The 71,098-nt window shown below is 35.3% G+C and overlaps 10 protein-coding genes across 10 annotated transcripts; 6 read left to right on the forward strand and 4 right to left on the reverse strand.

Annotated features, from left to right (window-relative positions):
- Window positions 1-23,079: 23,079 nt before the first annotated feature.
- On the reverse strand, window positions 23,080-23,861 carry LOC123315697 (2-iminobutanoate/2-iminopropanoate deaminase). Its single transcript, XM_044901526.1, has one exon. It carries the CDS (start codon window positions 23,831-23,833, stop codon window positions 23,183-23,185), a length of 651 nt encoding a protein of 216 aa, XP_044757461.1. The 5' UTR covers window positions 23,834-23,861; the 3' UTR covers window positions 23,080-23,182.
- Window positions 23,862-26,767: 2,906 nt separating this feature from the next.
- On the forward strand, window positions 26,768-27,786 carry LOC123315734 (ejaculatory bulb-specific protein 3-like). The gene is made up of 2 exons (XM_044901565.1): window positions 26,768-26,984; window positions 27,501-27,786. Exons 1-2 carry the CDS (start codon window positions 26,795-26,797, stop codon window positions 27,704-27,706), a joined length of 396 nt encoding a protein of 131 aa, XP_044757500.1. The 5' UTR covers window positions 26,768-26,794; the 3' UTR covers window positions 27,707-27,786.
- Window positions 27,787-31,789: 4,003 nt separating this feature from the next.
- Window positions 31,790-32,552, reverse strand: LOC123315735 (ejaculatory bulb-specific protein 3-like). The gene is made up of 2 exons (XM_044901566.1): window positions 32,336-32,552; window positions 31,790-32,097 (listed from the first exon to the last, which is right to left on the reverse strand). The coding sequence occupies exons 1-2, from the start codon at window positions 32,523-32,525 to the stop codon at window positions 31,892-31,894; spliced, it is 396 nt and encodes a 131-aa protein (XP_044757501.1). The 5' UTR covers window positions 32,526-32,552; the 3' UTR covers window positions 31,790-31,891.
- A 3,537-nt stretch (window positions 32,553-36,089) lies between these two features.
- On the forward strand, window positions 36,090-37,012 carry LOC123315737 (ejaculatory bulb-specific protein 3-like). The gene is made up of 2 exons (XM_044901567.1): window positions 36,090-36,317; window positions 36,713-37,012. The coding sequence occupies exons 1-2, from the start codon at window positions 36,128-36,130 to the stop codon at window positions 36,916-36,918; spliced, it is 396 nt and encodes a 131-aa protein (XP_044757502.1). The 5' UTR covers window positions 36,090-36,127; the 3' UTR covers window positions 36,919-37,012.
- A 592-nt stretch (window positions 37,013-37,604) lies between these two features.
- LOC123315733 (ejaculatory bulb-specific protein 3-like) lies at window positions 37,605-39,107 on the forward strand. The gene is made up of 2 exons (XM_044901564.1): window positions 37,605-37,804; window positions 38,824-39,107. The coding sequence occupies exons 1-2, from the start codon at window positions 37,615-37,617 to the stop codon at window positions 39,042-39,044; spliced, it is 411 nt and encodes a 136-aa protein (XP_044757499.1). The 5' UTR covers window positions 37,605-37,614; the 3' UTR covers window positions 39,045-39,107.
- A 1,517-nt stretch (window positions 39,108-40,624) lies between these two features.
- On the reverse strand, window positions 40,625-41,490 carry LOC123315380 (ejaculatory bulb-specific protein 3-like). Its single transcript, XM_044901046.1, has 2 exons — window positions 41,242-41,490; window positions 40,625-40,881 (listed from the first exon to the last, which is right to left on the reverse strand). Exons 1-2 carry the CDS (start codon window positions 41,429-41,431, stop codon window positions 40,676-40,678), a joined length of 396 nt encoding a protein of 131 aa, XP_044756981.1. The 5' UTR covers window positions 41,432-41,490; the 3' UTR covers window positions 40,625-40,675.
- A 1,417-nt stretch (window positions 41,491-42,907) lies between these two features.
- LOC123315337 (ejaculatory bulb-specific protein 3-like) lies at window positions 42,908-43,493 on the forward strand. Its single transcript, XM_044900997.1, has 2 exons — window positions 42,908-43,148; window positions 43,233-43,493. Exons 1-2 carry the CDS (start codon window positions 42,962-42,964, stop codon window positions 43,436-43,438), a joined length of 393 nt encoding a protein of 130 aa, XP_044756932.1. The 5' UTR covers window positions 42,908-42,961; the 3' UTR covers window positions 43,439-43,493.
- A 2,249-nt stretch (window positions 43,494-45,742) lies between these two features.
- On the forward strand, window positions 45,743-46,822 carry LOC123315363 (ejaculatory bulb-specific protein 3-like). The gene is made up of 2 exons (XM_044901027.1): window positions 45,743-45,969; window positions 46,534-46,822. Exons 1-2 carry the CDS (start codon window positions 45,783-45,785, stop codon window positions 46,737-46,739), a joined length of 393 nt encoding a protein of 130 aa, XP_044756962.1. The 5' UTR covers window positions 45,743-45,782; the 3' UTR covers window positions 46,740-46,822.
- A 2,390-nt stretch (window positions 46,823-49,212) lies between these two features.
- LOC123315569 (ejaculatory bulb-specific protein 3-like) lies at window positions 49,213-49,932 on the forward strand. Its single transcript, XM_044901313.1, has 2 exons — window positions 49,213-49,413; window positions 49,700-49,932. The coding sequence occupies exons 1-2, from the start codon at window positions 49,227-49,229 to the stop codon at window positions 49,903-49,905; spliced, it is 393 nt and encodes a 130-aa protein (XP_044757248.1). The 5' UTR covers window positions 49,213-49,226; the 3' UTR covers window positions 49,906-49,932.
- A 7,540-nt stretch (window positions 49,933-57,472) lies between these two features.
- On the reverse strand, window positions 57,473-58,318 carry LOC123316001 (ceramide transfer protein-like). Its single transcript, XM_044901911.1, has one exon. It carries the CDS (start codon window positions 58,316-58,318, stop codon window positions 57,473-57,475), a length of 846 nt encoding a protein of 281 aa, XP_044757846.1.
- Between the last annotated feature and the right edge of the window lie 12,780 nt (window positions 58,319-71,098).

The raw sequence follows: 71,098 nt of genomic DNA on the forward strand, positions 1-71,098 counted from the left end.
GATGCTTGGTATGCAATTGTCTCTTCCCTTCAATTTCTCCAATTTCTTGTTGGGTTTGTTCTTAGTTGGGTACACAAAAAACATACGTTGTTTATTGTATATTACAACTTGGACCTGATTCGGTGTACTGTCTGAGGATTAACGAAAATTCTAAACAGCAATTAAAAACGACTATCATAAAGTTGTAAGTTGTAAGGATTTATTACATGCATCTGGATAAAATCACTTCACACTATATCTATCAGTAATTTTCTGTGGCAAATCCCGTATACCTCATGCAGAAACGAAGTCAGCGCCGTGTAGTTTTCATTATTCTCATGCTGAGTATTCCAATGTGAATCTGATTTATTTTATAGGGTGAACTCGCTGCTCAGAAATATGCTAACGAAGTAGGTGGAATACTAAACCAAAACTGGAGGGATTATTAGAATATACTGAGATTAACTTAGATTTGTACTTCATTAGATGTCTTGTTTTCTTGGTTCTCTATCACCGCTAAAATGGAATACGCTACTTCTGGGAGTAATATTTGGGATGCGGTGAAATGGGGCATGGTAAAAAGTTTGAAAAGTGGATTTCTGTGATGTCATATTTTTCATTTTCATCATCAATATGTATAAGAAAGTATTAGAAATCTGGAAAATTATTATAATTCTACCAGAAGCAAAGAATGTGAGAATACTTTTCGCAGAGAAATATTTTAGTTAATTTTCAATAGTGCTTCTCAAAAAGAATTTTTCATTGTATGAAACAAAAAAATGACACGCGTCGTGGTTTAACAATTCAATTTAGTGAAAATAATATAATTCTGTTGTAGTTTCTCGGAAATAAATTTGTTTTTCCAGACAGATAATTTGTAAGTAATTTATAAGCAAATTCTAACGTTTTGTATCATATTCTCTGCATCACGGTCATAATTCGTGATATATGGGAAAACGAATAGCTTTTTCATAACTCTCGTTTTGACGAGAAACAGGTAATTTAATATGGGAGAAAGGCGACAATCAGAGCACACTCGCAAAAAAAAATCCCGAATTATGGAACAATCAATGTACCTGTACCCTAATTTATACGCAAAGTCAGTTGATTTTCAAAGCACCGTTAAAATTTCGCAATATCCACTAATAACGAGAGAGATTAAATGTCATCACGGAGAAACCGAATCCACTTTGATATATTAATTCATTTTGTGAGTGATCTCCATGTCGACAGGCAATTATTTTCGGAGCGAATAATTCAGACGAATCAAAAACAAACAAGTTCATCCAATTAGGATGATTGACATCAAAGAGCGGCTTGTTAATGTGACTGAAATGTGAATCTTCGGAAACACCTTTGAAGATTGCACATGGAAAGTCTGTCTGGATGATGAATTCACTGATTGAAATGTCGGGAATCTTCTATTTATAATCTTGATATAGGAGGAGAACAAATAAAAGAGGTATTTAAAATTTGAATGATGCTCTTTGTTGTTGAAAAGAATAAGTTTACCATTATTGATTGAAATTATTAGAATTATTTTTAATTTTATATTTTACTGCCACTGCGCATGTCAAATTTAGTTGCGTAGAACCTTTTTGATCTATTATGTGGAATAGTTGGGGAGCCGAAGAGGGAAATTCCGGATTTACTCGAGCGTGTCAGATTAATATAAGGGGACATACCTTGGACACTGTAGAATACCTCTACCAAAAATAAGTCCTGTATATAGGGGAAATTTTATAGGACAGCCTGTCGGAATAGTAAAAAAAAACGATCATTTTACGTACTCGAGCGTGTCAGATTAAGATATATGTGGTTAATTACATGTTGAAAAATATATATTCTCTTAATCTGACAATTTGAGCACGTCGAAAATGTGTGAGAGGGCGCCAAAGTTGCAAAAAAAAAGTCACGTGTACCTACATTCTCGAGCGCGGTGGCGTTTTTTCTTATTTTGAAGCTAATTATTCAAGAATTACGGAAAAAATATAATATGACAGTTTTAGCAAGCCGAAACAATAAAAATTGACCATTAAGGTCAAAAATCAGTTTTTTTGAACTATTGCCTCCCCTGGGCTTCAAATCTTTTTCGCATTCATTATAAGATTTGTAGAGCATAACATTTTCTACAAATTTTATCCAAAGCAATTTTTTCTACGTTCAAACGTTTTTGAGATAAATGGCGATTAATGCGAGGTGTTTAGCGATACATGCTGAAGCGAAAACTCACTCGTTGGAAAATAGTACATTCTAAGGTTCAGTCAGAGACTAATTCCGAAATTGTCATCATAGAACTACCTTGTCATGTTGACAATTGGATGAATGTAGATTAGACTGGGATTCTACATTGACCTTGCCCTTTCGCATGTGTAGCTAAGCCCCTCGCCCTTATCGGCCTCTAACTCTAGAACGGTTGAGAGTATTTGAAATTGCTTCAAACAAAAGTTAAGTAGAATTTTATTATCTACAACTTTCATAATGAATACAAAAACGATTAGAGGTACAGGCAGGGAAATATTCGAAAAAAAAGCATTTTTATCATCTTCAAAGTCTCAAATTAATGGTTCAACACATCTACAACAACGAGATTAACCATCTGTATGAAAATTTGCCACGCTCGAGTATGTACAGGTAACGATTTTTTTTTTACATTTTCAAAAGACCCCTGTGACTTTTCGTCACATCCAAATTGTCAGTCTCTTGAAAAGTAGCTTCTGTTGCGCCCAATTAACATATCCTCCAAAACTCTAACAGACTGGAAATTTTTTTTTACCATTTTCAACTCTTCCGTATGGCCAGTCCCACCGCGCAAACAGTCAGATAAGCATGAATTCATTATCAGAGACACGTAGGGCGTATACAGTATCTTAATCTGACACGCTCAAGTATGTACACCTGACGATTTTTTTTTACATCTTTGAGACCCTGCAGACGCTTTTCCCACCGCTGAAAGTGCATTCATCATAGAACCTTTTTTTCGTTCTACCATCTAATCTTCAAAATCCACTAGGTCTCCACGACGCTCGAGTAAATCCCGATTTAGCATCGTCGGCTCCCCAACTAGAAGTGTCAACGATTACATAGTATAATATTTGCTTCTATGAGTGTTTCGTTTCGACAGAGGCATATGGGTAGATGGCGATGGAGTCATCTTGGTATGGCTGAATCAGCTACATGGTTTCGTCTATACACCAACGTGGAAAGTTAGAAAAAGATTCAAAATTCACCAATAAAATATATCTAAATAATTGACAAAATGGTTTTCGAAGTTGTCACACTGTGTTTGATGTCAGCATAGTCGAGAGGAGTTTACACCACGGAACTTTCTCGCTATCCGTATAAGGCGTAACTGGGGAAAGACCACCAGAATGTGGAGTGTTGCCAGAACACTTGAACGTTTCATGCCGAGCCCGTTTCTAGAAATCCGCAGATTTCTGATAAGTAAATTGCGAAGGAGTCATCCGGTGCAAGGACAATTGTTGAAAGAGATCTCTTACATCAGAATCCAGAAATGAGACAACACTCCGTAGTATTATCTGGGAACCTCAGCCTTCACCTTTACTCATTCTTTTTTACAATGCGTGTTCTACTCATTCTGCTGGTGTGAAAACCCGGAGGGAGCACAACGCACTCAAGGGTGAACTGCCAGTGTCCACCTCTACTGTTAGTACGAATGTCTGCTTGCGTGGAAACCCAGGGGGAACAGGAAGCACTCAAAGGCTCGGGATAACCGAGGAAATGTCGTTATAACCTGTACAGGTAGGCTGGACACGTTATTTCAGCAAACTAAAACTGCCATTTGAACATTACACTGTTAGTCCTTTGGCATGCCAAACCTATTGCGCAGATTTGCGAGAAAACACCGATATATAAATCCAGAAAATCTCCTCCTATATTCTTTCTGGAGAATTGTTCAGTCTCCTCAACATCACCTTTACTCGCATCCCCGAACCCATCGACTTGCAAAGCCGAACGACAAACGTCAGGTCTCTTCATTAAGGGCACCAGCGCCATCAACAACGGCATTCCGGTCACGACGGCTCCATCGTCTCTCCCCCGGAATTCGACCCCGATAACAAGCGGCTAATCCGCGGCAATGCAATCCGGGCGGACCGGAGCATCCCTAATTTATGGCGATGCTCTCCAGCTGCCAAGCCAGTTTCACCTCCAATCCTCCACCGCAGATTCTCCTTAAATGGACTCGGCAATTAGCTAACTGGGAACTTGATCGCCTGGGAATTACTGAGGTCTATCAAGAGCTCAGGAAGTGGTGGCTGCTGCTGAGATTTAATTTTATTTATGATCTTCTTGAGGAAGGCCAGACTTCTGCTCTTATCACTGAAACACGACTGAGGAGTCTTTTTAGTTTTGCCATTTTCCCATCTTGCACTTTATCATTAATATCTGATTTTACTCTCTACTGTTACTAGAGAAACTTCATTTTTAATAAAATCATCAACCTCGTCGTTTATGAAATCAAAATTTTTTATTTTTGTCACCTATAGTTGGGGAGCCCAAAAGGGGAATTGGGGATTTAGTCGAGCGTGTCAGGTTAATACGAGGATATATAGATATCTGATATTTAGACCAGTTCCATGCATAAAAAAAAAATATTGCGTTACCATAGCAAGGAACAATAACTCATTAGAAGTGTCAGTGTGAAGTTTGAGGTCAAATAAGTAAACCAGAGTTACGCAATAAATTAAAAGAAATAAGATGTCCACCAAAATTGTTAAAATCGAAAAATTGCAGTATCGAGCCATCCTCAAGTATTTAAAAGGGTTAAGAGGGGAGCAGATTTATGAAGATATGCTTAATATCCTTGGTGATCAATGTCCTTCGTATGCGACCGTGAAAAATTGGACTGCAAGCTTCAAAAGAGGTAAATATTCCATTGAAGATGATGGCCGATCGGGAAGGCCAGTTTCTGTGTCAGTCCCCGCCGAAAATATCGATGCAGTTCATGACATGATTTTTTCAGACCGTCGAATGGGGCTAAAACGGATATCTGAAGCTCTGAATATTTCATACGAACGCATTCATCATATAGTTCACGTCAATTTGAACATGAGAAAAATTGCTGCAAAATGGATTCCCAAATATTTGAATGTTGACCAAAAGTGTACATGGGTGGAAGCATCGCGTTCGATCTGTGCTCGATTTGAGATCTATGTAGACTTCTTAAACCGAATTTTAATTATGGATGAGAGAGAAACAAAGCAACAATTGATGGAATGGCGACACTCTTGTTCTCCAAGACAGTCCAAGACCTAAGGAGTTTCGTGTCCAAAAATCTGCTGGAAAAGTTCTTGCTTCAGTTTTTTGGGATTGCCATGGAGTAATCATTGATTTTTTGGATAAGGATAGAACAATAACCGAAGTTTACTATTCGACATTACTGACCACTCTACGGGGAAGAATTAAAGAGAAAAGACGCGGAAAGGTATCCAAATGTGCCATGAAAAAAGTTCGTGATTTAGGGTTTGAATTAATAGAACACCCCCCTTATTTACCAGATTTGGCACCATCCAACTTTCATCTCTTTCCCCAACTGAAGAAAAGTTCAAAAGGTCGTAAATTTTCTTCCAACAAGGAGGTTATAAAAGCTGTGGAGGTCTGGTTTGCAGAGCAAGAAGAAGAATTTTTTTTAAAGTTCTTGAGACGTTTCAGGTTCGCTATAGTAAATTTATCCAATTAAGAATAGAATATGTTGGGTAATGAAATATTTTCACATTGAAATTTTGTTTGGTTCTATAGTAGGCTAAACATTTTTCATTATATCCTCGTAAGGGGAGATACCTTGGACTCTGTAGAGTATCTCTACTCAAAATTGGACCTGTATATAGGGGGAATTGTCTAGGAAAGCTTGTCAGAGTAGTAAAAAAAAACGATCATTGTACATACTCGACCGTGTCAGATTAAGATATACATATATGGTTAACTACATGCTGAAAAGTATATATTTTCTTAATATGAAAATTTAAACGTGACTAAAATGTGTGTAAGGGCGGAGGTTTTTTTTTTTAATTTGAAGCTAATGATTCAAGAATTACGGAAAAAATATAATCTGACATTTTCAGCAAGCCGAAACAATAAAAATTCGACTGAAACGTCAGAAAATCTATTTTTTTGAATTAACTCCTTCCCTGGGCTTCAAATTGTTTTTGCATTCATCATAAAATTGGAGTGCATAACATTTCCTAGAAATTTGGTCGAAAGTACTTTTTTCTACGTTTGAATGTTTTTGAGATATAAGGCGATGAATGTACAGGGTGGGCAAATTTCGATGTTTTAGCACTACAGCTTTTGAACCAGAGGAGATAGACAAAATCTGATACCCCATTCTCGTTCTCTTTTTCTGAGAAACTAACAAGAGTAGTAGTCATTTTTGGCCACCTTCTTTTGTTTTCGAGTTATAAGCGAAAATTGGAAAAATGGCGATTTCGAAATAAATTTATATCTCCGCTAATACTGATGATAGAGCTCTGAAATTAAAACATTATACAGGCACTTTTTTGAGTAGAATCCAGTGGCGTACTTGCTTTTTTAGCAGGATTTTTAATTACGAAGCTATGACCCAAAGTTATGTTTTTTTAAATGGGAACACTAGATTTCTGTGCAATTTTTTAAAAGCTCAAATTTTACTGATGTCAAAAATATATAACATCATATGGTTTGCATCAATATAAATAATAAAAAATGGTCAAAAACCTTTTTTCTCAATATTTCTATGGTTTCAACTTCCGTTGAGAATAGAAAAATGTAGCATCTTATTATTACCACAGTCTCCTTCTATTAGTCCTTTCATTTCTATGCTTCTTACTCAATTTCTCCAAGATTCAAATTTTATGAAAATTGGTAAAAAGCATAGAAAGAATGACATTGCCGAAAGGAGAATGCTCTTATTATAGGAAGCTCTATTTTTCTGTGCTCGTCAAAAGTTGAAACCATAGAAATATGGAGAAAAAAAGGTTTTTGACAATTTTTTATTATTTATATTGATGCAAACCATATGATGTTATATATTTTTGAAATCAGTAAAAATTGAGCTTTCAAAAAATTGCACAGAAATCTAGTGTTTCCATTTAAAAAAACATAACTTTGGGTCATAGCTTCGTAATTAAAAATCCTGCTAAAAAGGCAAGCACGCCACTGGATTCTACTCAAAAAAGTGCCTGTATAATGTTTTAGTTTCAGAGCTTTATCATCAGTATTAGCGGAGATATAAATATATTTCGAAATCGCCATTTTTCCAATTTTCGCTTATAACTCGAAAACAAAAGAAGGTGGCCAAAAATGACTACTACTCTTATTAGTTTCTCAGAAAAAGAGAACGAGAATGGGGTATCAGATTTTGTCTATCTCCTCTGGTTCAAAAGCTGTAGTGCTAAAACATCGAAATTTGCCCACCCTGTACATTAGACTGGGTTTCTACATTGACTTTGGCCTTTCGCATGTGTGACTATGTTTCTCGCCCATATCACCCTCTAGCTCGAAAACGTTGAAGAGTATGAAAACTTGCTTCAGACAAAGTTGTCTGGCAACCAGATTGACTTTCAATCGATATTTCACAGAAATCTAATTTTATTGAAATTATCTGGAGCCCCTATTTTTGTTTTGAGTTTATTATTTCATTTCAATCAAATCCTGAAGAAATCCACTTGTTTTCCACTAGTGCTGAGCCGCGAGCTCTATACCCTTATTATAAATGTAAGGTACCACTTGAGGTTTTTAGGAAATGAATCATTTGTGCAGAAAATAAACGTAACATTTGTCTAGAAATTCCTGAAGAATTATTGGTAAGTGAGTAGTCCATGTTTTGGACTTTTCCTTTGTGTTCGTTTTTTTTTCAATATTTGGATTTTTATTCACATATATGTATTTGTTTATTCTTGAAAAAATTTTCAGTTTCAATAAAATGATTGGGATTTCAATGAAATATCTTTTGTTTGATTATGAAATTTCCTCATTCAACGTCGCTTTTTCAAGCTTCAATTTCATTGATGATGACTCAGGCAAAAATGAATGAGAATGGATTGGCTCCTCCCGACACCCATACACTGTTTTCCACTCACGACGTCCTGCTTACTCGGCAATAAATCCCCCCCTTATCGTTAAATAAGTGTTTTCAGACCCACCCCGTACATCGGGCAGCGATAAAATGACAGAACGCCAGCGTCACGGATTAAACGACAGAAGAGAGAAGAATTGAGGCAATTTTCAAAAGAATCTCGGAGGTAAGTGGAAGGAGACGGGCGTTTATCTGTATCGTGGCTTTGTTAGCTGAAAGGTTACAAATGTAAAGCGCTTATCTCCGGCAGAGCCACTTCCGAGCCGGGGGCGGGCGATGCACGGCAGGTCGCTGGGTCGAATGAGTAATCGCCGCTGCCACCGGGGTAAGAGAGTGCTGTCTGCTCTTCCGCCGCCACGTCCGCTGGCCCCTAACCCCGTCAATTCATCTTCCCGGCCGGCTTATCGTTTCTCACTCATCTAGCACCCCCGAGATAAAAGAGGCCGCCAGGGACGGAGCCGATCGTTTCATTATCGAATTGTTTTCTGCGATATCTCTATCAATTTGTTGTGGAATTCTCTGAAGAACATCGGGCTGAGTCTTCTGAGAACCAGTAAGCCAAAAGGTCCAGTTTTGTGGACCTATTAACCCCAAAAAACTGATAGGTATAACCAGGCCAAAAACAGTTTAACCCAGAGTGCTCTATGACTCAAACCATAGCCGCCTATATTCTTTAGAAGGCTGTGCTCAAACCAGTAGCCGCCTTCATAGGGGAGGTAGAAAGAAAGACCACCCAATTTATATAAAAGAAACTGAATACCTGAAGCCCTTACCTTAAAGCGCTTGACAAAGGACTTACTTGGAAAAGTCATATCAAACAAGCAATCGACAAAACGAAAGCAGCGATGTATAGACACTACCCTTTGATAGGAAGAAGAAGCCACATGTCGAAAGAGACAAAAGTGAAGATAATCAAAGCCGTTGATAGGCCTCAACTGACTTATGGATCAGTTGCCTGGGGTTTCGCGGCAAAGAGCCACATCAAAAGAATTCAGGCCACTGAAAACAAGCTGCTTCGATGTGCAATAGATGCACCTTGGTTTGTCAGGAATAGACAGATTTATAGGGACCTAAAATGGGAAACTATAACGGAATTCATGAACAGAAAAGCAGAGAAATTATTCGAAACAGCGAAAAACCATCCGAATCAAGAACTCAGGAGACTAGTGGACTACGACCCAGAGGAAGACAAAAGGAGAATGCGAATTTACTGAAGGAGACCAAGAGATCAATTAAAAAGAGATTAAAATAACAACAGAAACTTATTGAACAATTCAATAAAGTGTTAATCCAATAGAGGATAATCACATAAATCCCAGCACGATAGTGTGCGAGAAGAAAACCGACTAAGAGATGAACTGTTTAAAGGCAAATGCCCGGAACCAAAATTCAAGAAGCAGTTTAGGGTTTTTAGTGGGTCTTGTGCTCAAGAGAGTGAGAAACCCCACACTTGTTCCCCCTCAGGAACCCCCTGCTACACCAAAAAAAAAAAAAAACAGAACAGGATAAAAAAAAAAACAAGCAATAGGTCTGTTATTACCAAACGTCGACAGAGTATGGCATGAAAGATTGATATACAAAGGGAGATGTTCAGGATATTCGATGAAATTATTCAAATTATGGAGGAAACTATCTGAGAGAAAGCTTTTACGTGAAATTAAACGATGAAGGCCCAACCATAGGACTTCTGGAATCAGGAGTACCACAGGCAGTGAAATTCTGTAAGGTGTTTGTTGATATAATAAAAGTATATCTTTCTAATTTTATTTGAAACTTATTCTTATTTGAAGAAGCAAATAAAATCATTTTTCAATATTGGATGAAGTGTTTTTCCCAAGTTCTCAAAGAGCAACTCTTCTACTAATAAATCTTGAAATTTCATCGAGCTCGGTGCAATCGTTCTTGGGGAAGTTTCAACTGACCCCATCTTTTTGGAAGGTCAGTTCGAGTAGTTTTTTACCCATCAGGAAAATAATCGTAGATCTAAATTTGATACATATTCTGAAAGAGCAACTCTTCTAGTAATTAATCTGAGAATTTCATCCATCTTTGCACAACCGTTCGTCCTTGAGGAAGTTTTAACTGACCCCATCTTTTTGGTAATTTTTGGAAGGTCAACGTTCGAGTAGTTTTTTACCCAGGAAAATAATCGTAGATCTGAATGTGATACATATTCTGAAAGAGCAACTCTTCTAGTAATTAATCTGTGAATTTCATCCATCTTAAGCACAACCGTTCGTCCTTGAGGAAGTTTCAACTGACCCCATCTTTTTGGAAATGTTTGGAAGGTCAGTTCGAGTAGTTTTTTACCCATCAGGAAAATAATCGTAGATCTAAATTTGATACATATTCTGAAAGAGCAACTCTTCTAGTAATTAATCTGTGAATTTCATCCATCTTTGCACAACCGTTCGTCCTTCAGGAAGTTTTAACTGACCCCATCTTTTTGGTAATTTCTGGAAGTTCAACGTTCGAGTAGTTTTTTACCCAGGAAAATAATCGCAGATCTAAATGTGATACATGTTCTGAAAGAGCAACTCTTCTTGTAATAAATCTGAGAATTTCATCCATCTTGGCACAACCATTCGGTCTTGAGGAAGTTTTAACTGACCCCATCTTTTTGGGAATTTTTCGAAGATGAAATTTCAACACGCGTATCTACCGAAAAACATCTTAAGCCTGAATGCGATACATATTAGAAAATATCATCTCTTTTAGAAATAAATCCCGAAATCTCATGCAGCCTAGTGCAACCGTTAGTTTTTGAGGATTTTTCTGACTGACACCATCACTTTCGGAAATTTTTCCTTATCTCCCAGAAAAATCATCGGAGATCAAAATGTGATACACATTCCAAAAGAGCAACTTTTCGAAATTCTCGAAATTTCATCAAACTTAGATCAACCATTCCAGGGGTGATTTTTGGGTGAGGGCATTAAATCCTATTCGAAACTCTGTAAGGTGTTTGTTGATATGAAATAACTCTAAAATACCTTGAAACTTACTCTTATTTGAAGAGAAAAATTAAATCCTTTTTCGATATATGAAGGAATATTTTTCTTTAGTCCTCAATGGGGAGGCCATGCACCCTCCCTTCACTCCCCCCTCAAAATTGGAACCGCCCTTAACTCCAAGTATATCAGTACTAGGGCTCTTACTTCACATATGATATCCATGAGATATCAAAGAATCCAAGAGAGATGCTCACATTAGAACGAAGATTTCAAAAAGCTGCTGATGAAATAAACGACTGGTGTCAGTGGAAAATCAAACTTAACTCTCATAAGAGTCAAGCAATAATATTGCAAAAGAAAAGTCTGGGAGGTGAAGAATTGGAATGGAAAACGAAGAAAAGTATCTATAGGGATCACACTAGGCAGACGTCTGACTTGAGAGAACCATATAAAACAAGCGATTGACAATACCAAAGCAGCGATGACCAGCTTTACCCACTAATAGGCAGAAGGAGTCATATGTCGAAAGAGATTAAATTGAATATGATCAAAGCTATCTTAAGTATTCGGCTGACCGTTGGAGATCAGTTGCTATGTGAAGAGAATCCAAACAACATAAAACAAGCTGCTGCGATCCTCACTAGATGCACCCTGGTTTACTGGAAACAGACTTATAGACTTAGACGGAATTTGTGCAGAGGAAAGCCGAGAACACACTCAAAACGCAGAAAGAATATCCAAATTTAGAACTAAGGAGACTAATAGACTACGATCCACAGGAAGAATGAGCATTTACAAAAGAACACCAGGTGACCAATTGAAAAGATATCGAGATAACAACAGAAAGAATCCAATAAAGTGATAAAGACTTTTCAGTCTATCGAAAATGGATGAAAAATGATGATGTCATCATTATCCCAGTCATTATATGATTCTACATATGATAAAAACACATAATAACCCCTTTATTCCTTTGCCAGACCATTAACAATTTCAATGAAAACAGATCCAAAAACCCATATTTTCATGTAGGTCGAAGAAAAATCCATTAAAACAACCATAATATTAAATCATAAACATCGGCATCATTAAATTCGAAGCAGGGCCCAGATATTATCATAATGTAGTTTTTACCCATGGTAAAATTAAAGCTATTCATTCTCACCGTGCAATTACCTGAATTGCATATTATTACCGAGGGTTTTTCTCGACAGTTAAAAGGAGTCTTGATTATAAACCGAGCTTATGTGGCGTGCCATGAAATTACCAAAATGACAGTCATAATTCTTACGTGTGAGAGCTGCACATGTAATTTGCACCATGATTGATGGTATACCAACGTGGGTTGTTATTATGACGGCAACAGACGAAGAACTCCTTAAGGATGGGCATGGGTGTACCGTATTTTTTCGGTAGGGACCTTCGACACCGTGATGTAAGCTGGAAAGTGATAGGCTTCTTTTTCGTTTCTGTTGCGGATTTTATTCCATGACCTCAAAGCGAATATGAGAGTCTGTGGATTTTCAATCCTAAATATCTTTCACAACGTTTTGGCACCACAAGGCAGCATTCGATTAAGCTGACATTCACATATACAGGGTGTATTTGAAGGTGAGGCTTTTTTTTTCAACAGAAGGTGGAACTGGTAAAAATGAAGCGTTTCACCAAAAATCAGGTGTACAAAAATTTCAAAATGACAAAGTTGAAGAAAAATTGAAAATAATTACTAAAATAGATCCTAATACGACCCTAGACCATTTGTTAGCTGAATTATCACAAAGCAGTGGCAAAAAACGTATCTCCTGATTCGACCATGTTGTTTCGTTTAGAATATTAGCTCGTTCAATATTTACGTGGTAATGAGAATGGAAACTTAGTTTTGCCGAATTGTTGTCATTATATTTTAGTAACTCACACGATTTTATGAAATAGCTTATTCCGATACCAACTGACAGAAGAGACTTACAACACAAGTGTAAAAATAGAATAATATGTACTTCAAAATCTGACCAATAAAATTCGTGTAAATTATTCACGAATTTTTTCACAATTGGCATCACAATCTTCATGTTCGAACATTCCAACAATCGTCGTAAAAATGGGATGAAATGGGGAAACATCATAGCAATTTTTCAACATAACTAACATAAGAAATTTCAAGAAACTGCCTCGATTTTCTACATTTTGTTTCACCCTAAATTGCACCATACAACAATTATGATTCTCTCAAAACTGACCGGAAGCATTTAATCCAATGAACTTGGTACTGAACCATTCATTCTCCAGCCATATGGTTATGTTTTGTTTCATTTTTGCGATGCCGGAGTCACCTTCCACAGTCCTGTACTTGAAATTCAATGAAATTTTGTCGAACTACTAGGGATTGTATCTCAGCCATCTTGGATATTTTATATAGACAATTTTTGGTTAAACGAGTTCTACCTTCTGTCAAAAAAAAGCCTCAAATTTGAAAACACCCTGTATACATCCTGTTCGTAAGTTACGTTATATGATCTGAGAAAAGCCCCTGTCGTACTCTAATAGGTATATAAATGGTGTGATAGAGAACATGATTTTATATTGAGATCTAGATTCTATTGAGAGTACACATTAGTTCGGTTCGTTTTCAAAAAAATGGCTTTGACTGACATTAAGGTTCCACCGAGACAGATGATTTCGGCATCTTCAGAGAGATTAGATATCTCTCAACGATATTCAGCTCATATCGCTTGAAGTTTCATACAAAAACCTTGTTTTTATTGTGTTAAATGTATCAAATTTTCTTTCAACTTTTCAACAGCATTTGGGAGAGGTTCTTTAATGCGTACAAAAAAATTCCGCAATCACACATCTGATGCTCATGGAAGCTCATGACGAAAATGCTACAACTGATAAATCATATACCAAACCGTTTCAAAATAAGTTATTTCAGAGTTGAACACAAGACTGAGCTCTGGACAGCCAGAAAACTTTGAAGACAAAGAATTGGATTCATTACTGGGTGATTATCCGATTCAAACGAAAGAGGCTTTTGCATTATTGTGTAAAGTGACTAAAAATTGGTTTATCCATGGAAAACATTCAAAATCTAAGCAATTTGGAGTCTGGTGAACTGAAAATCTTGAAAGGTAATTATTCACTTGTGAACAGCTGATTCAAATGCAACAAAGAATGATTTTCTTACATCGGATTTTGACTGGATAGAGGCATTCATATTTTGATACAATTCCATGGAGGAAGAATATGCTATTACGTTATAAGTATACTTTCGTTATTCTTCTGCAGTTCTGCATGACAACGCTAGGTCTCATGTCACAAACGTAGTAAAAAAAGGCTGATGTGGATTGTTTTACCACAGCCGCTGTATTCTCCTGACATTTCTCCTTTTGATTACTGTTTGTTCGAAGAATGCAGCATAATCTGGTATATCACTCGTGCACTTCTTCAGCAGAAATCGACAATTGGCCGATAAATGCAGGATGGGATGGAGAATATTTTGATTTATCAGTTTGTTCAACTGTTTTCGAAATTAAAGCATTTTTTACCATACAAACTAACGGAGCTAATTGGTAATTTCAATGTATATAGAAGATGTCTCCCGAAGATTCATTTCACCGATCATGATCGTGATAAATGGTCAAAATCAGAAAATACTTCAATGAATTGAACGGTTCTTTGGGTTAGATCATCATCATCGATCTAGTAACTTTTGAGGGCATCTTTCCCGTCTTATCCGGATATACGAAGGGTCCAATTTCTGCTGAATCAGTTTATAGAATCGGCGGACATATCCAACAATCCAAAATCACCTTAATCCATCTCAGCTACTTGAAAGCCGGCTTCGACCGAAGTTGGCAGTGAATAATGCGAGCATATCGTGTCTCAACGCTGGGAAGATCAATCAATGTCAAGTTGACGGCCGCACCTCACCACATGCCAATCCTCCACTTGATTTACAAGCCATTGTTGGGCCCCGAGAACGAAAACTCCACGTTGAAAGAGCAGACAGACGTGGATGGACGATTTCCATAATCGTTTGGATCGTATTTATGTCCGTTCTGAAAACGCAATTATCCCCACAGGCGTGAATTAATAAATATCAATATTGCGGCCCTGTCTACCAGGCTGTAATGAAAGGATTGGAACAGACATTTGAATGGATGTAGAAATCGTTAGTCTACTGGTATTGATATCTGACTCATTCCCTAATCAGCATGATAGATGGCTGTTATTAGCAAATATCGATCAATTTTCAAGGCTGGACGAAGCCTTGCAAGCGAAAGTTCAAGAAGTCCAAAGGATCCCGGATAATACTGCCGAAGTTACTGCAATCTCCAATACAGAAAGCTGGAAATGAAGTTCTGAGAACAAGGAAATTTGTTCAACAAAATTAGTTCTAACAAAAATTTGCTTATCTTGTATTAACCATAAATATTGAGCAAGATGTAGAAATGCGTGCAGTTTTGTGTTTCTGGAGGACTGGAGGACGTTTTCTCTAGAACAAATAGATCATCTCCTTCAATCTTGAAGGGCTCCAAATAAATCAAATAATTCCTCATCACAAGGTGTTCCGAAGGAGGTAATGGAAGAACTCATCAGGAAAAAATATTTTCAAGAAAAGAAAGAAAGAGAGAAGAAAGAAGGGAGAACCTGAGAAAATACTTTACTTCGATTTTCATCATCTTAAGTAGATAAAGTGTGAAAAACAGATGTGGTGATGCTCAAAATCTATTCAGAAGAGAAACCTTATGAGGGCTAGAGGGAAATTTCCTGAAGAAATGGCGCCATCTGACATTAACGCTGTCAGGAAAAATGAGAATTTCGACCAATTCAACTACGCCACGCTACCAAACATACAGTCAGATGGTTCCAATTTATCTTTTGGTGGATGAGCTTCTTTCATGATTTATTGGTGGAACTATTGGATATGAAGTAGAGAGGTCAGCACTGTCAATAGTAGAGTCATCTGGGGTAACTGAGCGCAGAGGGTAAGTGTGCGCAGTGCGTATATATCTTGACTATGCAATGTATGAAAGAGGGGTTCATTTGGGCGAAGCAAGGGCGCAGAATCCCCAAACTAGTTTTTCATAGGTGTGCGCCGTGCGACGTTTCGTCAACTTTTTATTTGCAATCAATCAAATTCACTAGTTTTCTTGTTAATTTTCAGTATCTCTACAAATTCTGCCAGGTCCAAGTTTCGAGTCCGACAGTGTTAAACAATATTTTATTCGATCATGCGCATATTAATCTAAATGTATGATGAAAAATTTTGGGTTCTCTTAGCTGCTCAACTCTATAAGAACGTCCATTTAAAATTTGGCTTACTGCTAAAAGTGTGCGCGGGTAAGTGTGCGCATAGATTCATTATATGGGCATTAGTTCAGTGAGGAATAAATAATGACATTGTTGATTTTGTGTGATTTCTGTGATTTTAAGAGTATTCTTTTCGAATACAGTTTCCTTCAAATGTCATCAATAATTAGTATCAGATTTTTCTGCGGCTTTATAAGTTTCCCCAAAAATTCAACAGAATGTAGTTCAATATAGGCATATGAAGGAAAATATACTTGAGAATAATTAAGAAGATGAAGTATGATATGGACTATACCTACCTATTGAATTTAGTGTCCTCGTTCTGTTAATAAAATAGAGATAGACTATCACAAATACCTACAGCTCTTAAAAGCATTTTTTGAGAATTTTTGGCAAGCAATAAAAATAGCTTTTTCAAGTACTCCTTTACCTATCCCTGGATTGCAAGAGAGTGCGAAAAGAACTGAAAATAGGGTATATCCCAAAATACCTCGTTAAGTGGTAGCACTTCCAGCGCCACTGATCCGTTGAGGTATAGGTATATAAACGAAAAAGAAATGTATAAACATATTTAAGTATATACTTATTCGGAATTCAGGAGTGAGTTCAACTTCAAAATGGACCTTTTAATTTTCCCAACATTTATTTATGTATGTATAAATATTTTGTTTAAATTTTTTCTTTATTATTCTCGTGGATTCATTTTTTGTGTGTTGAAATTATTAAACACAGGATCATCTTAAATGATTGAAACATCGCAGTTAGCTTTGAATAATTCTCTGCTATTCCTTACCCTCTAGAAATCTTGTATCAAATCTCATATAATTTCAAAATTTACGATAAATCGTTATGTGTTAAAAGACTCAAAAGCTCTCCATTCAGTGAAGTGTGCACTTTCACAATTGATGAAATTATGAACTGATGAACAGTACAAATGTAGTTTTCATTAGTGATCAAATTGGATTGGAAAACGAAATTACATAGACCATATGGATATATGATACCATGTTCTAAGGGTCAAGGAGAGAGTGATCTCACTGCTAGCTGGGTGGTGTTTATTAATATAAGTATGTACTTCCTATAGTGAGAGTTGCGCAGCCCTGATTAAGACCAATAAGTCTTACCATCATCAGCATCTATTTTACTCATTTTCGATAATAGAGTTGAGTTTGATACTTTAATTATGGTCTAACGCTACATCGATTCAGATCGTAACATTTTTTGCTATTTTATCAAGTCGTCTTGAACAACTTGTTAAAAAAATTATGGACATCAATAATCTACCTTTTCATTTTACTCAAAGGGTGCTCATATTTCTTTTTATGAATGAACTATTATTAGTTATTATATTTTTCGAACTAAGTGTATGTACAGTGAGCTGGGATTATTATTCAGTTGGCGATTTGTTGGGCTTTTTCCATTTGATCTTTTACCTCTTCGATTATGTTTGTGTTGTGGCCACTTTGGTTCTGTCCTGAGAAGAACCTGGAAAGCTTCAGTAATCTATAAAATAAAAGGTTAGGGGAAATAGGTACAAAATAACATATATGTACAAAATGACATAGTCGCCTTATTTCAAAATTGGTGTGCTTTAGCGACTTTTCAACAACTGTACCATGGGAAGGCAACCATATTTACAATACTGTGAAATGTTGTGCACGATTCCCACAGTCACGCCGCAGTAATCAGTTCGAACGTGTTTCGTGCCCACAAAAATTTATTTTACAGTGATTTTCTCTTTTGTCTCTGGTAAGTTTTTTGTTGCTTTTTTGTGATTATTGCTACTAAATTCGATAAAGTAAGGAAGTATCTAGTGATTGCAGTAAATTTCATTGCAATTATTGGTTGTTTTATGAAATTATGATTTTTTATTGTTTTTTGTTAACATTTAGACAAAATAACATAGTATGTCATTTTGTCCGTGAAGTTTCTGTTAATAAACATTTATCATTTTGTTTAGGTGATATGCTGTGAAACTACGAAAGAAGTGTTGTTAAAGTATATTTTATTTTCAAATTATCACATTAATAAAGAGAAAAAAGAGCAATTCTCAACTTTCTCACCACTTAGAATTGCATACTTTGTTGCTCCTTCCATTCTCAAATTCCAAGAAAGTATTTTCTCCTGTCTTTTCAATCTTGATTTAGAAAAAGCCCACAATATTTTTGGATAAATAATCACTGCTTGAATTTTGTCGCAACTATTCATAGATAATATATAATAGTATTATTCGATTTGCGAACATAACCTCAAAACCCTTTTACAATTTCGGGACTGGACAAGGATCCGAGTAAGGCCAAGACACTTGTTTGGTCATTTGATTTCGTCAGTCGGGACTGGACACAGATCCCGAGTCGGGACTCTAGTCACAGCCTTAAAAATATTCTCCAATAAATTTTTTCAGCACAACATGAAATTAACACTAGGTATAACATTTTTGAATGGAAACATAGTTGAAAGAAAAAAAATTCGGAAATGAATGAACGAACAAATAAAAATCTCAATGAATAAATAAACAAAATTTTTAGTACCAGATTTTGAAAGATCGGTCCACCACTTCTAAAAATAACCTCCACGAGCAAACCATACCACAAATATTTCAGACCCTTCACGAAATCCGATGATATTATACTCACATAACTTCTGATTAAATTTCGTGATGCAAATTCCTCTCCCACTTCTGCTGATAAGATTGGATCTGGAAAGATTTCCTGAATTCCCAAAAGAACAAAAACAATAGCCGGTGATGTTATAAATATACAACTAAGTCACGTTCGAAATCATTTCACTACGACCCTTCGTACGATGGAATATGAATTACTCCATCAATTCCAACAGCCAAATCTAATCGGGGGATCCGGAATCGGAATGCCCTCAAGACATAAAATTGGAAGGAGCGTCCTGATCCGACGAAGTCCTTCCCATAAAGGAGATATGTCCATAGATAAAATTGGAAAACTTGCCACGGCCAAGTTGAAGTTATGCCACCATAATCATTTGCGGAACGGTCGACGAAAGGTTAATAATGTGCGCCATTCTGGGGGGATTCTTCGGAAAAGATCGAAGTCGGATTATTGTATTCGTATAACGTATTCCAGTTTCCAGTCGGGGTTCGCTGCCAGTAGGAAAAGGTTGTTTCCGACACAAACAATTCGTTAGGTTCATGAGAAAAGGAACATATAATCTGTTTTTTGTAACTATTGTGTATCTCCCAGAAAAATCGTCGTAGATCTAAATGAGAAACAAATTCTAGAATAGCAACTCTTCTATACTCCATTCACTTTCATTTTAGCACTCGGCTGGCCATGGAAATTTGTCACATTTCACTCTGTATAGTACGAAAATGTGGGGTTATGAAGCTTGTCAAAACATTTTTGGATTTTAAATCAACGCTATGTTACCTGTTCTACGTAAAAGTTTCTGTTATTACGTATTTTATCACAATGTCGAATCTCTTCGAAAAGTATGTGACGAACATAACTGAAGTTTATACAAACTGATTGGAGGCATACCAAATCCAGGTATTTGCATGGAAAATACAAGAGATCAGTATAATATCATAATATGCACTAGCTTGAGGAGAGTTAATGTTGGTTATCTTCTTTGGCTAAAGTTTGAATACGTTACATCAGTTGTGGATTTCAAAAATATTAACCCGAAGATGAAAACCATATGACCAGTGGTTGGGAATGGGTATCTCCCGAAGGAATTAACAGATAATTACAAGAATGTTAAATTCTTCAACGAAAATCATCTTGCTAAAAAGTAAAAGGAATTAAAGGAAGTTTCAAATCAAGATGAACTTCACCTTTGGACAAAATATTCACATGAATAAACATCAATCAACAGGACAACTGGAGCGTATTTGTGGCTGTTCATCATTGATATAATAATAATAATTAGATATTTATTGGTACCTTAAGCCATTTACAATGTAAAGGACAAGTAAAATGAAAAATAGAAAAATCAATTTTCGGGAACATATTCTACGATGACATTCATTGAAAATCCTGTAGTGAACATTTCGTATTAATTCACTCAAACATAAAATTATCAAATGCCTCCACTTTTTTGGGTCTCCCAATAGAAGGAAATTCTTTGTTATGCTCTTCATTCACAATCTTTCTGATTGTGGAAATATTCAGCTGAAATAATATAAGTCGTTTAGATTCAGATGAAACATTATATACCACATCTTGCCACCATTTGACCACATCTTTTCGAGAATTTTTTGAAGATGAAGTTTCGAGGAGTGTATCTCCCAGAAAAATTATCGTAGATCTAAGTATGATACATATTCTAGAAGATCGACCCTTTTAGTAATGAACACTGAAATTTGACGAATTTTTAACTGACACCATCTTTTTGGGAAATTTTCGAAAGTCAGTTTTCGAGTTGTTTGTTTCTCAATAAAAGTAACCGCACATGGAAATGTGACACATATTCTGAAAGAGCAACTCTTCAAGTAATAAATCTGTGAATTTCATCCATTTCGGCGCAATCGTTCCGTCTTCAGTCTTGAGGAAGTTTTAACTGACCCTATCTTTTTGGTGATTTTTGGTCATCAAAGTTCGAGTAGTTTTTTACCCAGAAAAATAATCGTAAATCTGAATGTGATTCATAATCCGAAAGAGCACATCTTCTAGTGTTTAATCTGAAAATTTCATTCATCTTCGGTCTTGATGAAGTTTTAACCGACCCCTTCTTTTTGGGTCAACGTTCGAGTAGTTTTTTACCTAGGAAAATAATCGTAGATCTAAATATTATACCTACATATTCTAAAAGAGCAAACCCTTCTAGAAGTCAATATTCTAAGGAATATTCCTCCCAAGTTCTCAAAAGGAGGTGCATGGTCCTCACTGGAACAATCCTTGAGATGGATCCAGCTGCTAATTGAACAGAACCAATTTCTCTGAGGAAAGAGGAAAATAGGAAAAAAATTCAACAGTTTTTTCAATCGTTTCTTGGGCTTCTGCAGCCTATAGAAGATGTGTGCCAAATTTGAGCTTGATTGATTCAAAACTAAAACCTGTAGGATGTTCACAAGGAAGCATTGCACAGCAATGATTGTAGACAGAATTTTTGACGTTTTTTAAAGCTTCCTTCTCCTGATTCCAGTTTTCTGTTCAAATATGAGGGGTTCAGAGCTGAAGTTAGGCGAGTCCATGCAGCCCAGTTTTTAGAGGAATGGCTTAGAAGTTGTTTATCAACAATTAATTCAAAAGTGACTTCTTTATTTATTATTATTCTTATGTAAGCATCTGCTTACATTTTAACCTTTCAAAATCTAAAGAAGTCACTTTTGAATTAATTGGTGATAAACAACTTCTAAGCCATTCATCTCAAAACTAGGCTGCATGGACTTGGTTCACTTCAGCTCTGAACCCCTCATATATAAGTGAATAAGCAAAAAACATTCAGACTCTAGTAGAAGACGATCAGTTTTTTCAATTACATCTAACTAAACCAGCAATTTCTACCAAAACAGTTATTGAATTCTGACAAAAGTACCACCCCATGATTGCGCATACTCTACCATCCAAATCATACTTAATTCCAGACATTAAACTTTCATCAAAACTTCTGAATTCGGAATAGTGTCTTATAGATTGACTGGTTGATTGTCTTCGAGTGTTAGAGAAGCCATTAATGTAGGTAATTAAAAAAAAAACTTATTTCGATGAAAACTTGATGTATATATACTTACTTCTTTCTGTCTTAGTTCGTTTATTGTATCATAAATCTGATAATACAAATTCCATTAGATGTAAAGTAAACTGTAATCTCTTTGAATGTATTTCCTTCCTTCTAAATTAAACTGAATGAGAAGAAAATTTCACTATTAATTACATAACAGTGTCAGGAATCAAATAATATTTTCCTTTTCAGGGTCATGGGGAAGTTGATGAAATAATTACCTATCTATCTTACCGAAAAACTTCCAAAAGGCATTCCATATTTTTACTATAAGCATCAGTAAAGCATATGGTGATGATATTCTGAAAAGGATTTTTATTCTATATTTTCTGCAACTCCATATTGATGTGGATTAGTTTTGATTCAACCAAAGCCTGTCAAATACCTACATAAACAGTTAAATGACTCCTTAAAAATATCCAATTCATAGGTTCTGGGAATGAAATGAAGTAAATTCACAATTTCAGGAAGTTAAAAGCATAAACATCAAGGTATTCTTCATCAGAAATATAGAATTTTTGGGTTTTTGAATGTTATCCATACATACCTTACTGATCACTAACATTTTTCTAATATTCACTTGTAGAAGAATGACCATGCAGTGAGTATAGTGTTGTTTTTTATTTCAGATTGTTTCTCATTCGGATGAGTATTTCGTACTGAACCATAGTTCATGCGATATATCTCAGGATACATTACTTAGGTAGTATAAAAAAGAGCACCTTTTCATTGTTGCTAACCTTGACTAACTTGTCGGAAATTATATTGATTTTGGAATAGACAAATGAATTGAATAGAAGATAAATGAACTGCAAAAACTCACAGAAGGATCAAGGTGAGAGTTCCTATTGCAGTTATTTTTTACATTGATAATCGTGCAGTTATTTGGCATGCAATTTCCACATCAAATCTGTCTTGATTAAGTGCTATCGGCTGTTACGTTCAATGTTCAATGATCAATACTTAATATGTATTCTTTTCCCTAATGATCAGATTGTTGATTTATGACCATAGTGCCATATTTTTCTAACACTTATGGATGAAAAATTAAGGAATAATTAATGTGGTTAAAGGTTTTACTTGCCTTTCAAAAATTCTTCATTTTATACATATTGTAAAATATTCAGTCTGGATTATCAACTATCTTGAGTGTTTGTTTTTTAGTTTAAATTTTACTGCCACAATTACACGATGCTTGTTCAATCTCACCAGTACCAGCAATCACTTCAATCTCGACCAGGGCTCCCAATGGAAGGGCTGCAACTTGATAAGTGGACCTCGCTGGAGGATTACTCAAAAAAAAATCCTTGTAGATATCGTTCACCTCCTTGAAGTCACCGATATTGGCAAGAAATATCGAGGTCTTTATCACGTTCTCGTAGGTTGTTCCTGCGGCTTTCAGAATATGCCCTAAATTCGTCAGGGCTTGCTTGGCTTGACCAGCAACACCTCCCTCAACAAGCTCCATCTTGTTTTTATCCAGTCCTAAAACGCCGGAGACGTATAGAGTATTGCCGAACTGCACTGCTTGACTGTAAGGCCCTACTGGTTTTGGTGCACATTGCGTTAAAATGACTTTCCTGACTGTCGGCTCCTGCTTGTTCTTCGCCTTGTTTTGGGGAGATGCCATGAGTGGTCTGCAGGTTATGTCAAAATTGGCACCACGGTTGACACAGTTTTCGCGACTGATGGATGTCACCGATGTCACGTTCGAATAATGTTTTCGGAATTGGAGGTTTCGTTTGTCGAAAACGAAGCGCTGAATGAGGTCATCGCCCCTCCTGTAAATTCCGGAAAGAAGTTGTCGATTCAACATTATATATCACTGTGCAAATGGAGCATTTGAAATTCCCTTTTATTCTTCCTTATGTTAATCTGTGAAAGGTCAGTTTAGGGTCATGCATTGAGATTCTATGAACGCACGTAAACAAGATAGATATTTCATTAACGATAATCGTGTTTATTGGATGGAAATAGTTGTTGGAGACTGAATATTGTCTTATCATCAATAGTTTTAGAGAAGGATGAAAATAACACCCACCAACAGCATTAATCAAATCCTAGTATTTCTAATTATGAACCCGTGTTTTTTGACCTTCGGTTCTAGTAGGTATCAAAAGAACTAACGCTCAGAATTCACTTGGAAATATCGTTTTTAGGGAAAAAATTATGATTTTTTTTTCAGTTCCTATATTGCCTAACCCACTGCAACCTTTGATATGGAAATAATGTACAGAAGCTATTTCCAAAAAATTTATTGTATTCAGTCTCTTCCAGTAAAGGACAATCTATGGAAATCGAAGTAGAAGTTAAATTCAAAAATTTCCAGAGCATTGGCTCCCAATTGAAATTGAAAAACTTCCCATTTCAATAAACGCCCAATATTATTTTTTATTTTTGCTATTTTTTTTCTGTGTTATTCATTGTCTGAATGATCAACTCTCTAGCTGTCATCTGTGGGTTAAGCAGTGAGATAGCTTCAACTAAACTTGTAGAGCCCAGTCTTAACATTTGTCACATGAATGCTGACATTAAGATTTCGTAGCTTGACGAATTTTTCGATGTCCTGGAATTAATGTGCAACTCTTTTTCTCTTCGCCATATTTTTTCCAATTTGGCCCGTTTAGGAAGATACCTAAAATAATAATCTCACGATAATATTGAATGGAATGATATTCGGAATAGAGTTTTTACTGTGAATTTCACCTAAAACTTCAAGTTTTTTCATTATAACCATTACATACCACAAAAATGTAAGAAATTAGAATAATACAACAACAAAGTAAGATATATCCACTGAATTACCGGTACATTCGGGTGAGTTGGGACAGTCCTGTAACTTGGGACGAGGGGGGTACCCTTGCATATTTCTTTGTTTCTTACCATTTATGAGTGAAGGGACAAACTGATAAGATCGTGTAGCGTCTTTTCGGTCAGATTAACAATTAATTCCTGTTGGGTTTGTCGTGACCAGAGCGTTTGAATTGACAGGAAAAATTAACGAATTGAGGAGAGTAAAAGCGCGTTTTTTATGGCCCTTATACTTTCTAGTGTTCTAAACATGTGTTTCACTTTGTGCATGTGTAATTTTTTTTTCTGGATACGTGGAATATTGGGATATTAGATATGTCATGAAACAAGGTGATTTTCTTACCGAGTTGCAACTATATAATCACAAATTCTAATTTTTCAAAATTATACACCGTCCCAAGTCACCTATTCCATTTGAGAGTTTAGAAATCAATAGAATTTAACTTCTGTCCCAAGCCTCCCAAATCGGTGGGTGACTTGGGACAAGTATATTTTATTTTTTTGAAAATTTATATCCGAATTCTGAAGCATGGTATATATCCTAATCAATAGTCTGAGTCATTAAGCATATTCGAACCTCTTTTTTAGATAAAAATAGGTCATCATTTTGAAAATATGATAAGTTCCAAGTCACCCGAATCTGCGGTACTTTTTCGGATGAATCGCCGTTTTATAGTTATTTGATATTCAAAAATGAAAAATATATGAAGAATTCGAAAAATTGGTTGTTTTTGCTGAATGCAACTCCGTTAAAAAAAAAACAAAGTAGCTATACAGGGTGTTCCTAAATTGAACGTACAAACGAAAAGGGGGATTCATTAAGTGAGTTTAAGAAAAAAAAGTCCCATAAACATGGGGTCGCAAACGTTTCATTTTCGAGATACTGAGTGTTGAAGTTTGAATTTTTTTCAAGTTTTTTTCTCATAGTATCTACACTTCACAAGATATTCAACTGAAATTTGGCATAGATATTACATTTTAGAGTTCTCACCACGTGACATGGCAATTTCGATAGAAGATCTACAGGGTGATATTTTTTCTGGAACACTGCCACCTGTTCTTCTGCAGAACTTTTTTTTGGTGAGCAACTGTTAATTTGAAAAAATGTAAAAAGAAGCTTTGTTCTTATACTAAACTTTTCGGTCTCTTGTAGTTTTGTCGTATCTACCAACGATTACAAACTGGCCTTCCTATCATAGTTACGAGAATTTCGAGAGAATCGTTCAAATTTTTTTTTATCGAAATCGTTGGTAGTTACGACAAAACTACAAGAGACCAAAAAGTTTAGTATAAGAACAAAGCTTCTTTTTACATTTTTTCAAATTAACAGTTGCTCACCAAAAAAAAGTTCTGCAGAAGAACAGGTGGCAGTGTTCCAGAAAAAATATCACCCTGTAGATCTTCTATCGAAATTGCCACGTCACGTGGTGAGAACTCTGAAATGTAATATCTATGCCAAATTTCAGTTGAATATCTTGTGAAGTGTAGATACTATGAGAAATAAACTTGAAAAAAATTCAAACTTCAACACTCTGTATCTCGAAAACGAAACGTTTGCGACCCCATGTTTATGGGACTTTTTTTTCTTAAACTCACTTAAAGAATCTCCCCTTTTCATTTGTACGTTCAATTTAGGAACACCCTGGATACTTTATCTAGGTTGAATCCGAAAAAATGGTAAAACAAAGCGCTTCTTTTGACCTCAAGTAAACATTGTTGAAATATTTACATATATGTACAAATCGAGTACATATAAGATGACAAAATAACATTTCTCCTTTTAAATTGAACGTAAATTACCTATCTGATTTCATCTTCAACCGCGAATGGAGCGGAAAACTAAAAAAAACGACACGCATGAATTAGATGATATGATAATGATACACTGATTTTCAAGATGAGCTGTACGTCAGTATATTAGGTGTATAAATGTTGCGTTAGATCATTTGTCGCACAAACTCGAAAGATGAAACTTTTATATTTGTGTTTATTCGCCGCTGCTGCGACAGTAGCTAACTGCAATATGAAAGATGCCGATCGTATTCTGGCAAAAATCGATTTTGAGGCAGTAAGAAGCAGTGGTCGTCTGCTCCAGAATATGTTCAATTGTTTCATCGATGGTGTGAAATGTACTCCAGACGCCTTCGAGTTAAAAAGTGAGTATTTGGTACTTTTGGTAGAGAGAAAAACATCCAGTTGGTAATTGAATCCTCAACTAGATTGGAGGCCTATATGGCCCTTTTTTGATGAACCCATTCTCGTATCGTACACTACCTACCTGAAACCTTCTCCTATATGAGATGGCAAATACGGTTTTTTATAGTATTCACGACAAGAGTCAAAGTTGCACAATTCATGACCAATTGTGGATTATCTGTACCAAAGATGGGATAAGCTATCAAAAGATTAAGGAACACATTACTAATTCCCATTGAAGTTCTTTGTTCCATTCATTCTTAAGTTCCATATAGAAATTCAAAAATTTTTTTTTTATACCTGTTGTGATTGTACCTAATTTTCAGCTAATTTTTCCCAAAATATATAGTTGCTGGATAACATTTTCATGAAAACATATTCTTTACTTTTGCTTTGTTTGTTCCATTCGCATCAGTTCATTACTCATAAAATCAATATGTTCGTAATCTGTCGAAAATCACAAATTTTATTCACAGAATTCTTCCCCGAAATGTTGTCCACGTGTTGTGCTGAATGCAGTGAAACTTTGCTGGCAGAAACTAAACGGATGGCAGATTTCCTCTACGAAAACAAGCCGGAATATGGACGCAAGACCTTGGAGAAATATGATCCAGATGGAAAGTATCTGGCAAAGTGTGGTGAAGCTTTAAAAGCGAAAGGAATCGACCTAACTAGGTTTTAAACCAGTATTACCTGATGAAATTGCATAAAACTGCTATCTGAAATTAATGGAGTCTCAATAAATGCTAATTGAACCTTGTAGATTAATTTGGTAATTGTACTCAATCGATTTACCGGTTGATTAAACTGCAACAATTAAAATATCTGAAATTATCCTATAATCAAAACATGCTTTGCTACTCAAGGCATCAATAGTTCCATTGAAACAAATCCCAAATGAAGGTTTCAACAAATACAATAAACATATTGATATGGAAATTGCAGCTTATCAGTAATGAAACTTATGCTTCCTTCTCATGATTAGAGTCAAGCTATATTCAAATAGTGTTCTCTTGCCTGTGATACATGTGAAGAAACATGTAGAAAACATTTTTGTGACCCTTCATAACACGTTTGATAGTGATTGCAAAATGGCGTATGCTCCGGTTTTAACAAGGAAGTTGAGTTTTACATATATGAAAAAAACCATCATATCCAATTTTATGGACGAAAAAGGTAAAACAGGCTGTCAACATTGTTTCTATTATTTTATCCAGCAAAAAATTCTACTAGAAGTTAAATACGAGTTCTGATCTTAATACATACACACATCGTCAAAAGTCTTGGCCCCCCCTATCAACTCTCAACTTGTTGAATAGAATAGAATAGAATAGAATAGAATAGAATAGAGTTTATTCAGCAACGCATTACAGATAAACCCGAAATTACAGCTGTGGAGTATTCACTCGGAGGTGAACGACTGTGTACAGCAAAAAATAAATCTTATTCTATACGGTTATGAACAAATCAACAATAATTTTGTCTTATTTTTTCCCTTTTTTTTTTTTTTAATATTAATACCTAACTGATATAAATTATATAAATTTCGTTTATTTATGATTATGATAAAAAAAAAAAAAAACTTTAACTTTATTTGGTGCCTTGACTGGTTATAAGATATATTTGTCTGAGTTAGTGATTTTTCATGTGAATTTTTCCTCTTTCCTTTCCATTTTCTCGTCTTAATCGGTTTTATTATCCTCTTCGGCTTCAATCATCCGGTCCTGGAATTTATCATATTGTTTATGAAATCTCGATTTCCTTCAATCATCCATCTCTTTACATCTTTACTGAATTTAGATTTATTTTTGTTTTTTTTTATATCTTCCGGTATAACGGAGTATATTCTTGGAGCTAAATATGTACTACACCTCTGTCCAATTCTTTTTTCTGCTCTCTTTGTTTTGTAGTTATTTTCTTCTGCTCTAGTTGGGTATTTATGTTCTCTCTTTGTGATGGAAATTTTATTTTTCTGAATATTGATGAGAATTCTGTGAGCAAAGATTAATCTTAAGTCAAGTGCTTTAGATATCTGGAATATTTTCTCGCTAGAGAATGTGATTCTTTTTCCGTACATAACTTTTAGTATACATTTTTGTAGTGTATCAATACTTTTTTTGTGCCGGTCTAGAACACCCCCCCATCCTATTATACCATATGTGAGCTGAGGAACTACTAATGCATCATATATCATTTTTAGGTGTTCAACAGAATTTATGCTTTCTTTTATGAATTATGAATATAAAGGATGCCTCTCAGTTTTCTCGAGATATATGACGTATGTTCATCCCATCTGAGGTTTTCATCGATAATTATTCCTAGATATTTTGTTGCCTGTGTTTTCGCAATATTCATTTGAGGATCTATTTCTAAATCTCCCAAATTCGGAGTTCCTTTTCTATTTGAGGTAAATGTTAGGTATTTAGTCTTGCTTGTATTAACTGTAAGTTTATTTATCCTAAACCATTTAACCAGCTCCTTAAATTCATTTGATGCTTGTCTTTTCAGGCTTTCCCATGTTTCATCTTGAAACAAAATCAGCAAGTCATCTTCGAAACCAATAATCTGTCCTCCACTGTAATGTAACATGACAATTTTTTGTCTGTCGAATCTTCACTATCTTATGAATTAAATGAAAACAATAAACCAGCAAAAAATGTTTCTTGTTCGGGAGAATACAGGTGTATTCGAAGTTAATCAGTTTTCAGCGAATAACGCGAGTTGTAATATTGAGATTATTCTGTGGAAAATGACGGGACATCCAATTTCTCAGTTTGACCGGGCAAGAATAGTAGCCCTACATCAAGAAAATTTGTCAAACCACCAGATTGCGCAACGTTTGAATATCCCACGGACTTCAGTAAGGCGCATAGTGGCTCTTTTCCTGGAAACCGACAGTGTTGCCCGGAGACCGGTGGCTGGTCGATCCAGAGTAACATCTGCAAGGGAAGACCATTATATCGCAAATTTCACTCGAAGGAATCGAACGGTATCTGCTACAGCCCTCGAAGTCATTTTTTGAGGACCTATGGACGGGTAGTCTCATCCAGTACCATAAGGAGACGGTTGCATTCCTCAAAGAGCAAGAAAACCTTTAAGAGTACCTCGGCTATCACCTGGACATAGAGCTACCCGTCGACAATAGGCAGAACACCACCAGGACTGGCTTTTACCACAATGACGCAACGTACTTTTTCCGGACGAGTCACGATTCGGTCTGCAAAGTGATACGAGAAAGGATTTGGAGAGGTCCAGGCAGAAAAGAGCGACTCAATTTCGCCCGGGAAGTTGTGTCCTTTCAAGGCGGATCGTTAATGTGCTGGGGAGGTATAATGTTCGGTCGCCGTACCCCTCCTATTTTAGTTGAAAGAACAATGACTGGTGACATCTACGCAGAAAACATCATCGAAACAATCATTGTTCCTCTGCTCAACGAATTTGGGGATAATTTCATTTTTCAAGATGATAACGCCCCACCACACCGCACACGAAGGGTTCAAAACATTCTTCAAGAGAAGAATATCCAGAGAATGAACTGGCCTGCAAACTCACCGGACATGAATTCAGTTGAGCACGTATGGGATTACTTAGGCAGAGTAATATCCAATCACCAAAACCCATCTTCAACTTTTCAGGAATTGAGTTTAGCCCTTCAGGAAAAATGGAACGATATGCCTGAAAATTTCATTAATGACTTGATTCGTGGATGCCTAGACGTATTGGGCAGATGAGGGCAGAAGAGGTGGTAATACGGACTATTGAATTTGGATTCAGTTGTGGAATAACTATAATTAATCAAATATAAATAATCGATAAATTTGAATTTTTACTCATTTTTCCTATTTTTGTCTCATCCTGTATAAAGCAAAGAATAACAAACGAAGATATTCCATCAAATATATAGCAGTTGAAATAGAGGAAAATATTCATCTCATTTCCAGAACATATTTTGTTTATTTCTCGAGAAACCAAGGGGGGCCAAGACTTTTGACGATGTGGTATTTCCCTTCATTAGTTGATAGTTATATGTACGAATTATTTTGTATTATCACTCACTAAGAATGTTCACCAAATGTCAATTCACTCTGCAACTATCATGAACCCAGTTGAGCACCACAAATAAAAAAGAAAAAGAAGCTCCTCATAAGAAGATTCAACTGTAAAAAATTGAGTCTGTTTATCAATGAGTTCATATTAACCTTATATCTAGAGACTAGCAGAATTCGATAGATTCGAAGAACCTTTCATTTGTCGTCAAGAAGTTTTCCCGAAAACCATAACTATAAATGAAAATTGATAAAAAATTGAGCATTATTCGAACAAATCAATTCCAGAGTTTGGATCTGATATTGAGAGTTGAAAAAACAAGACCTAAAACTCATATTTCAATAAATATTCTGGCTTAAGGTATGAAACTATGCATTTTCTCATTGTTGCTCAATCTAGTTTTCCTGAGCTCATTTTATTTTTGGGTTATGAGTGTTTCAATTACGTGTTGATCTAAGTATACTATATTATCCATAAGAATGTAAACGATTCACCTATTTACTATACCTCTTAGCCAGTGCCAGCTTCGAAAATTATCAATCACTTCAGATCACACCTGCTCCAAATTCACTGAAACATTTCAGTCTCACAGCAGAAAGTTTTTTAATCTAGTGGTGAACAAAATCAACACAAAAGATTCCGGTGAAGTAGGTAATGCTAACTCAAAAAAGGGAAACGATTTTTCAAAAAAATATTTATTTTTATTTTTATATTTATATTTTAATCAAAACATTAGAGAGAATAACGAATTTTATATCTTTTATCAAATAACTGAGGACACATTTGGGAACTTTTTCGACAGCAGTTGACTACGCAGCGTTCAGAATCTGGTTAGATCTATTCCTTTAGATTTCAAGATTTCGCCACATTTTGCAAGATATTTTCCCTCTGGGTCGTACTTCTCAAGGGTCTTCTTACCATATTCAGGCTTATTTGCGTATAGAAAGTCAGCCATTCGTTTGGTTTCGGCCAGCAAATTCTCTGAGCATTCGGCACAACATGTTGATAACATTTCAGGGAAGAATTCTGTAAAGAAATACGTAAATGTAATTAATACGAAGATATATATTCGAGGATTTAGTTGGTGGAAGAATTTGTGCAAAATTCACGTGATTTCTCACAATTTGAGTACCTAATTATTATAAAATTAGAAAAGTTAGGTGTCCTTTCAAGATGTTTGTGAGAAGTTATTGTTCAAAGAAATGCAGGGGAGGAAAAATCACACTGTATTGGGTTTTTGAGCAATATTACGTAAAATACTCACTTTTCAATTCGAAAGCATCTGGAGTACACTTCACCCCATCGATGAAACAGTTGAACATATTCTGTAGGAGACGTCCACTACTTCGCACTGCCTCAAAATCGATTTTTGCCAAAATACGATCCACATCTTTCAGATCGCTGTAGGCAGTTGTTGCAACAGCTGCAAATACGCACAAATACAGAAGTTTCATCTTTCGAGTTTATCTTAGAAGTGGTCCAATGAAATATTTATATACCCAAATATACTGACGTACCATCAAAATAACCTTTGCATAATTAGCATATTATCCAGTTACCTCCGTCAATCACTCCTTCTGGTTCTTTTAATCCAATGGCAGTTCGAAAGAGAACCTGATACCTGATTATCTTCGAATCGGCAAATGTAAGATGCTGAAGTTGATTTGTCATCCTTCAATTCAACATTGACCTTCAGACACAATTATAAAGCTCATAAAAAACCGAACAATCGTCAAAAATCGAGGTTTACCCAATGACGTCAAGGTCATGCGTCAAATGAAGAATATTTTTTGGGAGATGAATGATATGTAAATATTTAACATTAATAATACGAGATGATGAGGATGAGTGTGATTGATTTTTGCAATCACTCAAACCTGCCCTGAATTCAGGCAATTTTTTAAAAACATTCCTCTCTCAGGGCAAAATTTGAAACTGGTTTCAGAAAATTCATTCTACCAGATGATTATTGAAAATGAACTGCTGAGCTGAAAATTCTCTCATGAAAGTTTTTCTGCAAATTTATTGATAAATAATTTTTTCTTGAAAACAAGCAGTTTGGCAATTTAAATGACTGATTTGGTTATGAACCAGAGCCCAAAATGTCCTGACCTCGTATATGTACAGATATAAAGCATCTGGCCTACCTTTATGATTCTCCACACCACAAGTGTTATCTCATATAATTAATTGTGACACTTTTATAATTGTACTGATCGCAGCTATTCTTTGATTACACTATTCAACAAGGGTCCTCCCACCTAAGAGATTTATATTTTTTTTGTTAGGTATTCCTCACCTTATTACAAAAATAATAGTGCTTTCGTTTGTTTAGCTCCCGTTATCAAAATAAAAGACATGCGTGAATTGTCCATGTTCGCACTTCTGTACCCTACGATACTTTATAAAATAAACAAACTATTGAAACAAGTTCAGTTTCTGGCAGCATTGAATGACATTGAAAAAGAAGCCTGGTTGTCCTTTGTAGAAGTGACCAAAAATTTTCTTGGCAATCACAAATCTCCGCAATATGTAAATATCGTCAAAACGATGTTACAGGCTCATCAAAAAATGGGATGCAACATGTCCCACCTAAGAGATTTATATTTTTTTGTTAGGTATTCCTCACCTTATTACAAAAATAATAGTACTTACGTTTGTTTAGCTCCCGTTATCAAAATAAAAGACATGCGTGAATTGTCCATGTTCGCACTTCTGTACCCTACGATACTTTATAAAATACACAAACTATTGAAACAAATTCAGTTTCTGGCAGCATTGAATGACTTTGAAAAAGAAGCCTGGTTGTCCTTTGTAGAAGTGACCAAAAATTTTCTTGGCAATCACAAATCTCCGCAATATGTAAATATCGTCAAAACGATGTTACAGGCTCATCAAAAAATGGGATGCAACATGTCCTTAAAGCCCGTTTGCAACAGCCGAGAATTCTCTGGAGAATTCTCTACAAAATTCTCGCAAGAAAACGGCAGAGATTATTTTGTATGCAACTGAACAGAGAATTCTACCGAAAGTGCGTATGCAACGGTATATAATTCACGGCGCATGAATTTTCGAGCAAATTTTCTAGAGGATTCTCGGCTTTTGCAAACGGGCTTAAAAATACACTTTTTGCAATCACATATTAATGTCTTTCCACAAAATATGGGAGCCGTAAGTGACGAGCATGGAGAGCGATTCCATCAAGACATCGCGTCATTCGAAAAACGCTACCAAGGCAAAGGGGAACCCTCTATGCTTGCTGATTATTGTTGGTCCATCGTTAGAGAAATACTGGAGTCGTCCTACAGCAGAAAAGACAAAAGATCTAAGCGATCGGAATCTTTTACACCATTACCAATAGTATAATGCATTGTTTTTGTTAAAAATCATGAATATAATTATTAAAAAACAACAAGAGCTAACTTCCACTTTTTATTTATCGTGCGTTTATACCTTGGCTACGAAGATTCAAAATATATATATTTTCCTTAGGTGGGAGAACAAAACTATAATTTTGTCGATCAGTGTTATTTTTATGGAGAAGAAAGTCCTATAACAGGGATAAAAATATTGTGTAAAACTTCATCCAAACAGCTAACAACCCATATATTTGAATGATTGGGTCTTTAATTGATGGAAGTTCATTTTGAATTAGATGAAATTGAAAGACAACTTCTACAAAATATTTTAATAATTTCACAACAATTGTTTCGCTACAACTGTAACTTCATCAGGTTATCACAAAAATAACATTTCTATTGAAACTATTGTTATCAATTCTTGGAAAATCCTTTTGAACGAACAAACCGACATAGATAGGTCTCCTCTCTTGAATATCTTCATGTAATTTTGGAATTTCCAGCGTCCTACCCCAATTCTTTTACCTATTTTGTACCGTCCCCTCTGCCTATATATTCGAAAGCTGATGTATAGGGAATATTATTTTTGTAATAACCTGATGAAGCTACAGTATGCGAAACAATTGTTGTGAAATTATTAAAATATTTTGTGGAAGTTGTCTTTTAATTTCATCTAACTAATAACCCTATTTATTTGAAAAATCTAGTGAAAGCTTCAACTTTGATCTTGGTCTTTACTATCAACATAAAGAAAATCATGACATTAGGCCAGTCTTTCAAGAAAGTGTAGAAAAATAAAGGAGACAATTAGGATCGCATGGTATAAAGTCTCTGGACCGAAAAATTCATGAAGAAAGCCAGTATTCGAATATCTACATTCAGTTATAATGAATAACCGAATGTAGATTTCTATTCCAAGAAGAAAAAGAGCAGTGTGAAACTTTTATATCAGAGAAAAAAATTTAGAAACTAAGGTTCAGTTTCAGATTTCAAACGAATAAATTTGTGAAGTTGTAAGAGATCGGTATAGTCTCAAATATGTTTTCTTTTAATATAGAAATGACCTGAGGCAGTTTCAAAGAGGTTCCTGAAATACTCCCATGACATAAAGACTGATGATTATTTTATTATATGTTTCCTCCATAGAAAATCCTTGGATATTGACTTTTGGTTGAAATACTAGATTCGAACAATAACAAAACCCAATAATATTTCCATTTGTCGCGAGCAATTCTTGTAAAGATTCCTATTTCTCACAAAAACAAAGAATATGAAATAATCTTATAGATGAATGATTATTTACACATACTTAAAGAGGAAACCTCCATACCTCCGAAATGCTCTCATGAATTATTTGCTTTTAGAACGAAGAAGTCAGGACCTTGAAATTGGACGGTTAGATATGGATTAATAGAGATTTTAAACGATTGTTTTTTTTTTCATAATGTTTTGAGTTCGACACGAAGGTCAGCTTTACAGAGCACTGATTAATATCCTGCTCCTTCTCGAAGATCATCATCTTCGACTACTATTGGTGTAGGAGAACCAGAAAAAATGATTGACGGGAGATGAATAGACTAATATGATTGTGATTTGGAGATTTTTTTATGTGTAGTCACACATCACTTTAGTATATATTTGGGTATATCAGGGTGTAAAGTTATTCCATCAGACCATTCCTCAAGCAAACCTGCAAGATGAAACTTCTCTATTTGTGCGTATTTGCAGCTGTTGCAACAACTGCCTACTGTGATCTGAAAGATGTGGATCGTATTTTGGCAAAAATCGATTTTGAGGCAGTGCGAAGTAGTGGACGTCTTCTACAGAATATGTTCAACTGTTTCATCGATGGCGTGAAGTGTACTCCAGATGCTTTCGAGTTGAAAAGTGAGTATTTTAGGTGAAATTGATCAAAAACCCAATAAAGTGGGAGATTTTCACCCCTGCTTTCATTTTAACACCTAATTTTTAAATAAAAAATTATTCTTCCAAAAGGAAGAATACCAACGTTTTTAGATTTATTAACATTACATTAGTTGTTTATTTTTAAATTATGTGAATTTTTGCTAACTCTTCCGCCAACTAAAACTTTGAATACATATGAACGTATAGGTACTAATTGGTACAGCAATTTGAAATTATTGAATATTGTCTGAAACATATTCTTGAATTCGTACTTTTTTTTATGATGAGTTCTCTTTCTTTTACCTTTTACCTAGGTTATCACACTCATCAAACTTTTTTGTCAATTCTAGCCGGTAATTACGTATTTTCTTTCACAGAATTCTTCCCTGAAATGTTATCAACGTGTTGTGCGGAATGCACAGAGAATTTGTTGGCCGAAACCAAACGAATGGCAGATTTTCTTTACGAGAATAAGCCTGAATATGGTAGGAAGACCTTAGAGAAATACGACCCAGAAGGAAAGTATATTGCAAAATGTGGCGAAATCTTGAAATCTAAAGGAATAGATCTAACCAGATTCTGAACGTTGAGTAGTCAACTGCTGTCTATGAAGTTTCCAAATGAATCCTCAGTTATTTGATAAGTGATGTAAAATTCGTTATTTTCTGAATACATTGATAAAAAAAACTCTATATCTTTTTTTAAACATCGGTCCCCTATTTTTCTTTGAAAAGTATTCCTTCAAAGGAATCATAAGTACCTATTCCTTTTGTTTACTAAAACATCAAACTTGCTGACCTGAGACTGAAATTTTCTTCAAATTGGGAATATCTCGTAATTTTCTTGGATCACAAACTATGAATGTCCAGAACATTGATTGCAGTTTCTTTGATGAAGTAAGAGCCATATTCTCTAAATGAATATTTCAATAGATATTAGTAATTGCTGAATGTTTTTGATGTCATCTTTTGCAGTTTCTGTAATTAATGTAGATTGCTCAGATTGCAATAATATGATATAAAAGATTTATTCATTTATTCCGAGGTAGGATAGAAAAACATTGTTTTCCATCGAATTAACTCCGTCCTTGCAGATCTCTTACAATTAGTTCATTCTGTGGGTAAATGAACTGCTAATTTAATTTGCACCATTCACAGAATTGTCAAAAATTAATTAATCGAAAATTTATTGGACTCCTATTAACATACGAAAAAGTATATAAGTAGTTGTTTCACTAGGTTCTCAAGTTTTATTTTATTCGGTCCAGAGACTTTTGAATATGCAATTCTTTCCATTTGTATTGGTATTTTTCGCTTTTGCGAACATTGTCAGTTGTTCTGTGAACCCCTATCAATTTCTAGATGAAATCGACTTTGCGGCTATAAGGGAGGATCCCAATGAAGTGAAGGTTTACATAGAATGTATTAATGAGAACAAAGGATGCACACCTCAATACGATCAAGTCAAAAGTAAGTGGAAGTTTCCTATTCTGCAAATACATATAAGTAATACGTATTCATTTCTTTGAATCAACGAGAATTTCAAGACCTTCTACATGTATATAAAAATATCTCCGGAAATTTTTTTGTTTTGGCTTAAAATCGAATTTGTTTTGAAATTTTGAAATGATTGTCAGATACGTAATTTAAGGAGAAAAATTGAGAAATGTTCAATCTTCTTATGTAGTTAAATTTTTTTCACCATAATTCTAATTTAGAACTTTTAGGAGAATCAATATGGACACGAAATTGGCGGAAAAAACATTGATTTAAAGTGGAAAATATAAAGCTAGAACGATTTTCAAGACAAATATCAGCTCAGTGAATGTAGTAGGTAAAGGAGAAATTTTTGGAATGTCATTTCAAGCAGCAGGAAAACATAAAGCGGAAATTTTTGAAAGTTCAAAGTCGCTAAAACAAGAAATCATTTCAGAAAGACTTTAGCAAAAACTAAAAATCGATTTGCATCTTTGATTACATCCCATCTAGGAGAGCGAATTTTCTGAACTCAAATCTGTAGAATTTCGTTTTCATTTACATCTTTTGACATTGTGGCACCTACTTTATAATTTATTCTGTAAATTAGCGCTGCTATTTGAATAATTCGTCTACAAAAGTGGTCATTGGACTCATCGGTGAATTTTGAAAACGATATCTTTATTCATTACAAAAAAGCGTAGATGTGCAATTGAATATAACGACATTGAACAGTTCATAATCTTAGTTTAAATAGAAAATTTCTTATTTTTACTAGTAGAAGTGTACTTATAATTGATCATTCAAATAGGCGTCATTTGAAGTAAGTCTTATTTCAATTTTTTAAGACACTCAAATGAGCTGTTTTCCTTATGACAAGGTGTTCTCCGAAAACATAAACAATCAAAACTCATCAAAAGATTATAGGAATTTACATCCAAGTAATCCTGTCAAAATCTAGTAGAATAGAATCCGAGGAAATGATCTATCAGACAAAATCTTCCCTATTTCAGTGTTTTTACCGGAGGTGATAAAAACATGTTGTGAAATGTGTTCAGAGGCGCAAAAGAAGGAAATCGCAGTTATGCAGAAATTCCTACTGGAAAAGTACCCAGAACAGGTGTTGGAAATTTTGAACAGATACGATCCTGATGGCGATTACAGAAAGATATGTGCAGATAAGCTGAGGAGGAAAGGAATCGACCTAGAGAAATACTTAGAAGAAGAATCATAGAATGAATTATATAAATACTGATCATTAGGTTGAGGATTGAAGCTTTTATTATTTCCAATATCTTAGCTTCAATAATTACCTACTCATGAATTTTTATTATGTTTTGTTGTTGTATATCTTTAATCCTTCAAAGGAACAGAACAACCTTTTATATGCAAATCTGATAAAGATCTTCTTAACATTTCCTTTGAAATTATCATAACTTGAAGATATCAGATAATAAGAATCTACATAGCAAATTTCTCGATAACAATTTGAAAACAGAATACTTTGAGCCTCTCATTGGTTTACAGCATGTTTGCTTGATATTGATCGCTGGACTGGTTCTATGAGAAAAGAGAGAAAAGCTTCCATCCTGATGACGTAATCAATATCGGCGGGTTTTACATTGATATATGTATACTTTCTTGATATATATTTGTGCACAAATGTAAATCGGAAATAAAATAACCTAATAAGTAATTGAACCATTTTTTAGCATTACGAGTATAAATTTTGTTATCCCGATTTTCCTTTAACGAATGATGTCAGTTTTTTCTGACAGTTAATTTTTTTCAGGAATTTTTCAGCTCACTGCTCAAGCGAACTAGATTATCGATAACTTTTCATTTCAACGCAAGAATTCTACGTTCATTTGGTTTTATTCCAATCCTTATGAAGTAAACCCTTTTGTGTTTCTTAGGTTCATTCCCTTCGAAGGTGCTATCTATTTGTTCACACGAAAAGAACATTCACTACTGAAAATCCAAAATTAAATGCTCCATATGGATATTCTAGGATGATAACAGGTTTCGATATAAGAAAAATGGTCACGTTTAAAAAACAAAACATTCTTTCCTTATGAAAAATTCAATATGCTCAATCCGGCGTTGTCTGTCATAATTTCTCTTACAACTTCACAAACCTAAACAGATTTTATCTTGAATTTGAATGAAAATCCCCACGACAAAACAGGTTCTGTTTGTGTGTTGTCGCCATAGGTGATACTCAATGATGATTGGGTCCAGAAATATAAAGAATGAGAGAGGACTTTTACTTTATTCGTCAGGTGGCGCTATTTTAGGTTATATCTCTGAACAAGCCAACTGTTCGATTGAGGAATCATCGGATACCAAGAGGGCGCTGTACTTACTTACTGAAGATGAGATAATCATTCTGAAACATTTTCGAAATTCATGAATTCGTTTCCTCTGTTATCTAGGTTGAATTTAAAACAGTTAAGTAACTCATTTTCATCTATATTTCCCCCTACCCTATAACGTAATGTCCTACACACGTTTATGATAGCTTCCAACCATTCATTCGAATTATTTATTCATATCAAATATTTCAGCAAAATTATCTGTTAATCTGTGCCTCAACTGTATTGATCTTTTGAGTCATCTTATTTACTGAAAATTGTTCCTGAATCACTTCACCCAAAAGGTTTTACACAAAACAATGTGAAAAATCAGATAATCCAATGCTTGCTGGACAGTTCAGATTGTTGTCATAAGAACAAAAAAACTCGAAACAGATTATAGGATTTTCACAGTAGCATCTTCAGGTGGGTGAAGGTAAACTGAACGAATAACTCGATATTTAATAACATTTCAAAAATTCATAATTTATTTGAGAACAATACATTGATATTAGAAATTGGAGAGATCCACACCTTCTGCCTTCAGTTTTTCAGCGCATTGATCTCTATATTTTCTGTCTGCATCATATTTATCAAGTAGTTTTTTGAGAAGCTCTGGCTTTTTCTCGATGAGGAAATTTATCATTTTGTTGGCTTCCTCCTTGTGTTTGTCCGAACACTTGGCACAACAGGTCTCCATTACCTCAGGCAAGCCCTCTAAAAAAATAAATTCCATCAAATTGTTTTATAATAGTAGGTATTCATTTGTAATCTATGCATCCCTAATTTTTGCTACGTTGAGGACTATCAAATTATAATCATTTTCAACGTCGTGAATTTTTTTCCAGAATAATTCTGATTTGTTCAATTATTTTGGCCAAGAGAGTTTAATTCAATAAATAGATATGAAAATTGTATTACTGAATTATTCAAATTTATGCGACGAAATGTGGTCGCTACAAGATTCTTCACATGATTTAGAATGAAAAGTGATAAAGGTACATCGGATTTCTACAGCTAGTTGGAATAAAAACCAAAATTGGTAGTGTAACGTAATCTATGAGTAGGTATTCATACTTCTCAATTCATCTGCTTCTGGGGTGCATCCTTTTCCTTCGATCAGACAATTGAAATGATTCTGCAGAAGACGATCGTTGCTTCTTATAGCCTCGAAATCAATTTTTTCTAATTTTGAACTGTCCAATATATCACAATGAACCTTAGCTACCGAAATTGCACAGACTATGCAGAAAACTAACTTGTTCATCTTGATGCTGTTTGAAACAAACTACGAATGAATGGAACGTGAATTCCAACATATAAATATAGTGAGAAAATAATTGCATCTGCAATTATTATTACTGATACATCAGGTGGAAACTTTGTTCTTCATCAAGAACGATAAAATAGATTTCAACAAGGACAACACACACTTTGGATCGTTTTGTAGATAAGAAGTAATAACTTATCCCATTGTGTTGAAATTGTAATCGTTGTGTACTTGAGAATTCTGATTAGAAAAATCATAGATTTCAATCCATTTAATAATACTTTTCATATTGTGCTTAAACATGGATACACAGGGTGAATAATAACTAGGATTGGGATATATGCTGAGGACAAATCATGTAGAGATGGGTGGAAAACTATAAAAACTATATAAGGCGTTATATTTGAAATATTTTTCTTTTTTTGATAAAAATGGACTGAAATCTCACAGCAAGAGTAATTCTGATAATCCAGCATACTTTTCTTCAATAAAATAATATTTTGAATTTCCCCCCCATACAATGAACTCTTCGTCTCTTAAAATAGTTTGTGGTTTTATATAGGGTGAGACTTTGACTCGTATCGAGTGAAAAGAATTTCGGAATATAGTTTTGCGTTCATTTGATGAATCTATTTTGAACACAAGATATCACCCACGTCTTCTCACGTTTTCTCATTATGACCTTAAACGGTACCATAAAAATACCAAAAATTCAAAGAGCTGAACTCAGGAAAGTGAACTGGACGCTATCTGGTAAAAATTTGAATGTTTTGTGAAAATCAATTAAAAATTTAAAATATCTATGATATTCAGAAAATTGGGTACTTTGGCTGAATGCAAAGCTTTTAAAAAGATCCAGAGATGTGTAGTGTCATAGATTCAGCTTGTTATTCTGAAGGGAATTTCGTTTCTCCAGGGGTGGCATAGCTCATTATGAAAACTTAAAATGGCTTTATCTGTTTATTAGGACCGAATCGGAAAAAATGGTATAGGAAAAAGTGACTTTTGACCTCAAGAATCTTCTGTTCTCTGTTGAAATATTTGTACTAGTCCAAGACTGCCCCTGTATAATGTGCTGTGGAATGAGATTCAACTGGAATTATTGCATTTAAGATACCAATTACCTATGTTCATTTTCGAACTTTGTGAAAATTTATTTTTTGTATATAAAAGAAAGAGGGAAGTAGTTTCGCTCTAGTATTATGTCAAATAAATATTTTCATTTCGCATAATGAATTTTTCACCAAATGGAAGCTAATCTCCTCCGAACATGGATTAACACTAGATGAAAGTTATTTAATTGGTTTACGAGACAAGTCAATTTTGGTAATTCGACTATAATTGCAGATTGTCGCAAGACAGATGATTATCCATTATTTTTTGCACGTTGAAACTAGTATTCCCCCGAATTACTCATTTTATTGTTCAATAACATCCAATTTTTCCTAGACCCAAGTTGGGTATAAATGGGTGCTGCATGACTTCAGAACCACATCAGTCCGCACTTTGTTCTGAGTTACCTCCAAGATGATATTCATTCTCCTCGTCGCAGTCTCCGCTGCTATCAATGTAGTCAATTGCGAGGACGTATACAGTTCCAAATTCGACAACATAGATGTTGATGCCATTATGAAAAATGAGAGATTATTGCAGAACCATATGAACTGCCTCATTGATGGAAAAGCATGTACGCCAGAAGCTGAAGAACTGAGAAGTAAGTTAAACTAAACTACGAATTTCATATCATACAATTCACGTCTTTTGTTAGATAAAATTCTGATCAATAATTATTTTTCAGAACATATACCTGAGATAATGGAGACCTGCTGTGCAAAATGTTCTGACAAACAGAAAGAAGGAGCAAAGAAAATGACGGAGTTCCTGAAGGAACATAAGCCAGAACTTGTGAAGAAAATTTTGGACAAATACGATCCTGACAGAAAATACATCGAGAAGTGCACGGAACAACTCAAAGCAGGCGGTTTCGATCTTAGTAGCTTTTGATTTATATGAATAATATGCCTTGAGAAATATCTAATAAATGAGCATGAACATGAAATGAAATTTATTTTATCATACAATAGAACCCAGGATAATCAAATTGAATCATAAGAAATTATCAAATCGATATTCTTACCCCGGGTTTCATAAAACTTGATCGGGGGATCAACGCTTGATTGACGAATAGACGTGAATTTATTTTCAATCTATAATTCAGTCATGATCGTTTAGAATATCATTCTCGCATCAAATTTAATGTTATAAGTCCATTCAATTATTCTCGATTGCTACTTCTTCAATATATTCAGAAATGATAAGGTTTCAGTGATTTAGTTTTAGAAATCGAGTGACTGTCCAATCATTGATCGGACAATCAAAGTTTCATGAAACCTGCTATAGCAAGCGTGAACAAAATCCTTGCGAAAGCATTATGTTTATTTTGTGTTGAAAGGAAATGTTAACTTGTATATTGATTGTATCACATATTTCAGTCAAGCAAAGTGAACATTGTGTGGACTTCATGAAATTCTTTCTCTGCATAATTTACCCTGAAATTTTTCATATTATTTGTGAGTCTCCAGTTAATTTTGTCGACAAAATTCGACTGGTATAATAAGTAATATGTAGTATTAATAGTATCTATAAAGTAGGGCACCTGATTTTCAGAATACGTAGTTATATGTGAATTTTTTTTATGATAATGTTCAAAATACACTTTTTAACAATCCATCTCATAATTCTTAGTGTCTTGGATGACACACCCACAAAGTGCCAGTGGTGCAAAGTTCAATTTAAAGTGGCTATTGTACATACATGTAAAGTAGTGGTAACATTGGTTGTTATGCCGAAATTTCCAAATACTTTTAAAATTTCATTTTGAAATTATTATTATTGGGACTTCGATAGATTCACTAGATACCTCTATATTATCATTATGGAATCCTTATAATGAATTCGATCTTATCATTTCAAATGTGTGGGACACCAGGGTCACAAATAATGGTTTTTTGAATTGGATAAATAAGGACGAACAAGAAGAAAATGAAATTTGATCCTGACCTGCACACATGAAACGTTTATTTAAGGTTGAAATACTGTATATACATTTGACATAAATATTGAGTTAAGCAGAAAGATTGCAAGATTTTAGAAAACTCAATAAAAATGCTCTCAATTCCACTCAATTAAAGTCAGCTTACAAAAAAAACCAATTTTTTGTTGAAATCCTTGGGTATTCTAATATACAGTGTTAGCTTCGAGTAACAGCTGTACAATGTATAGCCTTTATTCCAATTTTGCCTATAAAAAACGGCGAGTTAGGTGTTATGAATAAAATGGTTTCAATCTTGTATGCTCGAAATCAAATCTTGCACTGACTGATAATATCTGGACATATAGAGAGTCCCCAGTATATCAAATAGCCATAATGATTACGATTCAAACTTCTTCTATGTATTGACAGCATCACAGCTTTGCCTATTTTCGACATTTTCTTGGTATCTTCTGACCAGCTTTGGTCCAACATCTTTATCATCGCTTTATAAATTGGTATGATGAATTGACGTAACAAGACAGACATGAAAAGTCTTTTTAACCACAGTTTGACCTCATAGTGACCAAAACCAGCGCACATGGTGCACTCGTAAAAAAATTTCAACCACATTCATTCAAGTTATCTTTCATTAAATTCCATGAAATTTTCACTAAAAAATTCAATTGAAAAAAATTTGGGAATACGGAATTTTGGTTTGGAATCTTCTTCCAATTTATTCCATTCTGTTAACTTGATAGATCCCTGATATAAACATACACTCTTTATTCAATGAAAAATGTTTCATTCACTTTTACTTCGAATAGTAAAGAAATTCTTACAACAAAAAGATTGACAAAATGGTCCTTACGAAGAAAACAAACTCAATTGATAGATTTTTGACTTATTGGAGTTGCATTTTCCATAAGGGTTATTGCATGAATAAAATAAAAATTCTAGTAGCTATTAGAGACGGTGATATGATTCAGCTTAATTCTCTCGAAATGTTTTTGCGTAAGCAATAGACCGTGCTGGACGTTGAATTTTTCCATGTAGAAGTTGGGAATACTTACATTACGCTGATGCAATGTAACAATGATCCTCTGGACATAATCTCCATCAACATCTTAGAATTGTTTACGAAGAATTAGAGTGCCATCCTTGATTTTTTATTCAATTAAATTCACCACATTTCATAATTGGGGATATAATGACAGAATAATTGCGGGTATTTTTGGTAAACGAGCGATATTTTTACTATAAATATTCGCCCCGAAGAGTTTCAAGTCAGTCGTTGTTCAACACAAGAACATCAAAATGAAATCATTTGTTGTATTCGCAATCGCTGCTGTTTTGGCAATTGCCAATTGTGATGAGATGTATTCGTCAAAATTCGAAAATATTGACGTCGACGCCATCATAAAGAATGAAAGGTTGTTACAGAATCATTTCAATTGTCTTTTGGAAGGAAAAGGATGCACCCCAGAAGCTGAAGAATTGAAGAGTAAGTTTTTGAAAGATACATTTTCAAAATTTCATATTTACTTTTCTTTCTATGAAACTAAAACGTTTGTATTGAATTCATTCGGGTCCGGGTATTATATATATTTCATTTCTTCAATTTTATAATAAAAAATCTGACGTAAATTTTTTTTTTCTTGAATATCACCGCTGAGTTGCAATTTCTTCCTGAATATTTTTCGAATGTATGTTCAGTTGAAGATGAGTCATTTAGTCATTTACACTGAATTCTACATTCCCCTTTTCTGCAATCTATACCCTCTATCGACTTCCGTTGGAAATACATTTCATTTTTGATGAAATACTCAGCATACAAAATTGCATTTTCCACAATTCAATATATTGAATTTAATTTCAATCTTTGGATTCATTAAACTCACGTTTGAATGTATGCCTTCTGAAATATTCACTGTTGGTTGTTCTCAGAGGTGAAAAATTCATTATCAAAAACAAAGATGATTTTCCTATGATGGATGATTTCACTATAATAATTCCATGAAACCCATCGATAGATTGGTCCCATTCATTGATGAATTTTTTTTTCCAGAGAAAATCCCTGAAATCATGGAAACCTGTTGTGCAAAATGCTCAGACAAACACAAGGAAGGAGCAAAGAAGATGACGCAAAACTTGATCGAGAATAAGCCGGAATATATCAAGCAAATTTTGGACAAATACGATCCCGACAGAAAATATACACAAAAATGCAGCGAAAACTTGAAATCTGGAGGTATAGATCTAAGTGGTTTCTAAGGGAGATACTGTGATACATGGACGTCTGGAATGATTTTGACTGTTGAATAATTTGATTGAATTTAGAATAAATAATTGAAGCGATTGTTTGTTTTTCATTTCGCAATAGGCTGGAATTTCCATGTCCACTAAAAGTATAATTTTCATCAGTTTGCTCATAGCGATGCGTCAGAAGAACTCTTTCTTATAATTTTCATTTTTTTAAAGATTATTTTTTTGATTTCTTTATTTTGTTATATGAAATTTGGATGAGTTTTCAATGAAAATGCATTGAAAGGCGAAAGTAGTTTGGTTTTGATAAATTCTGTAGATAATGGAATAGTAAAACTTTAATAAAAGAAAGAACTATATCAACAGCGAATGAGAAAGAAAAAAATCATGAACTCACTTGATCACCAACATTTCTTAACGAAGGATAGGAAGCTCTAAATACAACTAAAGAGTATCTAGGGATTTTTCTTAAAATTAGGATTCAAACACTCTATCGACTGTTCTAATCATTCTCCAGAAATATTATCTGCTACTGAATAATTTTCTTTCCCGAATTTCTTTAATATGTTTAACATCAATTCATTGTATTGAAATGATACTGTTATCCTTCCTTACTCTAGTGTTAAAAGGATATGAAAAAAATTCGTCGGGTAGGAAAATTTGTCGAAGGCCAAATCACTACGCTCTAACAAAAAAAAAACTCGAAGAATTTGTATTTACGAAAATCTTGCTCTCACCGAGCTGGAAATCCGAAATAAGAATACACCATTTTGTTCAGGGTACCAACAAAGTGACGTACACAGGTTTTTCTTTCGAAGGGCTGACCAACATAAAGAAAAACAGCTCTCAAATGTCGTAGCTAAATGATTTGCAGTCCTATATTTTTAAGCTAAACTGACCTTTGAAGAAATTTTTGCATGTCTTTCTTGAACAGATGTTTCTACAGTTCGAATAGAGATTGAGTTGTTCATCAAAGCCCTTTGGAAACGGCATGTTCCTGGCAAAAATCAACTGGTTAGAAAGCTTTCGAATAATTTGTAGCGTTTCCATTTTCATCAAGATCCACAGTAGAAATATTTAAAAACTCGTGGCCAATAATAAATCAAAATTTCCTTGTAGTCTCTTCTACCTACCTTTTGTAACCAATTTGAGTTTTTTCAATTGTTAAAACTTACTCAAACAATTTTATGACTTTTGAAAATGATTTAGCGATAGATAGTAGTATCTACCGCTATCAAATATTTATGATGCTTTTTCTCTAATTTTTTCAATTTCTTACTATTCTAATATAGGTGCAGCTTCTTTAATTCAACTTTTCTATTGATTTTTTCTCTCACTTGATGACTTGAAGCTACAAGGAGCTAAATGGTAATATTCTCTCTGTATTTTAACGATATCACTATCTAACTTTCGGAAAATATTACCAAAAATGGCATTGCAGAATCAACCCATAGAATGTGCTGAAAAACCTACTGGGGCGTTTCAAATCAAATCAAAATGAGAACTTAGGAATAATTCAATATAATTTTATGATTTATTTAATAGCTACTTATGAAAAGGGTTATAACCTGAACTAAAATATGAAAAACCTAGAGCAGAAGTTTACTGACCAGGAATGAAATATTTTGTTTTAAGTAACTCTATTAATTCGCTGTAGGGTTATAATTGGTCAACAAATTTTTTTAGACACCTTCACTGAATGTATTGAGATGATCATAAATCATAGCGTTATTAATTATACAGTTGTGATAAGGTCTTGACATCATAGGGTGAAATTCAATTTACAGATATGTTTATTAATCTTTGATCAATGAAAATTTCCAGCTATTTCTAAACAAAAAAGGAACTTCACCCTCTGAAGAAACTAATGGTCTGGCGAGACAGTTGTAGTGGTAGAAAACTCATAGTAAAATGAAATATTTTTTTGACGCCCAGCCCATTGACTCCAGTTTAATTGGTTGCTCAAATTTGTTTGTATAGGTAAATTTTGTACTCACAAAGAGAAAGAGCAGAAGGAGAGGATCATATTTGATGTAGATTCTTCGGCGAATAGTTTGATCTGAATCATGATATGTTTTGTACATGATTTCACATCATTATCTCAAGGGTATAGGTAATACAAACCAAAAATACACACCCCAGAATCAACAACTCAAATTTTAAATGCTGGTTTCTGTGAAGTCATAAAAATTCCTTGGAATTCATCCGATTTCTCTATTCCAACATCGAATGCATTTTCACCATCTGAGATATTTCAAAATATATTAGTTTTTCCGATGATGATATTCGCATAATGTTAATTTTAAATATTCGCATCAAGAAACCGATGCACAGTCCTTGATACTGACCTCAATTGTCGAATTTTGCCAAATAATAGTGTCGCCAAAAAGCATCATCTAATGGATTCTTAATCGTTTTCTTCTTGAACGAATCATTTTATTTTGGTATAAATGCTCCATGTAACTTATCTGGAGTCAGTTCAGGTGAAACAACATCATGAAGTTCTTCGTAGTCTTTGCAGCAATAACTATTGCCAGTGTTCTTGGTGAAGATGTATACGATACTTCGAAGTTTGGAAACGTCGATATCGACGCCATATTGCAAAACGATCGTCTTCTTCAGAACCACTTCAACTGTTTGATCGATGGAAAAGGATGCACTCCAGAAGGGGAAGAACTCAGAAGTAAGAAAACAAAGTTTGGGTATTTTTAAGTAAATAATTCATTAGCAAAGGACTTTTGCTCATTAAAGATTCGCAAATTTTGCTCTAGTTAGTAGTAGGTATGGTCGATACTTGATTGATAGTTCTGCTTTCTATGAATGGTATTTTGATCAAGATGTTCAAGAAGTGTGTTCTTGAACATTTATGTATTTTTGGAGCCCATTCGAGGAATGAATGAAAACCTTAACAACTTTCATGCTCATTGATTTTGCATAAACATTATACTGTTTTTTACTTCCAATTTTAGAACATATACCAGAAATTATGGAGACATGTTGTGCCAAATGCTCAGATAAACAGAAGGAAGATGGCAAAAAAGTGACAGAGTTTCTTCTGCAGAATAAACCAGAAATTATGAAGAAACTGTTAGATAAATATGACCCCGAGAGAAAATACAAGGAAAAATGTGCCGATCATTTGAAATCTCAAGGAATAGATCTCAGTGGTTTTTGAAATATGTGAATATATGTATATTGGAAATCGTGGTTATATCCAATTAATAAACTGAATATAACATAATTCATTGCGTCTTAATTTGGAATATTTATGTTAAATCGACGAGAAAAAAAATATCAAAAATTTTATGAATGAATTATTAGGTATATTTTTTTTCTATTAACTTTTTTGAGAACGGCTACGAAATTATAAAACTCAGTTAAAACTTCACAATTTGGCATTCTAACACTAACTGGATATCTGCTCTTCAACGAAATTCCTATGATAGATTCATAACGGCATTTCTCTCAACAAATACTCTGAGTACGATTTATGGAAGGCAGAAGCCCTACACTATTTCAATAGTTTGTGACCTCTATTTCCACAGACGTTAAATTTTCCGGTCATTAGGAAGCGATTACCGCAAAAGAATGAATTATAAAAGTTCAACCCGAGCACAAGTTACTCTTTTATGATACGTTTCCAGCGGAGAGTTTCCCAAGTTTCTAACCATAAATTTTCTTTGAAATGGTGTCGGGTGAATTATTGGGATGCAGATGCTAGCTATTTATAATCAAGTGCGCTCCTTCGCCATCTTTCATGTCCTGAATACACCTAGTGAACATCGTTTACTCTGAAATTCTGTCGGCAACTCATTCATAGGAATTTTAATAAATATCAGTTGATGATGTTGCGGCATAACTTGAATTCTGACAAATTTTTTCAGTGAAGGAAATCAGAGGGTTAACTGTCAATACTCAATTTTAAAGAGCTGATTATAAATGTTTCCATCCCCTGTAGCTTTTTCTTCTTAGTGTGCAGAAAAATGTTTCGTACAAAACAATATTAATTGATGACAAATTTTGAAAGAATTTACAAGATGTTTGAGACACTCTGTGCGTGATTCTACTCCTTCATTCCATAGTTACCCTATTTTTTAATTTTTATATTTTTATTTTTTCGGAGAAATATTAATCAGGAAAAATCTAATTTGGGATTGTCGAGTCGTTTTGTTATAAATGATATCCATAACTTTTTTATTGAACACTACTATATCTCTGAAATCCAGATCAATATTCAATATGGTAAAATGACATGGGAGAATCCATACAAATAAAGGAAGCTTGTATCACAAAAGCTAAACGAACTCTTTTAGCTTGCTAAACAAAACATTATCATTAATTCGAGTGAATAAAAATATTTCCAAAGAGTAAGCTTCAATAGCTACAATTTCAACAGTTAACAACAAAGGAATTGAACCTATTTGATAATACGAATCACATAATAGATGATAATAAAATCACAAGAACTTCAATGACAACAATTGCAACGTTTTTCTTAGGACGATGCGTAGGTTGAAGCTCATTTTGCCTACTGAGTTAGTTACTGAACGAAGTGAAAAAAAAAAACCGAAAACAAGTCTGTACCTCAAGAACTATTTTACAGATGATGGCCAAATGTTCAACATCATTCAAAACATTGATTAAGAGTCGAGAACTAATATTTAACTTGATCGAATCTGAATGTATAAAAATATAAAAAAATCAAGGAACTTTAAGAGTGTTCAGTACCTACCTAGATGGATGACTTCATGTTCTTTCTATTTGTTATTTATATATTTATTATATATTATTTTTACTGTTACATGAACAAATAATTTCAATTTTCAATATCATTTTCATAATCCAGCAACGCCCATCGAGTCAATAATGGTCATGAAAGTTTTCTGACCACCATAGACATAATAAATATCAAGTTTGGTGATCACATTTGGCAAGAAAAACAAACAATGACACAAACTGTCATCAGTTTTATGGAGAGTAGAGAGAAGGAGAACGATCGACGTACTAAAAATGTGTCCCCGAAAACAGGAAACGTAGGATAGGTGTCGCTGCGATTAAAGCGGGTGTCGATAAGGGGTGGGGATTCAAGCGTCAATTTGAAACATTGAACTAGTTCAATGATTTGAAATGAACAGCCTTCATTTTATTTTAGGTTATGTGTCATCGTGGTTTTTCTGATGATTTTTCAAATACCTTTCTTCAAATCTATATTAAATATGAGTTCTCTGAATTATATGCAATAAAATGCAAGTCGAAATCAATGAAATTCAAAAGAAATCACTGAACAAAAAAATTGTACCTACTTTTGTTTATCATTGTTTATTGAAAGCAGCTATGTTAGTTGGTTTACCGTAATCGTCAAAATTATATAAATCCGAAGTAAGGCGTAGTACACATCAAGACAACAAAAGGTAACAGTCTCAGATTTATCACTCAGGTATTGGAGTAGATTCTGTTGCCAATACTCAGCTGAGAACCGATATAAACCATATATTATGTTATGCCAACAAAATTCTTCAAGAATATTCTCTTCTGAACCATGTAGTTTTATTGGTTAGATATTCTTATTCAGAAGAGTCAACTTCTCACGAGGGATGACAATTTCGATTTCGTTTATGAATCCATCATCTTTTTGATATCTTCATCGCAAAAGTGCTCTTGACACACAAATTGATTCGGAGTCGATTCTTGAGATAAGGTTTTTTTCAATTTTCTCTCAAAAATGCTCTCGGAAATTTTATCTCTTCTCCTTTTCTTTCCGATGCCAAAACACTCTTATACTAGCGCACGCTTCAACATTTCACCATGGTCATATGTTGTTCTCTTATCAAAAATCGAAAATAATCATAGATTAGAGTTATGTAGATTGGAAACTTCCATACTACGAGACGAAACCGTTTTTTTGCGCCCTCTCTTAACCTGGGGTGAATTAATGGGTGTTTCTTTCAATATACAATTAATAGATGACGCTGGAAAAAGTAGATTTCCTTCAACCTTCAACTTCATTCACAGGGCAAGGAAAGATTTGTGTTCTGTCATTTGAAATTTTGAAGATTAATCTTTTTGAATTGAAATGTTTGAAAATATTTTATATATCCTAGTTTAGGCAGCGAGTTATTATTCCCATGATTTTGTGAGGTTTTTTCATCCCCTTCAGGTAATGCGAAGAACATTTTTTGTCAACTGTTTTATTTTTACCTATTGAATTATGCATTTTCAAATGGACTTGTTTACATTCGATACATTGGAGTTGTAACGAACGATACTACCAATTTTACTCACTTATGAAATGACTCAATTTTAATATTTTTCAACTATTGATCAATAAGGTATCGGAAAGAGTAAATATCAAAAGGGAAAATATCAAACTATATTTCCGGATATCCGATTAGAAAAAAAAATTCATTCCCGTGCTGGAGAAGGCGTAATTCTACGTGAAAGTTACGATTGTGGTGACTGTGAAATAGCTTATCAGGAAAAACTTTCCTATACCTACTAAAATGGTTCGAATTTAAGACTGGAGTCCTGGTATAAACGAAAAAATAAACCTTTATAGAGTATATTTTATTGCTTGTTGATCCATGCAATTAATAAAATAATACAATAAAGAATGCCATATTATCCTTATTTTTTCCTTTGCATTAATAGGTTTTTCACTTTGAAAATTATGCGAATGAAAGAATACTACTGCGGTGATTTATTCGTATCATAAAAATACTAAACTACTGATATTTCATCTGAACTAAATACCAGTACATTGGTGTTTATATTATTTGATACTAATAAATTGTCAAGTAGTTTTCTTGCGTTCACATGGACAACTCGAATTTCCTGCAATGTATGGAGAATATACTGAAAACACAGAAATTATACTCGTTCTTTTTGTTTGACAACACACAGCTTTTTTTTCAAAACCAGATCTACTCAAGCTTCACCCCAGTCCACCAGAGGTCGCGGTGAACAATGTTTCAAAATATTGTGAGAGTTTCCTATCTACACTACTTTAATCTATGAAAATAATAATATTCCTATCATCTGTCACCAGGGAAACAGTTCACTCAGCCAACGAGCCAACTACAATTCGATTCGTGTAAATCAAAATTTCGCACTCTCGTGATGGCCAGCGCGCCTGTTGGCAAAAGCATGAACTACCATATTGGTACATATTTTAGGGGACAAAAAATCTGTGGTCTCAAAGCAGCGATCGTTCTCCTTCTCTCTACTCTCCATAATCAGTTTCAAGAAGGTTTAGACCAAGGAGATATCAATATTTTGTAATCTGTGGATATAAAATTATATATCTTCTTGATCGGTTCCAGTGTTGTCGAATCAATAAAAATTACTAGACTTTAGTAAAGGTATTCTACGTCACAAGCTTTTACATATTCGAATGATTACTAAGTTTCGAAATTTCTGAATTTTGAAGCAAATCTTTTACATGTTGGATAACTAATGGAAAAAGATTTCCAAAAATAATTTTAAATTAGATTTTGGAGTCAAAGACTCACCCTCTATAATATTATAGTGCGACTAGAAAGGGATATTCCGTCTCTTTCATTTCTACCTCACACGAAATTTTGTCACAAACATTTTTCAGACTACCGATGAGATATGTCATTATTTCCTTTTGAATATTGGGAAAGAGTTTTCTTCAACCTAAGACTAATTATAGTCAGGAACTAATTCATTTGCAGCATAATGGAAGTAATGGCCTCGATTAGATTAATATCTCAACTTTTTTTCATCTGCGAAAAGATTCTTCGCAGGATCCCCCAGAAAAAAGCTGTTATAAGTCGACAGCAACAACAACCCAAAAGACTAATGGCTCTTGACTGCTAAGTTCACGCCCTCACGTACTTCGCCCCCGGTTAATTCAATTCCGGCTGATAAACGTGCAAAGTCCTCCAGCCTCCATCTCTGTGTGTCGTCTGGAGACCGCCCCTCCCATATTTCTTTAATTCTTTTAATAAAGAGCTCAGCGAAGGTTTAATGAGGATAGGATGGGCCCCAACGCCATCTCGCGCCCATTGATCACGTTTCTGGGCGGCGAAATTCTTAATTATCGCCCTTCTTTTCCGAATACCTCCTTGGGCACGATGTCGCTTCGGAAATATTTCAAGACGTCCCGACGGCGTGAGTGGCGATGACAAGGGGATTCTGGAGAGCTAGGGGCTGTGCCAACTCTCGATGAACAATAATTCTCGATAATATTATATGTATAAGATCACCAAGGAGTCGTTTCAACACAATGTATCCAAATTACCAAATTCTTGGAATCTGCTAATTCTTCTGAAAACTGCGGAATCAGTTTCCATCTCAACAAATCCAAATACCTGGAAAAAACGTTGCATTTATCCAGTAACTCTGCTCCAAACCTTCCAACAGTTTCAAGTACTCAACGAATAAGGCAAAAAACAAGGTTTGCTTGGTCTAATTCTCCATCCATCTGGAAATGAGGAGGTGAAGGCTAGGTTCATTGCCATGGCCTACGCGGATGGCCTTGTCCTAATTTATCAGAGGGTAAGGTAATCAGTGTCATCTTCGATCTGATGCAGAATGCACTGCGTATTGAACGATGGTGCTTAGAGATCGAACGCTCGGTTGATCCTGGTAAAACGGAGATGGTTCTTTATACTAGGAGGAGCAACATCAAGTTTCCTAGCTTGTTTGGGATTGGTCTCAATGTATCCGAGCAAGTCCGATATCTCGGTGGGACACTGGATCACAAACTACTGTGGAACAAACACATTGAGACTCAATCGAACAAGGCTAACGTAATTGTTTGGTCTACTCGGCGAAACCTTGGTAAGGGATGGGGCTTCACACATCATGCACTGGTTGTACACTATAGTAGTGAGGTCTATCCTTACCTACGCATCTCTGGTGGTGCGGTGGACTTATATGGGGAAGAACTGTAGCCGCGCCATTAGGACTAGATGTCAGCGGAACGCATGCCTAACCATCACAGGCGCTCTGAGATCCACCTCTACGGCAGCCATGGAGTGTCTGCTGGGTTTACCTCTTTTACACCTTGTAGTTACAGAGATGGCTCTGAAGACAGCCCTTAGAGTTTAGGAACAGGGACTATGGCGGATGAGGGCTGTTCAGGGGGCACTCGAAGGCTCTCAAAATGGTGGAGGAGGCCAAGGTATCCCTTCTCCATAGAGGGGACCGCGCGGGCACCAGCATCTACTTCGCGGAACCCTACAGGGTTACTGTTCCTGACCTATGGTGTACACCAAACAGGCTTCTTGTGCCTGAAGGTCCCACTTGGTTCACCGATGGCTCTGTGATGCCCACGGGGACTGGAGTGGGAATTGTGGGACCTCGTTTCAATCTGTCCATCCACTTAGGAAAGGATTGTTCCATAGTGCAGGCTGAACTGTATGCTGTTTTGGGCTGCACACTGGAGAATATCCGCAGAAGGTACTCCGGTAAACACATCTTTTGTTGTGATAGTCACGGAACACTGAAATCCCTTTCTGAGGAGGAAAGGGTTAACTCATACCTAATAGAGGAATGCAGGGAGGCTCTGCGAGAGCTGGATGGAGCACGAGAAGTGGTCTCAGGCAATCGAGGCTTCTCATTGGGAGACCTTCCTCTGCTCTTGGAGTCAAAAAACTCCTGGATCTTGAGAGGAAACAGCTGAGTCTGGTGGCTGGAGCAATGACTAGCCATTTGTTTAATAAACACTTAAATAGAATGGGACTGACTGGCTGTTTCCTGTGACGCTAGGGCAGAAGCACTGATCAAACGGTTGAACAAATTATATTCATCTGCAGTTACCTTGAAGAGGATGACACACCTAGGAAACACAACACCCACGATTCCTATAGTGAGAGGGACTCCTCTCTGTCGACTTGTGGCGTTTTTGTCAGCGTGTCTCAGGGTTTGAGTCTCTTCAACTACAAGCGGATAAACAATGGGTCACTAGGCCTAGTCCATGTATTTCAATTGATAATCAACTGCCTAGAGCCAGACTAATGGTATACAAGTGTATATGTGTTTAGTGGAATGCTTCATTGCCATTTAGGTTGAACAGAAGCGATGAGTTCCTTTTATATATTTTCTCAGAGAGAATGTTAACAATTCAATGTATCTATCGATACATTTCATTCTATGGTGATAATGGTTTCTTTAAGAGGTCATGAGAGCAGAAAACTGTACGAATAATGTTATGCCCCTATTGCATTGAGGCGATTCAGTGGAAAATATCTCTTGAAAAAGTATTCAATGTGTAGAATGAGATTCTGTACTTAATTGTAGTTGGTTATTAGTTTGAATGAAGGTGAGTTTGTTATTCATATTTCAAGATCGTAGAGCCTACATGGTTCAAATGTACATCCTTGTGTGAAAATGATAAAACTGAAATATAGGTACATATTATCTCTCTCGTGCAAGCTAAAAGAATGTTGATGAAAGTAGATTATCTGATCCAGAAAGCACCAAAATAGATGTTCAAACCAAATCAGACCATAATCATGAAACTTGTCCGATGTCCTGGATATGCCATCTTGAATTAATCAATATTAAAATAGCCTGAGAACTCACACATACCAATTTTCAATAGGAGAGGTTTTTATTTTGAAAAATCATCCGGCATGTTTGAATTTGTGGATTTCGACATTCACTGTAATGAAAAACAAATCAAAAATTGGACTACAATCACAAACTCGTTTGACTTGATATGCCATGTTGTTGTGGTTAAAATTAATTTCTAGGGGGTGAAAAACAGTTTCACTTCAATTAAACCTTATTGGATTATTCTTAGTTCGATTTTTTGCGTATGTAGTCAAACGTCTCAGAAATCTTGAGCATTCCTTTTTATAAAATGGTTTTAGGAAGATTGCGGCAATCCAACCTCCTGGATTGATTGTTGCACAGTAAGTTATCTTGCACCTGATCTGTTCTCTGGAAACAACTCCTTCCTTGTTAGATATTGGAGGTTTGAATTGGGTTTGGCAGAATAAACATGCCGTAAGATGAAGCCTCACACATTTACTAGTGGCCTCTTCATAATCTGGATGTTCAGTGGAATGATTCACGACAACCCATTGATCTGAACCACTCTCGTTTTCCAGTTGTCTTATATGAGACCAGAATACGGAATCTCTCTGGCTGGAAAAACAAACCCTCTTGTATTTCTGCATGAAAATCAGTGAATCATCATCGATTTCTTCAATAACCACCATATTATCCACTAGAACGTCCCAATCATACCTATATTCCGGAGAAAAAAAGAAATGGCATAGCTCGAAAGCTGTAATACCGCTTACAGTAAAAAACGCCTTGATAGGTTCATATGCGATGCCGTTGATTTCTTCATCCCGTCGATATATCCTCATATCATCTTCTTCCAGAAGCAATTTCCATCCAAGCGTTTTGTCTTCGATTCCACGAAGGGCCTTGTTTGCTTGCTGTCTCACAATATTCTCAATCTCCGTGCCTAGTCTATGTGTTAACAGTTTTTCATGATGCGGAATGAAGGATTTTACAGGAGGAGTAGTCCCTGTCTCTTCACTAACGTCTAATTTTTTTTCATCAACTACATTGGTTTCTCTTTTCAGAATGCTTCGCGGTTCTTCCATGCCTTAAGTCAAAATTGACAATGATTTTCAGGGGGAAACATCACAGAAAATGCTACTCGTGACAGTTTCGTGATTCGAAATCTGTCAAGGATCGTTTACTACCTCGAGAGTGATAACAACATGACAAAAATGAAAAACTGCATCTTAACTATACTTCATTCAAATTTATTTTAGCAGTCGGTTGGCCATGAAATAATTTTCTCAAGTTTTTGTAACTAGAACGAAGTTAAGTTGGCACTCATGAAATGTCGTTAATGTCATAACGCCGTTGCCAGAACTAATATCAATTTTTATTACGAAAATGCCGAAAGTGATTGAAAAAACAGAAGGGTTTCAGGAAGTGCTATTTAGAATTCAGTTCCGCTCATTCAAATAGTTATACCCTGATATTCTTAAATCCACAATACGTCAGACGGTAGCGAACATATTCAATGTAAGAGAATTTATATAATGTTTCATCTGAATCTAAATGACTTATATTTCAGCTGAATATTTCCACAATCAGAAAGATATTGTGAATGAAGAGGATGATAAAGAATTTCCTTCTATTGGGAGAGCCAAAAAAGTGGTGGCATTTGGGAATTTTATGTTTGAGTTAATTAATGCGAAAAGTTTACTACAGGATTTTCGATAAATGTCATCGGAGAATAAGTTCCCTAAAATGGATTTTTCTGTTTTTCATTTGACTTGTCCTATACAATGTAAATGTCTTAAGGTACTAATAAATACCTGATTATTTTAATTACATCAATGTATTAAGATGAATAGCCACAAATACGCGCAAGTTGCCCTGTTACTGTTTATTCATGTGAAATTTTTGTTCAAAGGTGAAGTTCATCTTGACTTGAAACTTCCTTCAATTCCTTTTACTTACATTGATGCAAGATGATTTTTGTTGAAGAATTTAACATTCTTGTAATTATCTGTTAATTCCTTCGGGAGATACCCATTCCCAACCACTGCATCATATGCATTTCATCTTCGGGTTAATAGTTTTGAAATCTACAACTAATGCAGCGTATTCAAGCTTCAGCCTAAGAAGATAACGAACATAAACTCTCCTCAAGCTAGTGCATATTATGATATTATACTGATCTCTTGTATTTTCCATGCAAATAACTGGATTTGGTATACCTTCAATCAGTTTGTATAAACTTCAATTATGTTCGTCACATATTTTCCGAAGAGATTCGTCATTGTGATAAAATACGTAATAACAGAAACTTTTACGTAGAACGGGCAACATAGCGTTGATTTAAAACCCAAAAATGTTTTGACAAGCTTCATAACCCCACATTTTCGTACTATACAGAGTGAAATGTGTCAAATTTCCATGGCCAACCGACTGCTAAAATAAAGTTGAATGAAGTATATACTAGCGTGCCTATTTAAAATTTCACTGATATCCTTTCAAATCCAGGGGTAGTAGCACCGCCTTTTTGAATGAATATGTACGATTTTTGGCGAAATGATTTATTGTACCTCCAGTAAGAAAAGCCTCATCTTTGAAAACACTCTGTATAGATAAGTGACACAACTAAACTTTAATTTTCTTTTGGTCCTTCATTTCAACTGAAAAGAAGCTGTACTGAAATCATACATGCATGTAAAATTCTGGATACGCATCTGTCCTCAGAAATTCACCGCAATCACCAACGTTTTGCTAGAGAAAGCCCACATCTAACAACTTTCTCGTTTCCTCTTGTTTACGAGGGATATTTCTGTAAACTTGGCCCACAGTTTCTTTGTTATCTTTCACACTGTCACATAAAACAAAACCCAAGACAATTATAAATCTCCCCGTTTTTAAGATGCGGAATAAATTATGTAACAATTTGTTTTTATTCGTGCCAGCAGTTCCCTTCGAAACTTCTGAACATAATGGCCGCTATATTTCAGCAATTATTTTACGATTAATAAAAGCTGGGAATCTTGTTTTATTTACCTACCGAAATTTATGCGATGGCATTAACTGCTATTTTTGTAGTCTTTTCGTCGCTTGTTGGATGAAAGTGATGTGTTAACGAATTCTTTTCGGAGAGTAGAAATAAGTTTTGAATATAAATTTAAGTTTTATTTATTCCCCTTCGTTGATCGTTATTCTCATTTGGTAGGAGCATATAAAGCCTGGTTTTCATTTCTTCCCTGTGACTAAAAATTCCTCTTTCATTTATTTGAGGATCAAGATGAATTTTAATAAATATGATCGATACATTAATTTGCACAGAAGATAATTTTGACCATTCGAAATGTTTAGATACCCCATTTTAACTTTATCCTTGAAAAAAAATTCAACCATATTCTTCTGAGCCAAGAGTTTTGGTTTGTGTTGTGACTTCTTTGTGATAGTCGAGAGGTTCCAAAGTGAATGAAAGTTTTACAGACCGTGATGTGTATTCCTCTTTCATTTTTTCGTTGGCATTTTATGTTCAGCATGTTGAAATATTTTATTTCACCAAATTACAACCCAAACACAATCCCAGGTAGAAATTTTAGTCTTCAAGACGTCTTTGGTTGGTCATGTTCGGACGTATGGTGACCAACTTGGTGACGTCTGTGAGACCTTATGGTGATGTCACTGCCTGAAGACGTCTTACGGTGAAGTCTTGAAGACGAATTTGGAAGACGATTATTCGGTACTTTTTACGTCTTGAGTACGTCTTTCTTAAGTACTGAGGACGTTAGTATTTTTCTGAAAATTTTAGAATTTCATGTATAGAAATAAAACAAAAAACAACATAATGTGAACCAACATTGATTATTATTTTTTTTTTCTCTTCCCATCCCCCCTGGCCTTGTGTTCTTGCACATCCGCCAACATTATTTAAATCCTAGGTACAAGACACCCACAAACATCTATGACGTCGGCGGGATTCGAACCCGCTACCTCCGGCATCCTAACTGAGTTATTGGTGGATATTGGTATTATTGGTACTGAGTATCACGAAAAGGTGTGTCAGAAAAAGTTATTTTCAAGACTGTGTACTAACGGAAATGAAGCAAAAGATGAATTATCAATGCGATGACACATGCATTTGCATAGAATAAATGGAACTGGATAGCTAGTCCTAATTTTTTTCAGGTTTTTGACTGCAAATATTTTCATTTTCCTTGAATCTAAAGGATATGAATATAGCGATTTATAATTTAACGGACGTTATCCTCCGTTTCATATCTACATATCTATATTCAAACTGTCCGATATATATTGTACCTTGTAAAAATTATAAGTCTTAAGTCTCAGAGTGGTCTAAGAATAACGTCATTCAGACTTCTTTGTGCGACGTCTTACTAGCCTACTTGAATTGACGTTATTGTACGACTGAGTGACGTCGAAGACCAATAAATACCTAATGAAGACGTCTTCGAGACAACACCCTTCTACCTGGGATACGGTAACTGAAATCTGTTGAGCTGATACTTTTTGCGAATATAAAATTATGTTCAGTTGTTCCACAACAATTATTACTTACTGGTATACTTCAATTTCCGAAGTTTCTGCCTGTAGGTTCAAATTAATGATACTATTTTATATTTCTTGCGAAAAAATTCACGGTTTAATAAAAAATCTTTCTTCAGATGCAACCAAAATATCATAATAATGTCTCTTTCAGTTTTCTTTGATTCTCTTATGAATATTTATTGATAGGTTAATAATCCTGTATAATCAATCTGTGAATTATTCAAAGGAATAATGAGTCTCTCTCTGTAGGAAGTTTAACTTTGTGAGTTCTCAGCGGAACGACTGTCTGTACTAGATAACACAAAGTATCACCATATTCCTGAGTTGATTCCAGGCTTCCCCCATTACGTTTCACCTACAGGAAATGAAGAACCTCAACATGCATCCGCCACACTTAATGCCTGCCCTCAGATCTCCCACAACGAGCTGACTGCTGACAAACATTACAAACATGATGTCTAGTGATGTCTACATGGCTTTATTAAAGAGCTAATGACGCTAGGAGAACGTTATAACCCTGTCATCTGCATGCATTAAAAGCGCGATCTTTTGAACCCACGCATCCAGCCGGAAAATTTATGTAGCGCATAAAGGAACAGGGCCTCGCTTGATAAACGAGAATGTGCCTTTTTTCAAATTAATTAACGCGGGGCCGCTTTTATTTGTGAGAGCATTTCCACATTTCGTCAGCCTCGGCATATTTCAGGATAATGTTCACTTTCATCTTCTGATTCCGGCTTTTATTTTCGTATCTTTCAGTGTTGCTGGTTTCGGTGTCGGGGAAATGGAGGTTTAAATTAATTCTGACTTAATGACCGTTCTGTCGAGAACCTTAAGAGGAGGCCTTGACTCCTTCGAACGATCACGAAACTGAAGATCAATTATCTATTGAATCTTTCTCGAATTTTTCCTCACATTTCTTATACAGTGTGATATCAAACGTGAACCTCACTTTCATATGCGGTAGAACAAACCTAAATAACCATTTATGATTTTTATAAATCAATAGAGTCATTCGGGGCAACTGTGCGCACTTTTGCCTTACAAGCCATCATACCATGTTTCAAATGTTGAAGCTAGGAAAATTAAAACATATTCATAAGATTGACAATTTTCTAATCTATAAAAATATATCAAGAAGCAAACAAACGAAGAGGTTTTTTTTTCCTCAAAAAAAAATTTAATAGTGAAAGTCGGAGTGCGTTCACATGCCCCGTATTGCGGGTAAGTGTGCGCACCCTCACGGGGTAAGTGAACGCAGTGCTTAGTGAACCACACAATCAAAACAAATTACAAAATAATGTCATCAAAATGTTACAATATTAGAGAAATGCTGTTTATTGTCAATACAGAAGCGCCTTTTAAAAAGCAGTGCATGATTGTTCGTGCCACCATTCCTGGTGAACACAACACTTGATACATTGCCCTGTTGGTGGCTCTTCATATTTCTCTGAACAAATAGGACAATATTGATCGAGTTTCAACCAAGAAAATCAAATATGTCATAATTTATTCCTAACTGAACTAATGTCCATATAATGAATCTATGCGCACACTTACCCGCGCACACTTTTACCAGTAAACAAAAATTTGAATTGACGTTCTTATAGAGTTGAGCAGCTAAGAGAACCTAAAATTTTTTATTTTATATTTAGATTAATATGCGCATGATCGAATAAAATATTGTTTAGCACTGTCGGACTCGGAACTTGGACCTGGCAGAATTTGCAGCGATGCTAAACATTAAAAAGAAAACTAGTGAATTTGATTGATTGCAAATAAAAAGTTAACGAAACGTCGCACGGCGCGATTCTGCGCCCTTGCTTCACCCAAATGATTCCCTCTTTCATACATTGCATAGTCGAGATATAAGTACTGCGCATGCTGCGAATGACTCTAAAGGATGACAAAATTGAAAAAGTCATCGATGAAACAGACTTTTGAGGTGCTTAAGCGTTTTGTGCAAACTCTCAGTTTGTACAAGCCAAATTGAACGTGTGAAGGCAAGTATGGAGGACGTTAACGTTTAATTTTGCTGGCATAAACTGGTTTGCGCCTGCCGGTTGACGTAAATGGTTTGAGAGTGTGTGAACTGGCTTTTATGCGCAAGATTATAAGAAAGCCACCTAAAGTCGATATTTCACTATTTGTAAATTTAAATATTCTTTGTTTACTAATGAGAGCAATCCAAACTGCAAGGTGGTGTCCATTTGTCTGATGTGCTCACAGTATTGGTCGACGGAAGGATGAGCATCAATAATGTGAGTAATCTTCGAAAATCTTCACTTTGTAATCTCAATTCTTTTATATTATTATATCATTAAGAAAATCTTATTTCAGAAGGCTGGATCCTTCCTGAAGTCTGATATTTTGTTGGACATTTTCCTGTCTTTGAGTCTACACCAAACGAGATATTCGGTTAATTTTCCCCAATGGCCTCATCACAAGAAAATAAAAGCAGTATGTGTCCCATAGAAGCGATTAGGTCAAGCTGGTGACGTTGAAAAAGCAATATCACGAAACTATGAAGCGAATAAAGAGCAGTCTCACTTCAATTTGTGTTTGGACTATTCCGGATTATACCCAAGTGAGCAACACCAAGTTATAAGATTTAGCTCTCTCAATTGTGAAAGAAGCAGAACTTCAATGTTTTTTATTGGACGATTTTGATATTTTACCATAGTAGTAGTAGAGCACAAGCCGGTGGTCTTTAAATGATCTCATAAATATTCCATTCGTTCATGCATTCGCTGTATAAAAAGCTGTATTGGTCTTAGAGCGAAACAGATCTGGCCTGAACGAATTATAATATAATTTATATTTCATTACACTCGTTGCGTTGGTCTGGTGGATTGAGTGTTTATATGGATTTGTTTTCTTGAATTTTTTTTTGAGTTATCTTTTTCAGTTTGAACAAAAATTTTTCACTCCTCTTCTATTGAACATGGAAAAGATGTCGATATTTTTACCCACGATTTGTGAAGAATCTACTAATATGTTTTTGATCTTAATATCTCTCTGAAATAGAACTGTTCGATGGTAGGTCATACGAATATATGTTGTCTATCTAATATTTGAGAGAAGAACGTTGAAGCATCATTGATTTCAATAATTTCATGGAAAGTATTTTGGAATGAATCGTGACAACCAACTTTCTCAAATACTTGCAATCGCATATTTTTGAGAAGGTCATAAAAGAAAAATCTTCTTGTTTCAGTACAAGCCTGTGCTTCAAAAGGAAAAGTTTTACGAGTTAGACACAGCACATATCGGTTGATGTATGGCAGACACACATTGCATTAGATGAAACGCAATATGACCGTTCCGGAGAAAAGCAATAACCATTAGGATCCCAGAAAACTGCCCCATTCCATATGACACGACCGAAGAATATACGAAAATTTATATTGACCGGAATGGTAGATAAGTGAAGGGACTGCTGCCAACGGCATGGCTCTCTCCTCACTGAGAGTCTCTAGCTTGGCTTTGGAATTTTTGAAGTCTATCCGGGTAGAATTACACTGAAGCGATTTGAATTACTATCAGGGACGTAAATGAGTGACAAGGGATGGAAAGTTCATTTTTCAGTTCACTCGAGCACAGATCGTGAGGAGAAATTATTGAGATTTTAGGTTTGGAGTAGAAGTTATCTGAATTAATTGAGATGTTTTTGTTTTTTTTTTGTGCAGCAGGGGCAAATCTGCAAGTCTCCTTTTAAGGGGGACAGGAATTCTCAGTCTCCTAAGCTCGAGACCCACTAAAAACCTTTAACTGCTTCTTGAATATTGGTTCCGGGCATTTGCCTATAAACCGTTCATCTCTTAGTCGGTTTCCTTCTCGCACACTATCCTGCTGGAATTTAGGTGTTTATCCTCTATTGGATGACACTTTATTGGATTATTCAATAAGTTTCTGTTCTTATTTTCATCTCTTTTTAATTGATCTCTTGGTCTCCTTCGGTAAATTCGCATTCTCCTTTTGTCTTCCTCTAGGATGTAGCCCACTAGTCTCCCGAGTTCTTGATTCGGATGGTTTTTCGCTGTTTCGAATAATTTTTCTGCTTTTCTGTTCATGAATTTCGTTATGGTTTCCCATTTTGGGTCCCTATAAATCTGTCTATTCCTGACAAGCCAAGGGGCATCTATTGCACATCGTAGCAGGTTGTTTTCAGTGGCCTGAATTCTTTTGATATGGCTCTTTGCTGCGAAACCCCAGGCAACTGATCCATGAGTAAGTTGAGGCCTAGCAACGGCTTTAATAATCTTCAATTTTCTCTCTTTCGACATGTGGCTTCTTCTTCCTATCAGAGGATAGAGTCTATTCATCGCTGATTTCGTTTTTTCGAATGCCTGTTTGATAAGGCTTTTCCAAATGAGTCCTTTGTTAAGCGTTATTCCTAAATATTTGGCTCCATTTTTTTCAATCGATTTCTTCGCCGTCAACTTCTAGATTATTAATTGAGAGATATGATCGAAACATATTGATAGGATTACCAGAACTTTTCAATGTAACAAAAGGGCAGGGTTGCTGCGGACACATCTGACCATTATAAGTCTTGCTTAACTTCTCTTGACCCGAAGCAGTCCGAAGAGGAAGAAATATTCATTTGTAATAATTTAGAGTGCCACGCTCGAGAAGGGTCGTAAATCTTTTCAATGTAAAAGTAGATAGATACACAATGGCGGCATAAATTCAGCTATAGTATCACAATTTATGTGTAAAAATCGCCTGGGAAATCATTATTAATGATGGCGTGGCGAGTAATTTATCATTTGCGCTTCGGTGGCGGATGATAAATGAGCAGCAGTCCGTGCGTTTTAACCGAAGATTTAGGGCAAGTCGGCAGATTCTACGGTGCGAATATTTCATATTAACGTTTCCGATCTGTTATTTATGTTCCTGTTTGGCGGATATGAATATTTGGTTCTGGGACGGAACGGCATCAGGTTTGCACGGTCAGAGACGAACGTACATCACCAAAAAATTTGGCTGAATCTTCAGTCCGAATCATCTTATTCGATTTAGACATTCGTGAGGAAAAATGATGAAGGACACCAAATCCTGGAAGCATTCTGGAAGCTTAAGGACAGAGGGTTTCGAAATCACGACCTCAATCTGAAGACCAAGACAGCTGCTTACAAAGCAGTGGTCCTCCCAACGCTTCTTTACGGAAGAGAAACCTGGACGAACGTCATCTAAGACAAATAATGCATATCAGATGGTTCCACAAGTTTCAAATTCAGAAGTCTTGCAGCGCATGAGTTTTGTATTAATTGAGACTCAAGTAACGAGGGCCCGACTCAGATGGAGCGGTCATATTCTTAGGATGCAAGACACAAGACTCCCCATCCCCAAAATAGCTCTGTACGGCGAATTCACAGAGAGAGCTCGGAAACCTGGAGGCCAGTATAAGCGGTTCAAGGATATACTGCATCAATCCCTAAAATCAGTTAATGCCAATCACAACTGGGAACAACTAGCGTTAGACAGATCACAGGGGAGGTCTTTGGTCCACAGTTATAATGGAGACTCGAGAAGGATACAGCGGCAGCCAGATCTGGTTGGTGACTATCCATGGTTTCGGACTCATTTGACCTCGTCGGAGCAACACAACTCCTACTCCGATGCAAAACGTTTTGAATTGACGGACCCTAATTAAATACTAGCAGGACTTTCTGAGTACTTGCGCGCCCTCTAGTGAGCAACGTAATCCAACTCAGTTTCGCTCCAGATCGGAACCCAAACGAAGACAATGGCATATGTCTCATATTGCAGTGAATATGCATAAAAGGAGAGAGTAGGACGCGTACGATTTCAAGGTAGAAATGATGTCAGCAGACATCTAATGAAAAAGAGTAATCAGTGAGGAATAAATGGAATAAATACGTCTGAATAAAGAGTTTATTCAGACTGAATAAAGAGTTTATTCAGACGCATATCACATAAATATCGATAAGTGTGACAGTTTGAATGGCACCAGCCAATTTCCATGGTTTCGATCTCATTTGACCTCGTCAGAGCAACACAACTACCCTTTCGATGGAAAACGCGAACTGACCCTAATTGAAAACTGGTAGGAGCTTCTGAGTATTACTAAGTACTCAAGCGACATCTAGTGAGCAACAAGATCCATTTCCATTCCCCCCTGATCGGGGTTCAACTCCCCTTCCATTCGATAATTATTCTTCTTTGCCTTTGACCTGCTATTAAAATATATTATCTATCTGATATTGTTTAAAAATGAATTTTTTCATTCGGACATTTTTCAAATAACAAATTCGAGTACAAAGTTCAGAGTGAATTATTGAAAAGAAGTTCATATGAATTTTGAATCTACTGTTGGGGATCACACATCACAAAGTCCTCAATAAGACATAAAAAGTTGCATAATTCGAATTGAAAATCGACCTATACGAGTATTGTTCTCCAAAATAATAAATACCGAATATATTCAGCTTTGAATGAAACTCAATGCATATAGATATTCCAATAATGCCAATAGTATCACTCCGAATTGTCGGAACATTAAGAATCAGACAAATGCGAAGACCCACTCTCATCAATTTCCCCTCGCTGCAGAACATCCGGAACCATGGAATGTTAATCAAACAAGCAGGGATAAATAGCAGCATTGAAAGATCTTATTTGTCTTCATCGTGTAAATCAGTGCGAATGGCAAACACAAACTCAAACGGTTTCATAGAACGGGCCGACAAGATAGAAATATAGTCTGACAGTCTAGCAGAGTGATGGACCCATATGTCTTCCAACCCTCCGCCCGAGCGCTGTGCGACTGTGAAAAATCACCCTTCCGACACGTTTTAGGGAAGTCAGGAAGGCTGACTGATACACCCATCTGAAAGAAGCGTTCATCTGCCCCATTTGTATCCAGCCTAATGGATGAATGCAAGATTCGGCTCGAGGAGCTTGGAGTTTCACGTATTCACAGGAACATTCGGGAGAGATGGACTAACATTAGCATCCTTCTCTCTTTTTCATAATGGATTAGTCATTCGTTTGGTAAATTTTTGAAATAGGGAAGAGGCACAAACAATATTTTCTGAGTGCAAACTGTGATTTGCCGAAGGGGGTTTTTTAGATCAGATCACACACAGACACTTGAAGAAAATAAAATACAATCCTCAACAATTGATTGGGATCACTGACCTTCCATCTATTTATTTTGGGAATATCCGCTTTAATTCCAGATATTCTTGTTTTTTCCAAAAAAAAAGTATTAAGAGAATAATAGTAATCCAGGTTCGAATTACAGGGGACAAAAATTAACTGAAGGGAAAATTGAAAATCTCGATCAAGCTAGTAGTTGCTTTGTTCCTCATCTTTCTTTAAATTTTATATTTAAGCTATTCACAAAACAAATTAAACAATGACAATATAAGTATTATATATAATCGGTACAAACATATGAAAAGTATGAAAATATAACCAGTAAAAAAATAAACAGTATAAATATAATAAATTAAAATGCATAAACAGGCAGCTCTTTTAATAGAGTACAAATATATTTGTCGTTTTTTAGTCAAATCATTCAAGTGAAGCTTCTTATAGTTGGGGAGCCCAAGAGGGAAATTCGGGATTTACTCGAGCATGTCAGATTACTATAAGGGAAGATACCTTGGACCCTCTAGTGTACTTCTACCAAAAATTAGACCTGTATATAGGGGGAAATGTCTAGGGAGGCCTGTCAGAATAGTAAAAAAAAAAAGATCATGGTACCTACATTCTCGGGAGCGGTGGCTTTAATTCTTAAGCTAATGCTTCAAGAATAACGGGAAAAAATATAATCTGACAGTTTCAGCGAGCCGAAACAATAAAAATTTGCCATAAATGTCACATAAATCAGTTCTTTTGAATTTTCTCCTCTCCTGCGATTCAAATTGTTTTCGCATACTTCAGGATAAAAGTTGTAGAGCATAATATTTTCTACCAATTTTGTTCGAAGCAATTTTTTCTACGTTTAAAAGTTTTTGTGATACATGGCAATGAACGTACATTATACTGAGTTTCTACATTGACCTTGGTCTTTTGCATGTGTGACTAAGCTCCTCGCTCTTATTATGACTAGATTAGCTTCAAGCTCGAAAACGGTTAAGGGTATGAAAAATTGCTTCAGACAAAAGTTATTTTATTATCTACAACTTTCATAATAAATAGAGAAATGATTAGAGGTACAGGAAAGAGAATATTTAAAAAAAAGTCCTTGTTTTCATCTTCAAACTGTCAGATTATGAAAACTCCTCCTGTTCAGTGTCAGATGAATGGGTCAACACGTCTGCAACACCGAGATTAACCATCTGTATGAAAATCTGACACGCTCGAGTGTAACGATTTTTTTTTGTATTTTCAAAGGACCGCTGTGACCTTGCGTCACGTCCGAATTGTCAGTCTCTTGAAAAGTAGCTTCCTTTGGGTTCAATTAACATATTGTCCTCTTAAAACCCGACCAAAATGTTTTTTCTAATCTTCAAAATCCACTAGGTCTCCACGACTCTCGAGTAAATCCCAATTTAGCATCGTCGGCTTCCCAACTATAATATTATGATCAAACACTAAAATTCCTGCAAAAATACGAAAAAAACTAACACTCTCTCTGTTTTCTTGGCCTCCACATCCAACAACATAACAAGAGGATGGCGTAAACATTTAGTTTCTACTTAAATACTGCGTGACTTAACTGAGTTATTGAATACTTACATTACCTTAAGTATCGTAAATTTAACAATGTTAGCTGAAGAACTACCAAGATTAACACCACCAACAAATTCAAAACAAGAATAATGTTTTTTCTATATACGTATTTTAACTAGAAGTAAAGTAATATTTCAAATTATGTGTTAGCAGCGCACACACAACACCTATGTTTGTCCTCCACAATTTTAGTTTGACGTCTGCTGAAGATGGTTCATCGGACACCCTGTATATTATATAATATAAAAAAGTATTTAGTCTGACTTGACTGATGAAAAATGACCATTGAAAATATTTCCAATTAATTTTCGATTCCACGCGACGACTCAATCGTTTGTCAAGTGCCCCCTCTGCAAAAACGACTGCGGCGCCGTTTTTTCATTAGCTAAAATATCGGAAACGTCAGAATAAAGTGGCGAGCCTGAGGCGCGACGCAATTTCCTCACGAAGCATTTACATTCTGACATCAACAGATGCAGAAAGAAATGGAACATTTCTTGAGGGCAATAAAACTTTGTTGACAGGTCCAAATTAAAAATACCGAGCGGAACGTTCACTACCACCGCTGAAATTTTCAAATTATGCGCTCCTTTTTCCGTCGCCACACA

The sequence above is a fragment of the Coccinella septempunctata genome, chromosome 6 (genome assembly GCF_907165205.1).
Source record: "Coccinella septempunctata chromosome 6, icCocSept1.1, whole genome shotgun sequence".
NCBI lineage: Eukaryota > Metazoa > Arthropoda > Insecta > Coleoptera > Coccinellidae > Coccinella > Coccinella septempunctata.

Excerpts from the sequence above, each read along its gene's own strand:
- LOC123315697 (XM_044901526.1), bottom strand. The coding sequence starts at position 23,833 with ATGTTGAATCGACAACTTCTTTCCGGAATTTACAGGAGGGGCGATGAC.
- LOC123315734 (XM_044901565.1), top strand. The coding sequence starts at position 26,795 with ATGAAACTTTTATATTTGTGTTTATTCGCCGCTGCTGCGACAGTAGCT. Across the intron at positions 26,985-27,500 it reads AGACGCCTTCGAGTTAAAAA|AATTCTTCCCCGAAATGTTG; the intron begins GTGAGTATTTGG and ends TTTTATTCACAG.
- LOC123315735 (XM_044901566.1), bottom strand. The coding sequence starts at position 32,525 with ATGAAACTTCTGTATTTGTGCGTATTTGCAGCTGTTGCAACAACTGCC. Across the intron at positions 32,098-32,335 it reads AGATGCTTTCGAATTGAAAA|AATTCTTCCCTGAAATGTTA; the intron begins GTGAGTATTTTA and ends ATTTCTTTACAG.
- LOC123315737 (XM_044901567.1), top strand. The coding sequence starts at position 36,128 with ATGAAACTTCTCTATTTGTGCGTATTTGCAGCTGTTGCAACAACTGCC. Across the intron at positions 36,318-36,712 it reads AGATGCTTTCGAGTTGAAAA|AATTCTTCCCTGAAATGTTA; the intron begins GTGAGTATTTTA and ends TTTCTTTCACAG.
- LOC123315733 (XM_044901564.1), top strand. The coding sequence starts at position 37,615 with ATGCAATTCTTTCCATTTGTATTGGTATTTTTCGCTTTTGCGAACATT. Across the intron at positions 37,805-38,823 it reads TCAATACGATCAAGTCAAAA|TGTTTTTACCGGAGGTGATA; the intron begins GTAAGTGGAAGT and ends TCCCTATTTCAG.
- LOC123315380 (XM_044901046.1), bottom strand. The coding sequence starts at position 41,431 with ATGAACAAGTTAGTTTTCTGCATAGTCTGTGCAATTTCGGTAGCTAAG. Across the intron at positions 40,882-41,241 it reads AGAAGCAGATGAATTGAGAA|AGGGCTTGCCTGAGGTAATG; the intron begins GTATGAATACCT and ends TTATTTTTTTAG.
- LOC123315337 (XM_044900997.1), top strand. The coding sequence starts at position 42,962 with ATGATATTCATTCTCCTCGTCGCAGTCTCCGCTGCTATCAATGTAGTC. Across the intron at positions 43,149-43,232 it reads AGAAGCTGAAGAACTGAGAA|AACATATACCTGAGATAATG; the intron begins GTAAGTTAAACT and ends ATTATTTTTCAG.
- LOC123315363 (XM_044901027.1), top strand. The coding sequence starts at position 45,783 with ATGAAATCATTTGTTGTATTCGCAATCGCTGCTGTTTTGGCAATTGCC. Across the intron at positions 45,970-46,533 it reads AGAAGCTGAAGAATTGAAGA|AGAAAATCCCTGAAATCATG; the intron begins GTAAGTTTTTGA and ends TTTTTTTTCCAG.
- LOC123315569 (XM_044901313.1), top strand. The coding sequence starts at position 49,227 with ATGAAGTTCTTCGTAGTCTTTGCAGCAATAACTATTGCCAGTGTTCTT. Across the intron at positions 49,414-49,699 it reads AGAAGGGGAAGAACTCAGAA|AACATATACCAGAAATTATG; the intron begins GTAAGAAAACAA and ends TTCCAATTTTAG.
- LOC123316001 (XM_044901911.1), bottom strand. The coding sequence starts at position 58,318 with ATGGAAGAACCGCGAAGCATTCTGAAAAGAGAAACCAATGTAGTTGAT.